General features: G+C 44.3%; 1 protein-coding gene across 2 annotated transcripts; it reads left to right on the forward strand.

Annotated features, from left to right (window-relative positions):
• Positions 1-10,483: 10,483 nt before the first annotated feature.
• On the forward strand, positions 10,484-60,553 carry C3_1H1orf232 (chromosome 3_1 C1orf232 homolog). Of its 2 annotated transcripts, none has more exons than XM_078684026.1 (4): positions 10,484-10,597; positions 32,696-32,779; positions 34,518-34,615; positions 59,665-60,553. In XM_078684026.1, exons 1-4 carry the CDS (start codon positions 10,514-10,516, stop codon positions 59,951-59,953), a joined length of 555 nt encoding a protein of 184 aa, XP_078540152.1. In that variant the 5' UTR covers positions 10,484-10,513; the 3' UTR covers positions 59,954-60,553. The 2 variants fall into 2 exon arrangements, with proteins under 2 accessions (XP_078540152.1, XP_078540151.1); XM_078684025.1 differs by having other exon boundaries at positions 10,514-10,609.
• The last annotated feature ends 395 nt before the right edge of the window (positions 60,554-60,948 follow it).

Consider the following 60,948-nt stretch of genomic DNA (forward strand, 5'->3'; position numbering starts at 1 on the left):
GTCTATGAAGCGATCTCTAAGCTACACAAGATTTCCGACTCTATACACGTAGATAAGGGAAACTGGTCCTTCATGGAGTGGTTTTGGACTCTGGTATCAGCGTGGGGATGGAAGGTTCTGATGGTCATTGGTGTCATCCTAGTATTTCTGTTCTCGTGCTGTCTTATTATCCAATGTGGTCCCGCTCTGTGTAGTCTCTGTGCTGCAACCTGTTTCAGAAAACCACCTGCATTAGGAGAAAAGGCACGAGACAGGATGATGATACAACAACATGTCACTGACCTAATGAGCATAGAATTAGACTCTGACTCTGATATAGACTGAGTAATTGCCTATGTAAGGGCAAAAGGAGGGTCTGAGGTTCCGTGACGATTTTACTCGTGTTTGTAAACATTGTCGTAAATACATAATTTTGGTATCAGTGAACCGCAAATGATCCATTTAGTATATCCTGGTGTTTTCGCTATGCTACGAGCAAGAGCACTCCAGTTACAAACACATTTCTGTTCTACCCATGGCATCCATCTTAGAACACGGAAGCCATTTTGTATTCCTTGCCCTCACATAGTCAATGGACACACAATGACCTCTTTTCATTTAAGGACACGTAGGCTTTAGCCGGCGATTCACCTTGCGAGTGACACGTGCACCTTAGGCCAGCAACGCTGTAGCAGCATGACTCGGCAAGAACTGCCTCCCCAGCCTGAGGCCAGTCCTGCTATACTGGTTCTTGTGTTCGTTGGCCTGATCATGATTAGGCGGCCGAAGCTGGTAACCGTGCCCATTTACGACCCACAAACATCTCTTATCCTGTCTTTCTATCTTCCACACCTGGCTCTGCTCCTTTCCTTCTGGGCCTTTATTAGGGGGAGGTAACGAAATTTACGATGAGGCGGTCCGGGTCTTGAATGAAGAATTGACATGGGATTATGATGGACTAGTGGGAACCCCTCAGTCGTAATGTTTTGACATCAGATACTGTTGACGATTCCTGTGCAAACGCCAAATATTTATTGTTTAAGACACGAATGTTTAGAACTGTGGTAACATGTAAAGAATTTGCCCCGAGCAGAATATTTGGTATATAAGGAACAACCCTCTTTGTACAAATTGAACAGGCTCCTAGACACTGCCCGTGTGCAGTTTCTGTGACTTCTGTGTCCCTGCAGTAATAAACCTTTGGTCTTTGACGCCACCATCGAGAAGCCCGTGTTTCTGTTTGTTTGTGCACCGAGACAGGTTGAACTCCGGGGTCTTCGGGTGTTGTCCCTGACACCTCTGGACGGAACCAAAAAGTCCAGAACTCCAACATGCATTGTCCACATACCGTGGTGTTGCAGATATTGCCCCCCTGCTCATTGATTGCCATTGCCCCATGAGTACCGTCTGCAGCATGCGTGCATTTAATCGTATGACTCCTTTGGCCATCGGCCTACATGGTCACTTTGTTGGGACATTGCATGTGTTGCCGGTATGCAGACTCACTCGATGCTTTCTCATCTTGCTGTACGCAGTACTGCATTGCATGTACAGGCAAGGGGGCATTTTGCTTGGCAATGAATGGGGTAAGCATGCCAGCAGCAAGCTCAGCACACCTACAACATTGCACATGTGTCTGGCTCGTGTGCAAGGTTGTGTGTGGCCCTCCAAGTCTCCCTTGATGGCCACGCACAACCTTGCACACAAGTCAGACACATGTGCAATGTTGCAGGTGTGCTGAGCTTGTTGCTGGCATGCTTACTCCTGCACGTGATCAGTCACATTCACACTGCATACTCATTTGGGTGTCTGGGAGATGCGGCCTTGTGAAGATGATTTAGTTATGGGTTGTGGTGGTGCAAGGGGTGCATTTTGACAGCCTGCAGCATCTCTAGGTGATGTGGCACTTTGCTATTTGATGTTGCACTTATTTTGTGGTTTGATGTTGTACCTGTACTGTGGTTGGCTGACTTTTCAGGGCATATTTCAATGTCAGTGTGTCCAGCAATATGTGTCTTGCAATGTTTTGGTTGGATCAGGTGATGTGTGTCCATTCCACCAAGCACAGGGCTATTTGGGACCTGAACCACAGTAATTGTGGGTATGCAATGCAATTTATTGTACATGTGTGCCATTGTGCCCATCCACCCCCGTCCACCCATTCCATAGTTTGTACTCACCCTGTGGTTGTGTCTGCTCACATTCAGCAGTGTCCCGACCCGGCATTCCGACCACCGTTTCCTCTGTGATGACTTGGGCCACCATTTCCTCCTGCTCATCTAGCTCCAGAAGGGGCACTGGATTTCCACCTCCAGTCGCCATAGCTGCCTTTTGGTTGGCTGCTATTTTCTCCTTTGTATTTTTCTTGCTGTCATTCCAGTGATTCTTAACCTCGTCCACTGTCTTCCTCTTCCTCTCTCCAACGGCATTTACCTTAGCCGTGATGTCCTCCCATATATCTTTTTTTCTGGACAATGGCACTGTGCGTTTTATGAAAAGCTCCTGCTGATGTTCAGCCACCATGACATACAGGACCTGATTTTCCTGGTGACTGAACCTGGGGTTCCTCTTCCTCTTGGCCTTCTCCTGGGTCTCTGTCTGCTCCTCCTGACTAGCCGGGGGGTTAGTTGTTGGCTCAGCATTGGTCCCAGCTTCCTCCATGTTTCTCCTGCTTTCTGCCATTTTTTCCCCTACTTGGAGGCCTTTTATGGTTAGTTTTCCCACTTGCAGCATGCAAAATGCAGGGCTGATACCAATTATAGGGGCCGCTTTTAGCGGTAATTGGCCCAGCGCTCAGGATTTATCGCCATCCATTGGCGCCGGAAATGGTGGCTATTGCCGGGTAGAGGCGCGTTGTTGATACTTCGCTACCACGGTGATAAAAACAGGACTTCGCCGGCGAATAAAAAAAACGCGTTAGGAGCGCTTTGCTATAATGATCTCAATTTGTTGCTGATATGCCCCCTAGTCTGTGATGAATGTCTTGACAGACAGCATTTGTCCATAATTTCAGCCTGTCAGCTAAAGTACAAACGTTTATTTACACAATTTAGATTCCCCAGCTACAGTGCAAGGGAGTCTCCTGTGCTGCATTCCGGAGGGAGGGGCAGACGGCTGAAAAGAAATAAGCCCAGGGTGTCTACTTCCCCAAAGAAATGCAAATGTGTGAAGGTTGCTTGGGAGGCGTTAATTGCTGCAGTTCTGGAGCTTCCTGATGATTCAGATATTTTGTTTTTGCCAAGTATAGGGGCATATTAATAAGAACGGCGTTAAAATTATCACCACTTTAGCTGCAGGAAACTGCCGCTAAGCAGTGATAATGGGCTTGATAACATGCCCTTGTGAATTCCCATAGAAGTCCATGTTCACACCAGAACATGGGCTTCTATAGGAATTCACAAGAGCATATTATCAAGCCCATTATCGCCGCTTTAGCAGTAGTTTCCTGCTGCTAAAGTGAAGATAAATTTAACGCCGCTCTTGTTAATATGCCCCTAAGAGACTTGGACAGAGCAAGCTGTGAAAGAGGAGTTCAAGCGAAAGAGAGAAGCATAAAGCAAACTTGAGAAATAAAAAGGTACAGAGATCGAACTGCTAAATATCAGCTGATGTGCGATTTATTTTCAACTGCTGTATTGCAAGCTGTGCGATAGCCAGCTAGGAGTTTGGCAAAGAGAATATGGTCCTCTAAGTATACATTTTTTATTTTATCAAATAGTATAAAAAAGTGTGCAATAGCACCATAAACTGTAAGATGACTCAGTGAGTCAAATTCCCATTGCTGACTTCCATATATCCTACAGCACACAGGTCTGAATCCTGTCAGGGTTCGCTCAGCTATTCATCCTGCTAAGTCTGATAAACTGTTTACAACTCAGTTCGGCAAAAAGAGAAACCCTGTAAATAGGAAGTTGTTCTTGTTCTCTGTTTCTCTGGGACATAAAAAACGTATTTTGGTTGTCTATTTACTTACTTATATACTATTGCGCGGCCTCCTCTGATGTGTGTGTGAAACGTACCTTTTGCCTTGAATTTTTGTTCTGAATGTTGCCCTTTTGTCCTGAATTTTGACCCTTTGACCTGAATTTTTACACTCACCGTCCTGAATTTGGACCCATGGCAGTTGGTCACCCTATCCGTCACTGCCATCATGAGGCAGTTCCTGAACGGTCTCAAGTGCTGCGTGCAAAGAATGGGCTTCACTTTTCCTCAATTTGCAGCACGCATGTCCTTCGCTTCATTCCACACGCGCACCTCGCCTCAGCAAACAGAGGAAAGCAATAGAACGCCTGCCTCGCTTGTTCTATCACAAGGCCTACCGGGACCTACCATGCGATGAATAAATAAAGTCCTGCCTTCCTCAGGTCACCCTATTCCTCACCTCTAGTGGTCAATTCCTGAGTACCAAGAAGTGAATTAAAAGGTGCTGCAAGCAAATGGGCGCAATTCACTGGTCCTGGAGCCAGAACATCCCCAGGCCCCGAGCACCCACCAGAGAACAACAAAGGAGTAGCCGGGTGCGCGCGGCATCCCATTACAGGCCGGGCACCTGAATTAATAATGCAGAGCACGAGGGGGGGAATGCACACCCCATGCACAACTGTCTCCTTTCAATTCTCTCGTTTCCCCACTGTGACTTGCAGCAAGGAGTTCCATTGTATTCAAAATATGTATGTAGCTTGTGGCAAGGTTGACCAGTGGGGTGACGGCTTTGTCACGCGGCTATAAGTCCAATTAGTCTCATTGCAACAGAACCTGTCTTGTATCCTCTCTTTCACCCCTTTCTTTCTGCTTCTTTCTTTCTATCATACTTTGCCTAATTTTCCAGCTAGTTAAGTCAGAAGCGTTTAGCTGAACATATATCTCAAAGCACCTGTAAGCACTGCTCTACAAACTATGTGTGGCTAACCTTGTAACAGAAATACTAATGTATCTGCTTATATAAAAAAAAAAAATACTTTGAAATAAAAAAAAATAGAAAATATGTATGTGGCGTCGATTGGGCGGTAGAGGGCAGCAGAGCTCAACATTGTAACTCGAAAATGTGGCATGCACGGGTTGTCACAGTGGACACGCTGCCCTGTAAATTCAGTCTGTTGGTGAAATGCTGGATTGGAGCAGAACTGAAGAGAGTGGGTGGAGGAAATCTAAACTAGATCCCTTTTACATAACATCAAATACAGAGTTCGGGCCACACAGTTAAGATTGAAGATGTCCATGGACGTTCACCACCATGGCACTTGAATCCCCATGCACTTGCAAAAGAGACATCCTTAACTTGTGCGTCCTACAAAAGTGCTAACAGCGTTCCTAATACTCCTTCCGATAAAGACTGGTTTTAGTCATTGTTATCTTTGTACCGCAATTGTGGACAAAACCAAAAAAGAAAAACAAAAATGCAATTCTGATTCTGTGGATAAACTATCACACTCAGATGTCAAAAGACTCGAGACATCTCCTTCAGCCTCGTCCCAGCCACAAACAGCCTCCCCAGCCTGAACATTTATGACAGCCGCCCCAACCCAAATGGGGACATTACATCCACATATGCCTCTTCTCGAGCCTCTCTTTGTCTTGAAAGAGGTAGTAGGGGGTATGTTTAATCCAAATGCATCTTAGTTCTCTTTTACACATCCTTTCTAGAGTTACCCACTACGGGACAGGTCCAGATACTGCAAATGGGTCTCAATGTACCAGACCAAAGCAAGCAGCGCCTGGTGGTTTGAGAGAGTCCTGAACATGTAATTGTAGGCAGCCTCCTGCGGATTTGATCATAATATGCACCAAAAAGTAGAAGTTTGAGGCACAACGCTGCTCCAGTGTCGTAAGGCCAATCCCATCTCCAGCGACGCCGCTGGAGTTCCTGGCCTAGCAGCAGGAGGAATCTTGGAAGCGTGCCTTCTCCAGTTTCTCTGCCGCAGTTTACATGGCCCCATAATCTTAAATGCAGATGCAACTGATGTTCCTAGTAGGCAGTCTGTGCATTTGGGATGGAGTTTCTCCGGAAATGAAGGTGGGTTTTTAAGAGTTCTTGACCGCAAAATGAGCTAACTGGCTCCAGTGTTTCACTCTGTAACTGAAATGACCATTTGGGAAAGAAATGCGGGCCCGCAATCTTTGCATTAGACTTTTAAGAATGAATGACCAGTGTACAATAAACATCTCCACACAGTTTGAAGAAGAGAAGGACGTTTATTCAGCTTAGATCCTCCAGCACCAGCTGTCCAAGTGAAGTACACCAGCATTCCATGGTGATTTCCAGTCACTTCTCCCGGGAGCGGTTCTGGATTATAAACAGCGAGGCAGGCAGCGCATTTTCTCTCTGGGCTAACAGGATTGCATGTGTGAATAGCAGGGCGGTGACTGGTGTATGGCCCACCATGGGTATAACGCGTGATGCTGACAATCTTCTATCTGGAACTCTCTTTCAGAAATATCTATGTTAAAAAGGGTGAGACCTTCTACTGCTCACTGCGAGCGGCCTGAGGACATTGGATGAGTAGTTTAGGATGAAGTAAGGCTGTCTGGTAGTTTTAGTGAAATTATTCTATAAGGCGATACCTCCACCCACCCACAAATAAAGAAACTACGGGGCAGATTTACAATTACTTGGCGCATCCCTGCATATCAGCAGGGATCCCCCAGTAATTGTGCGCCATATCTCCGCCACCCTGGATGCGCCACATTTACAATGCAGCGCACCATGGAGCAAAAACGGCACAGATGAGTCACGCATCTGTGCCTTAAAAGCGGCGCATTGCTGGAGTTGCGTCGCAAGCGCAACGCGGCTCCAGCAATGCTCTGGGGGGATGTATCTCCACAATGCTGCATCAATCCTTACGCCTGCTTCAAGCAGGCGCAGGGTTTTGACGCAGCATGGGCCCAAAAGTGACTGGGGTGAAATCGTGTAGATTTCACTCAGCCACTTTTGGGAGGCGTTCCTGCACCGGAACGCCTCCCCCTGCGATAGAACGCCTCCTTCTGGCGCAGGGCTTCACAACGTGACGCATCTCCCAGATGCGTCACGTTGTAAGTACCCCGCACCATGGCGCATCTTTTGCGCCACCGCTGTGTCACAAAAGTGACGCAATGGCGGCGTAATAGAGGCGCAAGGGGCTTGTAAATCTGCCCCTACGTATTGTGTAACACAGGCCACATATTTCAAAACCAGACGAGTCACAGCTAAGTATGTTTACAGTTCTCTACTCACTACCTGCTCCAAGTATTTCATAACCAAAAGAGCGAGACACTACTGTGACAGTAACATCTGTCCCCAGTGGTGAACTATAATTCATGTCAGTCTAGCACTGCAACATGAGCAGCTTTTTTTGTTTTTGTTCTTTGTTCGCCTTAAGTTGGCAGGGTATGCTCAGACGTGAGCCCCTTGCTCACTTTGCCACTGGAGTCAAGCAAGCCCGGCTGAAGATGGCTGTAATGCCAGAAACCGGTCCTGGGAAGCTTGATTCCGGTCCAGGGAAGACATGGCTTGGCGGTTCGGGCTGGACTGTTCCCATGAGGCACAGGGTCAGACTGATTTGCATATGGCCATGTCTGAACTGGGGTGGCGGAGTGAGCTAAAGAACGGTGATGGATTAAACCCAGATCAGTTGACTGGGGGTGAGTGTTTGTATTGTCAACGCTCCGTCCATCACCACCTTTGGTTTTTCTTTGTTCTTTTTTATAATTCATGTCAGTCTAGCACTGCAACATGAGCAGCTTGAAAAGGCGAATGTGGGCTCTCACGGCCCACAGGACCAGTAACTGCTAGGTATTGGCCTTTTCAACCTGGCCCATTCGACATTGCCAGACATTCTAGTGCAACACTGTTTCCCCCATGCCCTGTATTTTGTCCTAGATTCTCCGATCTAGCCGCTAGAATTTGGACCCCACCCTGGTCTCAGTCAGAGTCAGCTGTAGATTCTAAAACTCCCTGCCTGGATCTTTGACAAAACATGATGAAGCATCACAAGGCTCCTCTGTGTCCTGCAAGTGGGAAGATACCTACTGCTCCCCTCATGGGCCCCACCCCCCAAAAGCCCAGTTAGACTATACACATTCAGAGGCCCATGGGCTGTTCCCAAAGACACACTTCAGCTACAGGGGAGCAGTCTAGACTCCTAAATAACGTAGGAAATACACTTCTGCCTCGTAGGTGTTCTTTCACCAAAAGTCATAGGGTAGGCGGAGTGACATCACATACTCTTTAACCATAAATGCTGTTACAGGGGTTCGAAGACCCTCAGTGGCCGATTATAGAGAGTTAAGTTTAAAACCCTCTGTACCACTCATAAGATTCTTCATGGTCAGGGCCCCCAAATTCTCCAGGGTCTGTGTACTACCTATGTTCCCTCTAAAGGCCCTACGCTCTAAGCGAAACACCATCCGGCCCGCGCTATTCGAGTGCATAGGTGTAGAGCAGGGGCGCGCTCCTTCAGGGCTTGAGCCCCGATCGTCTGGAACTCTGCCCCTCTTGCGGCTTGGAGCACACAGGATGACTGGACTTTCAGGAAACTGATTAAAACATGGCTCTTTTCCACCATTTAGCTCTTTTCTCTCCACCTCCCGTCTGTCTGCGCTGGGGTGCCTCGTCGCTGGGGCAGCCATGCGCAATACAAGAACACTTATCATAACATAACATATAGATTTTATTGACAGGGCAGGGGAAAGTGAAACTGCGGAAAGTTATAGGTCTCTGGGTTCCCTCTATACTTTCTGTTCATGCTGCTGCATTCATGGCTTCTGAGACCAATGGTAGGCAGGGCAGTGCAAGTTTTGTCAAAGAGCAAATAAAGGGTAGCAGGTGGTACCACAAGCTACCTTAATTACAGTGTTTCATATGCAAAATGTTAGTGCAGAGGCTCTTAGGAGTCTGGCACCAAATACCAAGGCCATCTAGTCCTGATTCCTTCTCATTTCTCTTTATTTCACCAGCCTACACTTCCTCTCTTTACCTCACTCTTGCAGTTTCTTTTTCATCCATTCTTTCTCGTTTGTTACTGTTTTCTCACCTTTCACTTCCTCACTTTTTAGCCTTTCCCTGCCTATGACTGTTTTGCTATGGGTCAAAATCTGTTGATGAACAAAGAGTCCAGGTGCCCAAAAATGAGTTATGCTGCACACCACCCGCAACCACCAGAGCAAATTAAGCACTGCCTAATTGATTCAATGCTATGCGCTCACTCCCAGGTCATACCTTCAATTGACCCAGGAGAAAATTGGGATAGGGAATTTATTGGGCCAGAGGCAGCCAGCCTGTCAACGAACTCTACAGACAATGCTGGCAAAAAGCCAACCTACAGTACCACGAGACAGTGGGCTTGGATGCACCAGAGACATCCTGCAAGGCAAGGGGATGGATTCCTTCTGAGAGTGATGTACACTCCAGCCTCAAGACAAAGCTAGTAAACATGGCCGGCCTCTTATATCTGATGCCTGGAACGCCAGCCTGGTTGAGCGCTCTGTGGGTGTGCCCGGATTCTGTTACCTGCAGCTTAGTTCTGGAGATGCTCCTAAAACTTTAATGAAGTCACTGGATCCATGTGGGCAGCTGGAGCGTGCAGGACACCCAAGACTCTCTGCTCCTCGCTGTCAGTCAAGACAGTGGCTGTTCACGAGGAAGCAGTGGAGCTAGCAGGACAGAGAGAGAAAAGTGGCGGAGCTGTGGACCAGCACTTACCCCTAAATCAAGACTGAAAAACCTCGCTACGCTTTATGCAAACGGCAAACCAACATCTGCGACTCTGCTCACAAGACCATAAGAAGCAGAAATTTTAAGAGGACTGGCTCAACGCCACAGAAGACTGCTCATACTTGCCGACCACCACAAGAGGCTGTTTAGACCGGCTCACCTACCCAACAGAGAGGGCTGATTGGAGACATCTAAACCTACAACTTGATGTCCAGATAGTCTGATTTTGACAACAAAGTGTAAACCCTGGCTGACCTCCAAACAGAGTGTAAAAACCAACTGGTTTCCACCACAAACTGTAAAGACCAGCTGAAATCGTCAACAGAGTGTAAAGATCAGTACACCACCCCCACAACAAATTGGAATGTATAGCTGACTTCCACACTGGGCTGCAACAGCTGGGAAACTACATTATTTTTGTCCCTCTCCAGCGCATGGACACTAATGGTGGCATGCCCTATGGTGGGATCATCTGAAATCACTACGCATGGATGAAAGGGCCTACCATAAGGATAAACATCCCCGTTGACTACGGCAAGAAGCAGATTTGCCACTCACATAGGAGAACGGTCCTGCTTGCGACTGCGGCGTATGCAAGACCTCCGACTTATGACTGTCTTACATGTGTCCAAGGCATCGTGTTAGTGATTCTGTGGCTTGGGAATGAGTAATCTCTCCTTCTTGTGAATCTGCCTTGTGTGATTGTCAAGACTTCGCACTTCGAGCTAGCAGATTGTGAGTCGGTTGCCTGTGGATGTGTGCAGCCGCCTATCTGTGACATTGCTGCCTTTCCCTCCGAGACGTGGATGTTTATTGGTGGAAGGTGGTTTCCACTCTTGAGCAGCCATGAGTCAAGCATTCTGGAAAGTTTACAAAGCCAAAGTGCTTCAGACCTTTGGCAGTGACCAGGAAGAGGAATTACACGAAGAGGTAACAGGAGAGGTAAACCATTGGGGTGGTCTCTGGGTGGTAATTGTTCTGAAAGACGGGTGGGTTTGTGTGAGCTGCCAAAAGGTGAGGGTCTGTGCCAGCTTTGGTTGGGTCTCTGGGTGTTGAAGGATTTGAAGCTGTGGGTGGATCTGTGGGATTGTTCAAATCCTAGAATGGATCTTTGAAATATGTATAAGCCCTGAAATTATTCTAGTAGTTAGATGCAGAAAAGTATTTGCCATGGGTCTATGAGAGCTGTTTTAGCCTTGGGTGAGTCTGTGGCCATTGGAAGTTGTTAATAAGTGGTACTGCCCGTGGGAAGACCTAACCTTCAGGATGGATACCCAATGGTGGATCTTTGATAAGATTAAAGGATGGTTCTGAAACTATTCAAAGTGTATTAGCTCTGGTGTGGGTCTCTGGGGACTCTCTGAGGCCTGGCATGGGTCCTTAAGTGTTAAAGGTTTCTAAATTGTATGTGGTTATGGTGGTGATGGGTGTTTAAGCTCCTTGGTGGGCCTCTGGTTGCTAAATGTTTTAAGCCATGGGTTGAGTGAATCGATGTTGGTGTTGTTTAAGCCCAGGAAACAGTCTGGGGAGTGTTCCAAGACCTGTGACAGGATCTTCATGGGAGCTGTCTAAACCAAAAAAAGGCGTTTGTGGCTTTTCTCTATGTACAAGTATTGGTCTGTGGGGTGCCCTTAATTCCAGGGTTGTGTCCATGGGTGTTAGTAGAACCTGGGTATGCGATCAGTCAGTAAGATTTTTCTAACCACTGGAGTGTGTGCAGGTGATCTCTGCTCTGGAGTGTTTCTGTGGTTTAAGAGGTATGAAATCTAAGCGCTGTTGGGAAATCTGTCCCTTTGGAAACATCTTAGCGCTTTGGTGGATATGTGGTAGATTCTGGGCCTCTGTAGGTATGTTTGCTATTGTAAGGGTGTATCACTGCGGAAGGTATCTAAACTGGGCTTGGTTGGTGGTTCCAGTTGTTTTTAGGCTTTATGGTATAATATATTATTAGTCAAGGTACAGTACATCTGAAAGTTATAGGGTTACCTGAGGGGTCCCGCAGAGGACAGCCACCACCCCTCTGATGACTGAACATAAGTCCCTCAAGCTTCTCCTCACCCACCAAGGTTTATACAACAAAGCTGAAAATTGGCAATCTTGTGATGAATCTGTAGCAGTTTCTGCAATCTCGTTTTAATGGGAATTAACTTGATTTTGTTTTATTTGCTGGATGCTACAGTGAACAGACGAGTACGGCAAGTATTGTCCATGCACCCAGCCTCGAATAAGTAGTGTAAGATGTCAGCGTTTGCTCTCAGAGCTATTATTATTTAAGGTTTTCACTCGTGCGTCTAAATGGCCCCCCTGAGTGCATTCATTTCTGCCACAGAGCAGATGTATAATTTCTACTGCGCAGTGCCGGACTAAACCCTGTCGAGGCCGCTAGGCAGTCGAAATGTCGGGTACCCCTCGCAAATTATCTCCTAATACATTTTTAATTTTAACAACCAACAATTTTAATCAATCGATTTTATTACACAAAACGAAACAATATGAAATTCATAATGTTAATAGACAAGAAGTATTTTTTTTAAATTTTAATAAACCAACAAAACTTTGAATATTCAGTGGGTACTTTACATTAATACAGTATTTTCTCTATAGAGTCTTTAATGTAAAGAGTTGATTCTTTTTTTTCTATCTTTTTGAAACCATTTAAGAAAGCTTGATTGTAATTTTCTTTCAAGACCAAATCAATACTATTTTGATCCATTGTCATGGGGCCCCTAAAAGGAGCCGGGCACATAGGCCGGTGCCTACTTTGCCTATTTGGTAATCTGGAACTGCTAGTGCGGTAAGAGGTTAGCGGTAAGCAGTATGAAGAGAGGGCGAGTAGAGAGATATATGTTAGCCATTTGGGCTGAGACATTAAAGAGAGAATTTAAATATTAAAGAAAATACGCACTATGGGTGTGATTATAGTTTATGCATAAAGTTAGCCAAACTTTAAACGTTGAAAAGGGAAATTTCATGTCAGGAAAAAGGCAAGGTATCACCTCTTACTGAAATGCTTCCAGGTGTACATATTTTAATAAGAAGAGAACTCAAATACACAAATTCGAATTCTAGAAAAAATACTTTAAATATTTACAATTCTGCCAGGTTTCCCAGTCCAAAATTGTTTTCATCTAGTTCATTTGTTTCTTTTTCTAAGAATTTCCTTCCTTTTTGTGGCCTGCCTTCTACCTCTGAACAGGAAGTGACATTGGAGGAGGCCAGGAAAAGCATTCTTAAAATCTATTACAGCAGCATTTGAGCAAAGTAAAAAAACGACTTTTCCTTATTGGTGGGAAGCAAATGTATGTAGCCTGTTTAAGTGCAGCTTAGCGGATGTGATATATATATATATATATACTAAAATAGTCCTCTTTAAATCTTAATCTTTCATTTATTTCATGAATCCTCTGTTTAGCGGTAAAGATGCACTTTTGCTATAGCTACATTTTTTCACAGAGACGACCCTGCAAATAAAATGGACAAATAAGTGACTCAAAAGCAGATGATTGAAAACAAAATGTTCTTCGTCATGTACAGCCTAAGAAAATTATAGATTGACTTCTAAATAAATCAAATGATATTGATACAGGGACCAAAAGACTCATAAAGCACCCTGTTAAATGTTAATGTGTTTATGATCACAAAAAGTGCTTGTTTTTTATTCAATTAGATTTTTTAGTTTCAACGAATCTGCTTAACTGATGAATGTGCCTTAAGGACAGTCGGCCTGTACCGTCAGATTTGTAGCATCATCGTTGCTTTTTTACTTAAACTAAGTAAAAGCGAGGTTAAATTGGTAGAATTAGAATGTTAAATTTATATATTAACATTTCGGAAAGTTAATTAAAAATCTTTAATACTTTTCTTCTGAGGTTAAAATCGATATATATCAGAGGGTCCGGGGAGTAGCAAGAGGCGAGCTTGGGCAGCCTGTTCATCTAAGGATAAACACCTTACCACAGTAACAAGAGCAGTAGAAAAACACATCCCAGATGATGTCTTATGTTATATTCAGTGCTTAATTTGAGGCAGTGGTTGCAGGTGGGGCCCACTGGCATTCATTTTTGTAGACCAGCACTTAATTTTCCTCATCAAACTTTGACCCAGAACAAGACAGTGAAAAGACACAGAAGGGGGAAAGAATGAAAAAAAGAAAGAAAGAAAGCTGTGACAAAGGTAGAAAGCAGGAACCTACAAGGTTGATAAAAAGGACAGAGAGGGGATGGTTGTGGATTAAAGAGACCTGAAGTGAAATCGAGATAACGTAGCCTTGTTATTCAGACATTCAGAAGTGCTGGTCAAGGGATTCTGAGCTAAACTTTGGGCTCCAGCACTAATTATTTCACAAATTAAATAATGGTTGTATTGTATTTATATACAGCATCCCTACCATACCTGATGTCGCCACTTCAGGTTATGTGGATTCGTCAACTTGAACTAGGATCCCCAGCATGGATGCCTTAAAGTGGAAAAGTAAAATAAAACCAAAGGAAGAGTACTAAAATACAGTAAGCCACGTGAGAAGCTAGTTGAAAACAACCCAGTTGAGTACTACTAAAGGAAATGTAGAGTTTCAATATGAAACAAGATATTGAGTACCATCTTTTCAAAGGAAACAGAGCCAGAAAGAAACCAAGGGCATGTAAACACACTGGACACCATCAAATCTAGTAAAAAAAAAGCTTTTCAACGTAAATCTCAGACGTTAAAATAGGGGAGAAATCTGGCAAGATGCTTGCCTTTAGGAGCCAGTAGAGATTAAATCGGCAAAATGACCTAGAATTAGTAAGAAATTTTATCAGTATTAGAGAAATAGTATTTCATCCTTTATCACAATAAAACCAAACACAACAAGCCCACATCTTTGAGTACCTTAGGAAAATAGAGTTGCCCTCAACAGATGAGGAGGGGAACCCTATTAGGCAGTTTGGCTTCTCTGTGATTTCCTACGCGGACGATACTCAGTTAGTAGTGTCCATCTCCAGTAATTTAGAGGAAACAGCTGACCGCTTTAACCGTTGTATGTCCTGTGTGAATCCGTGGATGAGCTCGAACTGCCTAACGCTGAATGAGGTAAAACTGAGGTACTCCTGCTGGGCTCCGACACATCTTTTTGGTCGCATAGTTGGTGGCCAGCGAGCCTGTGAGATTTTCCAGGCCCAGTAAAAAAGGTGAAGAATTTGGGCATCATCTTCGATGATAACCTGACTTTTCAACACCAGATTAATAAGGTTTCATCTATGGTCTACCTGACTCTAAAAACAATTAGGAAAGTTTGGTTTTTTATTCCACCAAAGGCAGTAAAAACACTTGTGACCGTTCTAGCCCTAGCTAGACTCTACTACGGTAATCCCCTGTACATGGGCATACAAAAACAGCTCATGCTCAAACCACAGTGGGTGCACTATGCAGCAGCCAGATTGCTGTTGGACATTCCAAAATTCCACTCAATTTCCCAAGGATTAAGAAAGCTACACTGGCTCCCAGAGAAAAAAAGGATAGAACTTAAATCCTTATGTTTAGCTTTCAAGGCTTTGCACAGGAATGGTCCTCAGTACCTAAAACAACACCTCTCCTGGTACTGTGCAGCTAGAAATCTAAGATCAGCGTAGAGCAAACTCCTCCAAACCCCCAGATTCAACAAGGTACGTTGGGGAAGAGGAAGCTTTGTGTTGGGCACAGTGAAATTGTGGAACTCACTCCCGATTGATATAAAGAACAGCCCAACGTTGCTTTCCTTCAGAAAAGCACTAAAAACCTGGTTGTTCTCTAACTAATCTTTTCTTCTCTGTTATTTCTGGCAACCTACCGCAAAGCGCCTAGACGCCCTTGGGTATTTGTGCGCTATATAAATTTCCAAATCAAATCAAATCAAAATCAAATATTCTAATGGCTAAATTCTCCACTAAAGAAGTTGAAACTTCTATATAAGGAAATGGTACCACCAGCTGTATATTTTAAGAACATTGCAAGTTACAGAAGAGTTCAATAACCATTCCTTTCTAAGGTTCTGGAACTCTGAGGTACGTGCAATATCTTTTTATATACACCAGGAGGTACTTTATCTCATATCATACATGGCCACATCATCACTTTTCCCACAAACCACTTAAGACCTTGCTGCATAGCTCTTTTACATGAGAGAGCAAACATATTTGCAAACATCAAGAATAAAGAAAAAAAATCTAGTGCAAAATTAAACACATCAGTAACCTGTTAGAAATTTGTGGCAAGTATACAAAACAAGGGGATGTATCGGGGCAAATAAAGGTCCAGCATAAGCTCCCCATGAGTTTAACTGTGAAATGATAGTTATGCAGTTCCTATGGAAAAGGGAGGGGGAGTTCTTACAAGGTAAGCACTGGAGGGGAGTACTCCTTAGAGGGGCAAGGGCCCTCACACACCCAAGGGGTGTCATGCTTCATAATCGGGCAGCTCCTCATTGGGCTGGTGCTGCAATGCCCAACGAGCCCTGCGGGTGGGGAGGGTCTTTTTGTGAGAGTTCTTTTCTTTTGAATATGGAGTGTGATGAGTATAGTGAGAATAGATGGTGAGTAGAGAGTAGGGGAAGTGTAATCTAAAATAACTATAAGAGCCCATTTAATTAGTGGGTTCCTATGCCATGATTAAACACCTTCAATGCTGCACGAAATTGATATAATTAGCGTGTGCTAAATAAGGATGTGGTCTACATGTTTCGTGCCTCTTAACGTCTGAGTGATCGTGGCATTTCTTCAGGACCAGTAAACCCTTATCTACTTACTGAGGGGTGATTAATGCAAGTATGTAAAGCCATACCATCACAAAATCATACCGAGAGTTGTGGTGTACCTTCAGGGTAAGAACCTAGGTATTATAAAATACAGGAGCCAATTGCCCCGGCGTGAACCGATGCTCAATGACGTCACAGCAATTTTAGACGATGTACGCAAATAGTGGCATGATTGGCTGCTATTTGCGTTCATCGATCAAAATTGCCACCCTTAACAATCTTGCTATGGCATTAATAGACCAAGCAGGCTTTTTTCAAGAAACACTTGCTATCATACAGCTAGTGCAGATAGACACTGAAACGCCTTTAGGGTCTCCTGGAAATTTATTTTGGAGGTGCTACAATTCTTCAAAATTCATCCAGAGTCCTTTGAGCTGTTTCAGAGACTAGACAGAGCCCACACACGTGTTTGCCGCAACACTCCCTCTATATTACCAGTTTACTTCTGCACTTGACTAGGCTGCTACCTTCTCCTATCCTCTACCTAGTGTACATGGAACCTTACTTAAGGCAACTGCAATGACAACTCTTTCCAATTCCTTATCTAGAGATTCCCTCCTCTTCAGTGGTATATTCCAATGGCATTCTTCGCACACATATTATTACCAACCTTTAATATTATTGAGTAAATGGCAGAAGAATTGCGATTCTCCTATTAACATGCCTAGAGAATCTAGATTTCATTAAAGACACAGAGGCTCACATTATGCAATGACTTTTAATTGCAGATCCAAGCCAGTCGCATCACAATATAAAGGTTCCAATAAGAACACTGAGAAGAAGTAATAGGCAAAACATAGCAACCATCAGCCTCTTTTAAATCAGGCGAAGAAAGAAGATGTAGTAGTTTCCAGAAAAATTCGAAGTGGAGGATAAACGAAGAAGTCAACCGGACGGTCTCTTGGTGATGAAACATCCAAAGTAGTTTAAGTGGAAGGATTACCTGAAAGAAAGGAGACAATGAAAATTGTATCCCAGAAAAAAGGGAGTAATCATAAACAAATCCTGAAAAAGAATTGAATAGTCATAAATAACATTTAAATAACATTTTAATATAAACATAAAATAGATCATATCATATTCAAGTCATACTCAGAATATAAGTTACATAACCACAACCAAACAGGGAAAGGGATGGGTGGGATAATGTGAGCCTCCGTGTCTTTAATGAAATCTAGATTCTCTAGGCATGTTAATAGGAGAATCGCAATTTCATTACAAGAACGGAGGCTACATTATGCATGTTGGTAGCCTTGTAAAACTACATTAGACATGTGATCAATAGGTTTACAATAATGCCTTGCAAAGGTATTAGCATTAGACCAGTCGGCAGCTTTAAGGATATCCTCCAACTTACCTCCGGACCAAAGGGATTTACTTGCCATGGCACCTCTAACGGAATGAGCCTGAAATTTGGAAATATCAATACCAGCTAGGGACATAGCAGATTTAACCCATCTGGCAATCGAGGTGGAAGAGACAGCCTTATGAGGTTTAATAAAGGAAATGAGAAGCTGATTCTCATTAAGAGGACGAAGGTTAGACATTGTCCTATCATAAGCTTTCATACATTCAACAACACAAAGTTTTGGAGAAGGATCAAAACGGGGATAAAACATTGAATCAGACATGGTCTTTGTTCTTCTATAGATTTCAAATTTAACTCCAAATAAGTTATAAGATCTATTAGAGATCTCTAGAGCCTTAACATCTGAAACTCTACGTCAGGAGATGAGGCAAAGAAGAGTTGCGAGTTTAAAAGAAAGACATTTTCTGCTCAAAAAAGAATTATCCGGCCAGGAAGTGAAAAGATCTAGAATTAAATTCACGTCCCAGAGAGAGTCATATTTTGGTCTCGGGGGTCTTTTAATGCGAATGCTCTTCATCACCCTACAAACAATAACATTTTTACCAATAGACTTGCCGTTGACAAGGACATGACCAGCAGAGATCGCCGATCTATAACAGTTTATTGATCTATAACTCAATCCTTTGTCGAAGAGTTCAGCGAGGAAGTTCACTATATCAACAATAGGTGCTTGAGTGGAATCCAAGTCCCTCTCCAAGCACCAACGAAACCAGCATTTCCAGATATTGTTGTATCTGTAGTGAGTTCCTGGTGCCCATGACTCTCTGAGGAGAGTAGAAGCTGACGACGAAAGTCCTGAGACTTCGTTAGATCTCCTGACACTCTCCAGGCAAGAAGGTTCAAACTCCCTGACAGGGTCATTAGGTGAGGATCCCCGTTTACGTCCGTAAGGAGATCTTTCAGGGAAGGAATGATAAATGGAACTTCGAAGGTCAGTTCCAGAACAGTAGGGAACCACGCCTGTGATGGCCAGAAGGGAGTTACTAGGGCTAGAGAGCATCTGTCCTGCCTCACCTTCTGCAGGACTCTCTGGATCATTGCGAATGGGGGAAAGGCATAAGCATTGATCCCTGACCAGGGTTGGAGAAAAGCGTTCACTGCCTGTGCGCCGGGATCCGGCATCCAGCTGAAGTAACGGTCTAATTGAAAGGTGAGACGGCTCGCGAATAGGTCTATCTCGAATGGACCCCAATAGGAATTTAATGAGTCGAAGACAGCGACGTTCAATTTCCAATCGCTGTAGTCCGAAAGGAATCTGGAATTCCAGTCGGCAGAAATGTTCGACTTCCCTGGGTAATATTCTGCTCTGAGAGCAATTTTGTGTTCTAAACAGAACATCCAAAGTTTCTTTGCTAAGTTCGAAAGGTCGGCAGACTTGGTACCGTCCAAGCGATTGATGTAGGCCACTGCTGAAACATTGTCCATTTTCAGAACAACCGATCTGCCTTGAATTGAGTGTTTGAAACTCATAAGGGCGTATAGCCCGGCAGTAAGTTCCAGGAAATTGATGTGGTGAGATGACTCCTCCTGAGACCAGATACCACCCGTGTTCTGGTCTAGGAAACAAGCACCCCAACCATGAAGGGAAGCGTCTGATTCTAGGACAAAATCTGGTTCTGAACCGAAGATTGCTTTCCCATTCCAAGCCTCTAGGTTCTCTAACCACCAGTTCAGTTCTACTTTGGCCTCTATATCTAAGGTGACTCGGTCTTCGTACCAGAGACCGGATCTCAACGCTCTTCCATTTATCCTCTGCAAAGCCCGGTAGTTCAGAGGGCCAGGGAAAATCGCTTGGATGGAGGAAGATAAGAGACCTAGAAGTCTCGCCAGTTCCCTTAAGGGGATGTCCTCCTGTCTTAGGACATGACGAATCTCTTTCTTGATCTTCGAGATTTTGGAAGGAGGTAGACAGAGAAGACACTTGGAAGTGTTTAGAGTGAAACCCAATAACTCTAGAGATTTGGAGGGGGTTAGAATAGACTTCTCTTTGTTGACAATGAAGCCTAGGCTTTCTAACAGATTCATAGTCGCTTCCAGGTCTATAAGAATTTGAGGCAGATCTTGAGACAATATCAAAATGTCGTCGAGGTAAATGATAAGCCGAATTCCTCGTTCTCTTAGGAAAGAGGCTACTGCTCTCATTACCTTGGTAAAACACCAAGGGGCGGAGGAAAGTCCGAAGGGGAGAGCCTTGAACTGATAAAGATGATTTTTCCAGAGAAATTGTAGGTAAGGTTGATGTATTTCCGCCATCGGGATAGTGAAGTAGGCATCCTTCAAGTCTAGTTTTACTAACCAGTCTTCTTTTTGAAGAAGATCTCTTAGGAGATGTATTCCTTCCATTTTGAAGTGCCTGTAAACCAGAAATTTGTTGATACCCTTCAAATTTATAACTGGTCTCCAACCTTTTCCTTTTTTCTCTACAAGGAACAGAGAGCTTACGAAGGTTAAAGAATCTAAGGGAACTTCTATTATTGCTCCTTTCTCAAGCATAGAGTGAATCTCTTCCTCGACTATTTTCTCTTTTTCTAATGAGATAGGAATATCTCTTGGTAGAGAGGTTTGAATAGGAGTTTGAGTGAAGTCTATCATAAAGCCTGTTACTGTGGAAAGGACCCAAGGGTCTTGAGTTATTTCTTCCCATTTTTTTGAAAAAAGGCTGAGTCTCCTTCCCACCTTCGGAGGGATAGAGGGGAAAGGTGAAAGCTTGGGACTTACTTGGAGGGTTTGACGCGAAGGAAGCTCGTGATCTTGCGCCTCTGGCTCTGTTTCCTCTTCCACGGTAGAAGCCGTTGTTATAATTATTTTGTTGTCCACCTCTTCCATAAGGACGTGATCTCTGATAGGGCCTCTGGTTGAATCGGCCGGAAGAAAGGCCCCTTCTTCCGGCCCTCCCGAAAACATTATTACTGAACACTCTTTTAATATTCTTTTGTGCCTTGTCGAGTGCAGTAAAGGTCGAGATGTATTTTCCTAGAGATCTTATAAGCTCTTCGCCAAAGAGCAGGCCTTTTGGGGTTGAGGATGGCTCCTTGTCGGCCATGTCTGTAAGTTTAGGGTCTAGTTTAAAGAGGATCAGTCTACGTCTCTCAGCGTTAATGCTGGAATTGGCATTACCAAGGAGGATGAGGGCTCTTTGACTCCAACCCCTTATAAGGTCTGTATCAAGTTGGGTGCCTTTGAGGTAACACTCCTCGGCGGAGTCAAGAATCCTGCTTAGTGGGCCAAGTACATCCAGCATGCGATCTTGGCATCCTTTAAAGGCTTTCTCAAGACCCTTTCTGGGGTCGCGCCCAAGTCTAAAGAGGTATTTAATTAGCTCAGGATCCATATTAGGGGCATAACATGCCTTTTCGTCAATTGAGGGTCTAGAGCATTCAGCTCTTAGGATATTTCTTGTCCCTCTTTCGAGAGGGAAACGGATCCATTTTTTAATAAATTTAGATACGTGTTCCTGTGGAGACCATAGAGTGGAACGGGGATGCTTTAGATTTAAGGGGGAGAACATCTCTTCTCCCAAGGGGTTTAGGATAGAATCTTTAGATGTAGAGGGGGGTTCGTCCTCTTCATCAAAAATTCCAACATCCCCATCATCCAAGTCCAGGACGTATTCGTCTGGATCCATATCATCGTCATTATCGGAGACATCCCGGTAGTATTGAGCACTTTGGGATAGTGAGCCGCTAAGGGCATCCAAGGTATTTGGGCCGCAAGGGGCACCCGAAGGAAGTGAGTCATAGAAGACATCTCTATTATTTGAGGTGTAAGGACCTCCCAAGGATTTTGTGGTGCTAGGACCACCAACAATACCAGAGGTTCTAGGACCTCCCGTGCTCACCTGCATTTCAGAAGAAATATTGTTATTTTTCTTTGTACGTTTTGCTCCCACTCTTTGTCCGACAGACGTATCAGACACTTCTTCTTGGGAAAGAAGAGGTCTTTTAAAGGGGGAAAGATGAGCAAAGGTCTCCCTTAAACAGGACTTCATTTCTTTTTGGATCATGGATCGAAAATCCTCCTTATTAAAGGTAGGAAATGTAGCATTATTGCCCTCTGAATCTGAGTCAGAAGCATTATCCATCTTAACCTAAATAATAAACCCCCTTTTTTTTTTTTTTTTGCAAAATGCTATTTAGGTGTAGGAATAAAGGTATAAGGGTTTTTTTTTTTTGGAAAGTGTTATAAGGGGGGGCAGGAGTAAGGGTATAGAAGGCTCTATAACCCCTGTTTCATAAGACTTTGCGCTCTTAAATATGTCTTTGTCAAGTCGCGGTGCCGAGATGCCTTCAAACAGCTGGAAATCAACTGTCGACCGATCGAGGAAAGCCCCTAGGCGAGACACTCACGAAGCGTGAGACTCGCCGAGGTACTTTCCTCTAATGCGCGTCATGACGACAGCCTTCGGTTTTGGGTGAGGAGAAGGCATTGCCGAAGGAATTGAAAAGGCTCCGCAATGAAGGCGGTAAGCGGTTGGGTGGGGCGAGCGGCGCTCCGTTTCGGGTGAGCGCCGCTACGCGCAGTTTACAAGCACCTAGCGCCCCGGGACAGGCTACACGCACCTAACGGGCCTACTGCAGGGCCGTACGTGGTAAAGGGCAGGCGCCCGGCATCGAGGGGGAAGTGGCATCTGACTTGTGTTTTGGACAACTCGAGTGTCACACGCGCCCCAGGTCAGAATGAAGCTTCATTTATCACCACGGTCACACTCCATCACGGGGCAGTCTAAATATAGAGGAGACACAATGGCATAGCGCAATGTACACAAAGGTGGATAAAATTAAATCGACGATGTTAGTGTCAAAGGGTATAAGGGAGGGGGAGAATCTCTATAAATTGCAGATCCGGGGAGGGTGGAGGGTAAAAAGTGCGTTTAAGGTCACAAAATGATAAACCGAATCAATCAAAGACAAGGAAATGCTAATAGGATTAACTTGCCTCAAGATAAAACCTCCCCAGGAATAAGCATCTAACAACAAGTTAAAGTAAGAAACCTTATTATTAGAGAGAATTAAGTGAGCTACTTATCTTGCTTGGAGCCGCATTTAAAAGAGGCTGATGGTTGCTATGTTTTGCCTATTACTTCTTCTCAGTGTTCTTATTGGAACCTTTATATTGTGATGCGACTGGCTTGGATCTGCAATTAAAAGTCATTGCATAATGTAGCCTCCGTTCTTGTAATGAAATTAGCAGGATTAGCTAGAATATGTTGGTATAAACTCAATGTCAGCAAAACAAAAATTCTCTTGCCAGAGGGAACAGAAGAATTAAACCCAAAAGCACTCAGTCTGCCTGATCTCTAGGAGTTGTGGCAACCCCGAACTAGAACTGTGCCTTAAACTTAATTTTGACTTACCTCAGATAATTAAAGGACGACTAGAAAAATGAAAAAAAATAAAATATATATGCTAATCTCTCTAGCAGTTCAGGTCTGACTGTTCCCATTGGGCGCAGGGTCAAGACTGATTTGCATATGGCTGGGTCCAAACTGGAATGGCATGATGAGCAAAATAACGATGGATTTAGGCCCAGATCTCTGTACTGGGGTGAATGTATGACATTGTTCTGCATTCTATCCATCTATTGTTCTTTTTGCATTTGTCAACTTGAGTGGGACGGGTATGCTCACACGTGAGTCCCGTGCTCTCCATGCCACTGGTTTCAAGCTATCTTGGCTGATGAGGGCTGAAAGCCCAAAACCGGGCCTAGAATGCTTGTTTCCAGTCCAGAGAGGACTTGGCCTGGCAGTTCGGGCTGGACTGTTCCCATTGGGCGCAGGGTCAAGACTGATTTGCATATGGCTGGATCCAAACTGGAATGGCATGGTGAACAAAAAAAACATGGATTTAGGCCCGGATCTCTGTACTGGAGTGAATGTATGACATTGTTCTGCATTCTGTCCATCAATTGTTCTTTTTGAATCTCTCGAGATGGCTATATTAATCTAATTAATCAAAGTGAACATTCTTCCCAAAGTTTTATTTTTATTTCAGTCCTTTCCCATAGAAAGACTAGGCACTTTAAAAAAGAAATTAGACTCTATTACTTCTAGGTTCATTTGATAAGGTAAAGAGACTTGTAGGTCTTTGAAGCAACTTAAACTCTTTATTATAAGAGGTGGACGGGTTCTATCTGACTCAAGGCTATACAACTGGGTTAGCATGTGCAGTCACCTAAAATCTATGGGCCTCATTTATGAGGCCCCTTGCGCCATCGGAACGTCACTTTTTGTGACGTTCTGTGGTGCAGAAGCCTGCGTGATATTTACCGGGCAGCACTAAGCCACTTTTTTTGGCTTAATGTTGCCTGATAAATATCAGTACATTTAACGCAGTGTTCTGCGTTAAGGGGTGTGCAATGGGTGTTGCTGGGGGCGTTCCCAGCAACATCCATGGCCTTTTGATACTGCCCCAGATTTACGAGAAATCGTAAGTCTGAGGCAGTGCCAAAAGCTTACGCCTCACCAGGGGAGGCGTAAGGGAGGCACAACGGGGAGAAATATCTTTATTTCTCCTTGTTTTTCCTTTTTCTATGTGTGCTGAATTCTACAGCACACATAGAAAGAGGAAAAGAAAAGCCTTTTGTGATTATTTTTGTACAGAAAGGTTTCCCTTCCTGCACAAAAATAATCCTCCCCGCAACTCAGGCACCCTTGCACAATTGTGCAAAGGTGCCTGCGTTAGCGCAGGCAGCCCATTGTGCGCCGGGGCAGGGGAAAAGGACAGGAATGCGCCGTATCTTATAGATACGGCGCATTTCTGCCCTTTTCTTTTGCCCTAGAGAAGTGCAGCGGGAAGGCCTGGTGCCCTTCCCTACGGTAAAACCTCATAAATGAGGACCTATGTACTTAGCTAATACATCTACTATAAATTGGATTCCAATATTAAATGACAACTCTTTAATTTTACTGAAAATTTTGGTGATCAATATTTTCTAAAAAATCAGGCTTAAAACTGTTAGCAACCTGGGGAACATTTGGCAGGGAACCAAGCAACATCTAAGGGTTCTCGATCTCCAATCACAAACCACTCTGCTGGATAATGCCATACTATCAAAAAATACTTTCATAAGTGGCACAATTCAGGGACTACAAAATTAGGACTAGATTCATTTAAAAACCATATACTGATCCTTCTTAGCAAAATAGAGTGAATTCCAATTACATTGTAATTATTGATTTATTTTTTGAGATTTGACACTTCTCACATTACTTTTACTCGCCCATACACAAGCAGTTATTTTTTTTAACCTAATATCCTAGTATTCAATAACTCTCTATCTATCAGTGATCTATATGCTTGCTTGTTTAAAACCAACCCAGATGACAAGATACACTGGACTGAGAAATGGTCCACCTGGCTATCTGAGCAATTACTCAAAATCAAATTACTAATATACATAGCAAAAGTAGTAAAATCATTTTACCACCTAGACTTAAAAGTACGCTTTACATTTCACCAGCAAGACCTGCCAAATGGCTCAACCAAAGTCAATCTTGCCTCAGTGCTCTTGCACATCTGCTGACACAATCCAAATATTTGGTAAATACCCAAGCCTGAGTGCATTTTGGAGTATCATTATCAGGGCCGGACTGGCCGTAGCGGGCACCGGGCAATCCCCGGGTGCGCCGCACAGGTGGGGGGCCGGTTTGGGGCCCCTGGGGGCCGTTTTTGTTACAGGGCCGTTTTTGCAGCATAGCTGCAAAATCGTCCTTGTAACAAAATCGCTCGAAAACCGGCCCTTGCAAAGATCTCGGCGGCACCCACAACCCCCTTAGGGGGTGGTGGGTAGAACCGGCGGAGCACTTTGCCAGGGCCCGTTTTGGTTCCCAGTCCGGCCCTGATCATTATTCAAAAAATAAATGAACCACATCTAGGAGAGGCCAACCTAGACAGCAATGTTCGATGACTCAACACTCATATAAAAATATTGGGTTTGATAAGTATTGTCAATCGTCCGAGTACTTAATACAAAATATTATTGGGAGAGTAACACAGCACCTACTTTTTGGAAATGGTGGAATGAAGTAAATAAAGCCTTTAAATATAACGTCAATTAGATTTTTGAATGTTGAGCACTCCATTGAAGAGAACTGAGTGCTCTGGGCTTCTAATGGCTGGTAGCAGCTCAGAGCAGCAACATTCCAATGATTGTTCACAGCTGTTGCTGTGAAAAAGGTCTCACGGAGCCCGAGGGGATTTCAATTCTCTCGGGCCGTGAGGCCTTTGTTTTACAAATTAGAACATTCTGTCCTCTAGGTGTGGAATGTTCTAATGGCCTTATAGACCTCCGTAGCGGGCTGTACCACCCATTGAATGCCCGCTCACTTGTTAAAGGTCCTCTCCTTAGGCTCGGCCCTTTAACCCTGGAGTGGGCCTTTAATGTTCGGTAGGGCCTGCTACGTCCGGCTCTAAGACTATAATAGCAAAACTTAGAGGGAGTCTACATTATGTTTGTACAGTGCATCTTTGTTATTGGTATCGTCTTGCAATACAAAAGGATATCTTATGTGCATGTCTGCACTACTTTTGAGATTACACAAACCAGATTTTGTGCTTGCAGAGATGACGTATCTTGGGTATTGGGGAACAGGTTGTGTGTCGATGAGGTGCTAAAAAGGGTGATCCAACATGTTATAGTGTGTGTAAGATACTTGTTTAACTAAGGACTGTTGTGTAACACAGTAGTCTACTGGGTAGCCATACTATGAGTTGGCATATCCGGTGTGAGTCCAGCTTGCCTGGTATTGTGCCAAATGGTTATCTACACGTCTGACTGTAGTGAGCAGTGTCGGACCCCATGACCTTTTGGTTGTAAGTTCTTCGAAGAAAATGGTTGTTGATACGTGGCTATAAATTCAGAAGCTAGACAAAACTTGATGTTTTCAGCATGGGTATTGAGCAGAGCACTGGATTCACACTGAGCCAAGAACAATGCAGCAGGTGGGAGGAAGATATGAGAGCTGGGGAGTGATTAGTCATTCAATAAGAGCTTGGAAAAGATAAATCTCCCGGTGAAAGTAATGGCGAGATGCAGAGTAAGGAAGAGTTCACCCGAGCCAAAGACACAAAGTAAAACAGTCCAGAAGGGATTAACAACTAAGTACCAGAAAAAGGTAACATGTTCATCTTAATGTAGAACTATCCAGAAGGACACTGAGTGAGAGCCATCTTCCAACAGCTAAGCCATGGCATACCCAGAAGGGCTTCTAATGCTTCTCCAGCCAGTGTAGAAAGCAAACCACGGGCATCAGCAAGTATACGCAGTACCAGGTCTTTTGGCGTCTGTATATAAATACAGACAACATCGACACAAAAAAGAGACTTTACAAATATAGACCATGGACTACAACACACAGGCATGGTATTTTCAAAATCCACGCATCCAGGCATCCTCAGGTAACATTGTGGGACTCTGATAATGTGCTAATCGAACTCCAGGCCTTGCAGTTTTGGGGCAAATGCTTGATGGTGGGCTTAGGCCAGGGTACTCCAATGTAAATCTAGAAGGGCTGGAGAGCCAAGTCCAGGGTCCAAATTTCCAGGCTAATGTCATCATGTAAATGATTGAGGTTTAGATTAATTCGAGGTACATTTATATTTTTGGAAGTGCTTGAAATTGGTTAAGGATCCTGGTGTCTTAAGTGGTCACCCATTAATTAAGTGAATGTCGAACATTTTGTTAGTAGATATTTTTGCATGGTCTTCCGTTTTGACGCATACAAGTTGGAGTCTTCTTTGTTGTAGTCTGCATTTCTTTAGTGCTAATGTTCACTTGCTACAATTTGATAGAAACAGACACACCACGAAGAGAAGATGGTACAAAGTATTTACAGATGGACCCCAGTCTGCCCGAATGGCACCTTGACTGGAAGTAGCCTAGGGGGTATTCAGAAGTCAAAAGAAGGCGACCTCGAGAATTACCAGTTGACTATCATCTTCGAGACTAGAGGACTTTATGGTCACCCTCAAATTCTTGAGTCCTTCCATCTAACACGCAGCAAAAGGATCACAAAAACAGAAACCTTGAGAAGTTAATGAGGGTAAGCTGTGTTAGCAGGAGACTGTCAAGGAATTCTAGTCCTGTTAGGGATATTAGTGAGCCAGAAAGACTCTTGGATACTGTCTCTATCCCAGTCCTATGAAGTTCCATTAAAGGGATCATAGACCCATTACATCTACTCTCAGAGTCTATTTCTGTCCACCCCGTGCAGCCCTTTCTAATTGGAAGGTTGGACTGGAAAAGCCACACACTGGAAGGGCTTTATCCGGAAGTATGAATTTTATGTTTAACTATGGTAGTTCTATCTCTAGCTCTCAGCCTTCTGTGATTGGCTGTAGAAGGCAGTTGGAGGTATGCAACTGGCAGAGTAGTAGTTATGTCCGGCTATAAGATCGTTGTGTCTGACTGTGAAAGGTTTGTTGCTGGCAGTGAGAGGACTGAGTCTGCTTGTGAGACTGATGTTGCTGGCTGTGAGAGAGCTGTGCCTGACTGTAAGATAGCTGCTCCTGAAAGCGAAAGGGATAGACTAGCCGTTTGGATGGGAGGGTGGTTCCTGCCTGTGCATGTTGACGGAAATATGTTCCTGGCTGAATGAGAATTGATAAAGGGTCGTGGGGACGTATGGTGTCTGACTGAGAAGGGCTGAGGGAAGGGTGTGTTTGATCATTAGAGTGCTGTGGAAGGGAGTGACTGTCTGTCAGAGGGTTGTAACATGCTAAGAGAAGCCAGAGCCCAGCTTTGTTTGGGGTGTTCCTGGTTATCAGATACGTTGACAGGTGACACAGTGGTTGTGCTTTGCTATCTGGGGCCAGTTCCTGGCTGTAAGGGTACTACTCTTTGCAGCTTTGGGTGTACCGTGGCTAGTTGAGGAAGGTGTGCCTGAGTGTGGCAGGGCGGTTGCTGGCTTTGGCAGTACTCTGACCTCATGAGGGAGTTCTGCTCCATACCATGGATGTAAAAACTGCAAAATGGGTGCTTCTCTGTTCTCACAGGGATGTAAGTGCTGGAAACTGATGCCAGTAATTTATCTGGTTTGAGCAGAAATTCGTATAAAATCCTGCTCTGTTTCTATTTTGTGACCTACCCAAAAACCTGCCTCGAGTTAAGCTAAAGAGGCCGAGAAAAGACAAAAAAATATATATGTATTTAGGAAATGACGGTAAGAAAGAAGGTTTGCTGCTTCATAAACTTTGAGAAAGTGTCAGAAGAAAGGGATGAGCATAGCGCCAAGCAATACCTGGTGGAGCTTGAATGAAAAGTCATTAAGTATGAGCTGCAATCAGCAGAGTTTCTAAAGCCTGCGCAGACAAACTGAAAGACATTTAGGAAACTAGTTTGATCTATCGGTGTAGATAATAACGAATCGCAACTGCATACCCCAAATACATGGTAACTTAAGTAAAGGCACTGTAAGAAAAAACAAATAATTAACATAATATGTTATTTCCTGGTAGTAATAAATTATTAAAATGCAAGGGGAGTTGGCTCCAGCAGATTCCATCAAATGAAATAAGATGATGGCAAGTTCTTAGTTGTCCCTCGTTTTTCTTCCAACAAAAAAATTCAGAAACAACCCAGAGAACTTTCTGCCTGTGAGTTACCGCTCTTCCACTGGGAATTGAAGTGGAAGTAATACAAATCTAATTGTAAAAAACATAGGAACTTTTTCCCCGCGCTTCACCAGTATTTAGTTTTTGGGCTCACTGTTTATGTGCAACCTTCTGGTGTGATCTGATATACGTCCAACCTTCACTTTCAAGAAGTGATCTCCACTGCTAAAATGCAAACAACATACGAATCTTGTGGCCACTCTGAGGAAGGCTTGAAACTTAATTTACATTGAGCAAAACATTTCAACTGCAGCCCGCCACCCAAGGACCAGCGACAGTTCCACATTAAAACAACTGTGCAGTCTAATAACTACAATCAAGCCATTTGCTCACTGCTCCCTGATGGCCCTACCATTGGGGAAACTGATGCATCTACCACAGTGTGTGGGGAACATTTGTAGTTTTTATGCTCACAGCTGTCCTGCCTTACGAAAATCTGTATCTGAAGGTCTATCTCAAATAACGGGAGGCTCAGTGGTGAATAGGCAGATGGCTAAAGGTTTCCAACACTGAAGACATCTGAGGCCTCTTTGGCAAAAACCTATGGTTACACCATTACTGAATGAAGCAGAGGGACCACAGGTTTAGCAGAGTGGGGGCATCAGCCACTTTATGGTGGACATGCAGCTTACGCCAAATCACTGATGATCTTCTATATCACTAATAACAATGTGACAGTACTTGTGCACTGTCACGACTAATTCCATGATGTCAGCAGCCCTAAGCTGTTATCAAGACTTAAACGAGATCACCAGGCGACCTCACTAATGTAGAATATATCACTAACCCAATTTCACTAACACAATCTTTGTCACCAACACATTCACAATGTCAGCAACACATGGTCAGTATGGCGAACACCCTGATGATGGAGATGGAATGTACACATGGACCTTGCTCATAACAGTCCATGATGTCGCCAATGCACACAGACAGTGTTGCTCCAATGTATGCACAATGCTACTCATCCATGCACTGGGTCACCAAGAGACATCAAATGCCACAAATGTGAGAGTACATCACAAGCACAGACAATGTTACCAATAAGCGGATAGTGTTACCAACAAATGAGCAGTGTCAACAAAGCAAAAACATATATGAACAACATGTGAAAGAAATCTAGATGACTGTTCAAAGTTCCAGGTTTGATGGAGCAAAACAGCCTTTAATAAAATGTAACTGAGCACCAGTAGCATATAGAAGATTCTAAATCTGGTTAGAACATTGAAATGTTGACAGCTCCAGTAAAGAAAAGTAGGTAGCTCACGGCCAATAAAGGTTTGTACAGACCTTCTCCTCCAACATTCCAATATTCGACTTTTTGTTTTTCCTTTTTAAGTTATAACTTCTATCCCCAGCGATGAAATGTTCTAATAGCCTATAGCTCTTCGACCTTGGGCTCCTATGTTGTTAAAGGCCCTCACACCGTTGTAGGCCTTTACCTATGGATTGGGTCTCTAACTTCAAGTTCAGAGCCTATAACAACCGGTATTATCCTCAGCCACGGACTTAATTATTCACTGCGAGCATGTAGCAACACTGGGAAACGAAGGTTATTTGCCTCTGTTGCTGTGTCATGAAGGAGTTCTGGGCTGCTTTGACAGGGCTCTTGTAGAGTCTGTCAGTGCAGTGCTATTTTTCTGGTCCATGAAGAGAAGAGAGAACAGCTTTGGGTGGGAAAGGGGAGGCATGGCACGGCACAGAGGGTAGTGGGGTTAGGTGGCTTGAGGGAAGGAAGATGTTTTTTTTTTACTTTTGAGACAGGAGGAGAAGCTATGTTATGTGTGGCTCCCCATTTATTCCCCTGCCACTGCATAGCAGTTGAAAACGAGGATGGATGATACTGGGGGGCATACATAACTTAAACCTATAGAAGGGTAAAAAGTAAATCATGAGGGGCTTATTTATGAGCCCCTTGCGCCATCAGTGCGTCACGCTGTTTGACACCGATAGTTGGTCCTGATGAAGACCCGTCCGGAAGATCTTCAGCTATCTACATTCTCCCCACAGGTTCAAAACGTCGGCGGCTATACATTGCATTCACCATTGTGGACAACAGTGATAGGCTTCTCATGTGTTCCCATACTACGGTTTGTAGAAAGTTTGGCCATGTACCTTAGGCCGGATTGGCACTCTATATGATTTAGATGTATATATTGCTCACTGCCCTCCCTCTCCCACTTACCTTCACTTTCACACCATGCTGCACTTACCTCTCCTCTCCCAATGGGGCACCACTTTCGAATTCTGTGATAGTTATTTGAATATGTACTTTTGTTGTATTCTCAAGGGACATGAGAATCCGTGTTCTATTTGAATAAATGTACTGAATTTATCCTCAATTGCTTTTGAATTAATTCTATGGGTATTGCTAAGATTTTTGCCTTAATATACTATGTTCGCTATGGCCATTTGTTCCATGTACTGCGCCAGCGCATGGCAGCAGTTTGTGCGCCAGCGCAGGGAAAGGCACAGAGATGCGACACTGTAAATATGTTGCACCCCTGTGCCTGGAAACTAACTCAGCGTGGCACAGCAAAATAACTTGCCGCACCGTGCTGCGTTAATTTCCCATAAATAAGCCCCTGAATGTTTTACACCTCAAGTTTCTGAGTAACATCTTATACAACTCATGCTTCATTTTTGAGGGCTAGTTGATTTCACTCAGACCCCTCACTGAAGAATATCCCCATTATTCACTGTTATCCATCTATAATTCGCTATGTTGACATTGAGAAGCACTAAAGCCACACTAGGTATTAGAAGATATAATATCTGTAAAATGAAACCAGTGTTTTCTTTATCGAACGGTATTGACAGATCAAGATCTCATTAATATTTCCAGATAGGCTAATGTTATGGATAAGTTGGAAAGGCAATGATAAGCTAAACATGCATTGGACCTTCCCTCGTGCCTTCCAGCCTCTAAACCATCTTAGCTGCAAGGAAATCGTCTTTGCCTTTAAGCGATTCTGCTTTTTGTGTAATTTCAAATGCCCACCAGACTCTGGTTCCAAAGACATGCATCTGCCATGCCATCCCTTGTTGGATACGTTTACCAATGCCCATGATGGTGATCAGGGTCATTTGATGTGCATTAGGAAGTATGGTCAGTGCCCGCTGAGAAGTTCCAGTGTCTGCATGAGTTTAAGACGTATGCAATGTCGTATGGTTGGGCCTACAGCCATGAACCTACAGTAGTTGATTGTAGGTTGTGTATTTTCAGCTCTGACGCCGAACTGGCTTTAAAGCTCTGACATGCGTGGTATTTTTTGTTTCAGAGGGATCAGCCAGAATTGATTGAATCAGAATCTCCACCACCTGAGGATGAAGGGATGCAGTCTATGTCACAACTTGCACAGAAGGTAAGGCTCGTTCATTACCATCATTCTAGTAGTTGCTCAGTGGCGGTCTGTGCATGCAAGCGTGGTGAGGCAGGACGAGAGGGGGGAAGTCGACAGACAAAAGAATAAGGAAAATTAAATAAATGAAAAACTAATATTCTGTCATCTGTCAACATCCCCCCACTCCGCCCCACCACGCTTAGCTGCACGAACCGCTGCTGTTAAGTTACACACAATGCCTCGGTCTCTAACTGTTAGACTATCCATTCTTCCAAATAGATGTGAGACCATTTAACCCCTTCTCCATGTTGGTGCTAAACATGCGGCAGCTAATCCCTTCAGATGACACACCCATTCCTCTATGTAGCTGGTACCCACATTGCCCTTTCCTGGTGGCAGGCGCATTTATTGACCCACCTTTCTACAGGTGTAACAGGGCGCTCTCCCTTTCTGCAGTTGTTACTCAGATTACCTCCACCTTCTTGTAGGTCTTAAATTCCCCATGTAAGCTACACACTTTGCAGAGGTTACTCATATTGTCCACTCATCATAGGTTCTACTAAGATTCCTGTCCTTTGGCCTGTAGGTTTTTAAATCATCCCTCCTCTCTATAATTTGTATATTACACTCTCCTTCCTGTCTGTGTTACACACATTGCCCCTCACCCTGTATTATTTAGATTTCTCCTCCTCTCTGTAAATGTTACTCATATTTCCCTCCCCTCCGCTGGTGTGGCTCACATGGCCCCTCGCGGTGTGGTTGTCTCATTGCCCATTCCTCCATGGAGGTATTCATTATTCTCACTCCACCCCCTGAAAATTCAGAAGTACGTGCTTGATGACGTATTAGGAACACGGCTGTATTTTTCTTAGTAGATTTTTTTAATTACCTTTATTTTTGCAGTCTATATTTATCGGTCTTTATTTTCTTTTTAATAACCAAATGTTATTCATTTTAACAGTGATCAGTAGCATCCACCAACAGGCAGTTCCATTGCTTGTGATAGAGCAAGGGACATACTGTCAACGTTTATAGCCAACAATAGGATCACATCAATAATCCATGATATGCCCAACATCCACCCCGTATCTTATCGTGCTTTGGGGAAAGCCTCTTGCTTCATAGAACGTTTTTTCCTGCCGCTTTCACCAGTCTACCCCCTTTCTCCAGAATGCCAACGAAGGGGGTTCCAGCAGTTTCCAGGCTTGGGTGATGTCCCGTTTGGCCACCAAGGAGACTACGTCTATAAACGTCCTTTCGGATCTCAGACCCCCAGCTTCCTCCAGGAGACCCAGCAGGGCCATCCTAGGGTCCAAATCGATATGGCGGCCCAGCACCTCAGAAACCTCTCGTTCCACCCCACCTTCTCGGTCTTTATTGTAGTAGCTTCTAGTTTCCCATTCTATCCAGGCATAACTGTTTTCTCTCTGTAGGTGTCATTTGCATTGTCCTTTTTGCTCCAAAGGTATGTCTCCCATTACCTATTACCCATTACTTGCCACTCTGCCTGCTCCTTCCTTTGGACTTTAATCTATATTTCCCACCTTCTCTACGTTAGTTTTACCCATATTACCCTTTCCTGCACATAAGCATGGCATGCATTGCCTCTCTCTCATGTATTTTATTCACGTCGACCTCTTCCATTGTGTTTCTTTCAATGCTCCTGCTTTCCGTGGCCGTAACGCCTTTTTACCTGCATGGCTTTTTCACAGGCTCGCCTTTGCACTGTGTCTAAAAACCACCTCTCTCCTGTCTACAGATGCAGGGAGCTGGAGCCAAGGGGTGGAGGACTATGGCCTCCTTATTCAACAAGGAGGATGAACACCAGCTGCTGACTCCGGACCCCGTCCCTGACCAGTGAGTACCTACTAATTTCAGCATTACTATGTCAGATCATGGCGCGAAATGTGTGGGTTCTCTGCTGTGGTCCTGTACAACGCATTTCCAGGGCAGTGCTGTCTCAATGCGTGGGCACACTGGGCAGATTGCCAAGTTGCCCCTCAAGCAAAGGGGCCGCATTTTTTTATGTCAAAACATTGATATTGTTGGAGGTACCAAAAAAATAAGTTTATTTTATCAATAGTTTACATTGTAATTGCTGTGAGTGGTTGTATAGGCAGAGCCCAGTGCACTCCTTTGCCTGGGGGTCTGTAATGCTGTTAAGACAGCTCTTTTCCAGTGCTCTGTCCTACCACCCTTCTGTAGGGCCCAGTGGATGCAACAAACAGTTGCGGAGACCTACAAACTGGGATGGAGAGATGGGACTGAAGAGCCTTGGCCACTGGGAACCTTGGGGGCTGAAGAGTAGGCCTCAGAACAGGCAACTGAAGGAGTGTAGAAGGTTCTAGAGCAGCCTACAAGTAGGAGTGGGTATACTTAGAGCAGACACGAGGAGGCATATCCTACATACTGAGATGGGGTGGTGGGGTATAGAAGGGATATAAAGAGGCCTGCAACCTGAGGCATATGGTGACTAGGGGGAGTACAGATTCGGGAATGGACAGACACAGGGGGGGGGGGGCTGTGAGGGTTTAGTGGATGTGAGGGACATCTTTAAACAGATCAGAGCGGAACGGGGTCTTTTCAGGTTCTGTCAGGATGAAAGAACTCGGCAGAAAGGACTGTTGGCAAACTTGGCTTTCCTCAAGTTCTAGTTACCCATGTGGAAAGTAATCAGGCCACTGAGGAGAGAAAATCTGTAGAAACAGAGGGAAAGGGTGGGGATGCAGGGAGCTCAGGACGAGCAACAGAGAGTGGTAATTAAATAAGATATGACAACACAATGCCAGCGACTACAGTTGTAGCAGTAAGCACTTTAACAAGCAGTAGATAAACCTATAGGCCCCCTAAGTAGCACTGACAACATGTAGAGGTACCCATTGATAGTGATTCTTACCTCTTGTTTTTTCCTTTGGTTCTCTTGACACTGTTAGTCGTACATTCAGGGTTCATGAAGGTGGTGGTAAACCCGGCTCTAAAACCTCTCATTTGTTCTCCATGCTAAAAATGCCTGGAAGCATGAGAGGGACAGCATGGAATCGGAGAAACTCAATAACATGGAAAACATGAGGCTAGATCTAAATTAAATGGGAGTCAGACAACCTCCATAATATGCAGCATTTCCATGCATCAAAGTGCAGCATTCAACTTTACCAATTTTGCTAGTTTCGACCAAGAAATTTACCTTTTCCACTAGCCCATAAAATGCTATTTTGGAACGGCCGCCATCTTAGTTTGGAGCTCTGCTTTGAGCATTACACTGCTGAAAAGTACAATGGCCCGAGACATACAAAGAACCGACAGCCACCATAAACTACCATGTATTTCCTCAGCTAAATCAACCCTCTTGAACCATATTCTTTGTGACACTGGGTAACCATTCGGGGCCAAACATGAGCAGGGTCGGGTATTATTTTTATAGAAACACCAGGAAGGACTATAGGGAAATAGAGGTAGCCCAAAAATGAGATGGCAGCTTTCAGAAGGAGAGCATGCTAGTTTTGGAGCACCTTTAGGAAAAGCTTTGCTGGTCCTTCAAAATAGGAAAGGACATTTAAAGAGAACTGGAGGGGCCAACAGGTTAAGACAGGAGTTCATGGAGGAGACTGAAGGAGGCCCAGAAACTACAATTGAAGGGGATTAGAGGTGAAAGGAGGCTTAGAAACCTCAACTGAAGACATTTAGATGTCACCCTGAGTCAGGAAAATTAGTGGATTAGCCCAGCGCCAAGGCAAATAAAAAGGATTGCAGCAAAGTGGGAGACAGGATGCTGCTGCTAATTCTATGTGTTCCTCCTCGAAATTTCATATTTTTTACCAGAGTTAACTGATTATGGACAAGTACATAGGAGATATTAAGTCCCTTCTCAACCTGTCACTCTTTGTGCCAGTGTTGTGCTTCTTTATGAACCATGTGTGGCTAGACCCAGTGCCAATGGTCCCGTGTAAGTGCATCTTCACCAGTTGGGATTGAATCAAGCCAGCAGTTTAGAGTAAAGCTTGTGTCAAATGCAAAGACTTCTTTGGGTAGCTTTGTTTAAGAGTTCTCTGTATCAAAGTTTTTGTTGCAGTGTGTCTGGAGGTTTTCCACAGCATTTGTTGAAAGTCTTGCACCACAACCTGATGGCCTAGACAGCTATGAGATAATCAGCCTTTCCCCCCCATTGGACTTGCTTAATTTGAGCCGATGTTTTGCAAGTGGGCCCCCTGGAACTTATTTTTCCTCAACAACTTTTGATCCAGAGCATGAGAGAGAAAAACACAAAAGGAGGAAGATAGAAAACAGTGGCAAAGGGAGAAAGCAAGATGAAAAATAACCTGCAAGAGTGAGATAGGGAGGCAGGGAGTGCTTGGTGGTAGTTTTAAGAGGCTGTTTACTGAACAAAACGTTGGGCCCCAGGACATATTGTTATGTTATGTTACGTTACGTGCACTATTAAGCAGGAGGGTATCCTGGTGCTGAGTGAGTGTGTGTCTAGCCATGCGTAGGGCCTAGTGGTACTATTTGAAATGCAAGGACTTCAGGTTCTCGCTGCATCCAATAAGTGGGGAGGAGGCTCTTATGTGTTGTGGCAAGTCAATCCATGCTTTAGGAGCAAGGTAGGAGAAGGCTTGACTGCCAGATCTGGTTTTCCGTAGGCCTGAGATTTGTGCAAATAAGCAGAGGTGTCTGGAAGGTTTGTGAAAGCAGGTTCGATTTTTGAGGTATGCTGGGCCAGAATTATATAGTGCCTTGAAAGTGTAGGTGAGGAGTTTGGATTGTACTCGATTGTGAGTGGTGAGGGCAGTAGAGTAGGTGTGGTGTGATATGAGTGCTGCGTGGTAGGTTAAGAGTGATTCTGTCTTCTGAGTTCTGAATGATCTGCAGCCTTCTGGTGAGTCTTTTGTTGATACCGGCATAGAAGTTGAAGGGCATGCATGATCATATCCCGGGTGCTGACTTGGAGCCATTTGAAAATCTTCCTCAGCATCTTCAGGGTATCGCAGCATGAAGTGGTGATTTCATTGACTTGGGCTGTCATGTCGAGTTTGGTTTCTATGATGATCCAGAGGTTCTAGGCATGGGTGTTGGTCCTAGGTCTGTTGGCTACCAGGTAGAGTCCCATGCTAATGTTCTCTGCCCAAAGATTGACAATTTTGGTCTTATAGTATTCAGCTTTAGGTTAGTTGGTCTTCGTCCACTTGGCAAATTTAGTGATGCAGGCATTGAACATGATCTGGTACTGGGGGTCTTGACCGTGAGGAAGAGAATGAGTTGCGTGCCGTCATCAGCATAAGAGAGGACTTTGATGTTGTGAAAGCGGATGATGCTGGCTAGATGGATCATATATGCAGTGAGGAGGGTCGGGGTCCGGCAGGATCCTTGAGGAATTCTACAAATTAGGTTGTGGGCATCCGAGGTGTATGGTGCCAGGCTGACTGACTGGAATCTTCCCGATAAGAAGGAGAGTGTCCTTGATTTCGATGTCGTTTAGGCGTTGGATGAGAATGGCATGGGAGACTGTGTCAAATGCTACAGAGAGGTCCAGGAAGACGCGGGCCACTGCATCTCCCATGTCCAAAGTCATTTGGATGTCATCCGTGGCAGTGATGAGGGCAGTTTCTGTGCTGTGGTTTGGTCTGAAACCAGATGAGTTGGTGGTCTTTGAGATATTCAGTGAGGTGTCTGTTGATGATATTTTACAAAAGATGCACAGCCATTAGAAATGTTTTTGAAGGGTGGGTAGTCATACAGCTGAAAAATGTGTCTCTATGCAGTGCATTCTTGCAGAATTCCAGTGTGGGTCTTTAGCAGGGTAGAAGACAGTAACCACAATCTCTCAGTGGCTTCTGACACAGTGCACAATAGAATTTTGATTAAGAACCTATAACAGCAGTTGGTGTTAGTGGTGCAATGGTTCGTGTTAATCTTTACCCTTGCATTTCGTGCAAAGATCCACTAAGCTGTGAGTTTCCCCCGGACGGGGACTGCCTCAGTATGCTAAGAATAAATTGCTGCTATTATTCATCTAGTGAATTCCCTGTAACACAACATGTTTACCTTTTCTTCATTGGAATGAGGTATGGAGACACAGGTGATGCACTACATAGTAGGATGCCCCAGAGATCGGATGGCCAAGAATTAGCACACTTACTTGCAAGAGGATGAACGTTGTCGCCCTGCTGGTATGAAACCCTTAGTCTCTTCTCTGTTTCAGGAAAAGCCTGTCTCTGTAAAAGCACTGCATAGTGGGGGGAGTGGAGGGTGATTGTATGGAAAATTCCCTGTGGGAAATTCAGTAGCCCTGTCGCATAGCTGTGAATCCTCTAGACTGAAATGTCTTAGAATTTACCCCCTTTCCTGCTACATAGCCCTTAATTTGAGCTGGTCGGAGATTTGCTGATAAAATATTTAATTTCCTTCATCATTATGCTGGCAACACTGACTTAGATATTCCAGTGTCAGATCTCTGGGTTATCAAAACTGCTAAGAGTTATCCCTGGAATATTGAGCGAAATATTTTCAGAAGCTCAAACACTTTGCTGAGAAATTCAAATTGGTCTCCTGAGAAATGCAAATTGGTCTGCTGTCCCAGATGACACCGGCTTGCATGTATCAATGCGTTTCCCCTTAGAGACAGAATGGAAGAAATCGTTTGGTACATCAAGACTGGATCATTAACAAAGAAAGATTAATATCAACTAGTGTTGCCGTTATAGTCCCAAGCCCAACCCCTAGGGGTGACTGGCTCTATTCTTTGCCTGAGCGTATTAATTAGTCACAACCTATCTCGAAACTTTCATTATTTTTAATTATGTTTATTTAACTAATTTGATGAATTACCCTTAACATACTAAGAGCAACAACCCTTACCCGAATTCGAAGAGTATTTGATTAATCTTAAACGTATTTTTTATTCTATTTCTAAACCTAATTCTAACCCTAGATCTTCTTTTTAGGTCTCGGCTAAAGACGCGCGGAAGCGCGTCTCCGCCGAGATCTTATGTCACTGAGCGTGCTTCCCAGGAGACACTCCTGGCCGCGCGCAGGCGAATCTAAACTGGCACGCGCATTAGTACGAGCGCTGCGCGAGGCTCCCACACAACACACGCATACATAGAAACAGAAGCGCTCACGCACGCACATACATACAGAACCCCCCCACTCATATACACACATATATACACACACACACACACACACACACACACACACACACGCACGCGCGCGCACCGGCCCCCCCTCTCCCCTTTAACTTACTGTGGTAATCTGGGGGACTCCGCTCTCTGCACCGGCAGGGAGAGTTGACGCTGCGGCTCCTATCCCGGGACTCCCTCTTGGTCAAGGGAGCCCCGCAACACGCGTGCAACGTCCTGTTGTCGGCCCCGGGGCTCTCCACGCTCGCAGGAGCCCCGGGCCGCTCCACGCATTTCCTCCGCCTGCCTCCTCTTCCGGTCCGGACGCGGCTCCGCCCCCGTCACAGGCAACCTTGCCTGACTTCCGGTGCGGCCGCGGCGGAATTCCGGGATTTTTTTACTCCAAAATACTGTTTCTCTTGTCTCAATAGATACAGACCCTTTATTGTGGACCGTTCTAAATGAAAAGTTTTCGTGTCTTGTTCCAATCCGCCTTCAGAGGCTATGCCAGATATATCGATAAGCAGATTGAAAAGGCCTGTCGTGAGCCGCGGTAACGCTTAGTGAAAGCATTTTTTTAAAAAGTACATTGTGATGTTTAATGTGTTTGTCGTGTGGGGTCGCCGTTTTCTGTTCCTGCTGGGTTGTGCAGAGCAGAGCTTGGCAGCGTGAAGCTCAACGTCAGCGCAAAGGGGGTGATTGACAGCTATTGCTCGCCTTGAAAAATGTAACCTATTTATCTGGTTCCTCAAAGGGTTGGCTGCGTCATCTAGGGCCAACATAGAAGTCATTGGCGCTGCAGTCGGTGGTTCAGTGAGCCAAGTGGTCGATGAGATTTGTATTCAGACTGCATGGCACATATGCGAATTGCCGCAGGGCCAGTCTGGCCTTCCATCCTTATGAAGTCAAAATGAACGAATGAAGTTATTATCAGTGCTATGAAATGGCAGTGCTGCAGCAGCAATCGTTATATGAAAAATAAATGATTGTCATAATAAAAATAGTAACTTTATTTATGTATATACTATTTGATATCCCAAATTTGCCTACAAATCCTTATTGGCATGTACTAAATACTGTGAACATTAATGACATTTTAAGAGGTTTTGTATGCCGTTGCATACCATTAGCAAATGGAGGTATACACTTGTGCTAATCCAACCCACATAATTCCAATCACACCAGATGCGTACACTCCACAACACATGGCGAAAAGACATTGCCATTTACAATGCCATTAGCTCAAACTCAAATGAATCCGAGACCTATTGCATTTCCAATGCTTGTTATTTAATTTATTAATTTACCTACTATGTTATATTGTACTTATTTATTAATTTATGTTTATTTTTACTTTAATTAAAAATAAAAACGTACTTAATGTATTCCAGGGTTAATAGATACTATTCAGGTTATAGTAAAAAATGAAATGCTCATGTAATATATCTCATAGGTTTTGAGGGGTGCCCTGAATTACCCTTTTATTTTTAATGTATTTATTTTTAATGCCCCTTACACGCAGTTGTATAATGTTACCCACATTTGTTAGTATAGAAGCCAGCAATGTAGTGGTCACTTTGATGTAGTAATCTGGCAATGTTGCGGCGTCATTGTTGTGGTGTCCCTAGGCCTCCCACGTGCACATGAATAAATCCATTAGCAGTATAAACACAGACAAGACAGACCAGCACGGATAGTTATCCAGCCAATGTTACTATTGACTAGAAGGCTTAGAATGACTAAAGAGAAAGCCACTAGATGGAAAGATGCACCCTCAAGACGACAGCGTACAGGAGTGGTGGTGCATGCCACAAAGAAGCTGCCAGTAGCAGCAGATAAAACTTGCTGCTGACCCCCAGATTTAACCCTCCCTCCCCAGGTAAACTGCTCTTGAACCGTGCACCCTTGCATTACTGGCGGTAACAAACAAGTGTGCCTAATACTCTCTACCTCACACAGGAGCAGTTGAGGAACCAGAACTCCACATCGAAGGCAGTGTCTGTGAACCCTTGACAACTGCTTGTACCATTTCCTTGCCACTTCTGTGTTGCCTAAAGTTTTCACTTAGAGATACTCTGAAGGGACACAGTGCAGCCAGCTGTGCAAAGGCGTAAAATCTGCTTAGTTTTGAGGAAAACAATTTGCCTTCATTTACAAGGACCTATGGCAAGTCAGCAGTTTTCTGGTTATGGACACTAAGGGGCAATGCCCCACGTCAATATCGGGATTGTTAATCACGGCACTCGTTGGCAAACACCACCTAATGTTCCATGGCGCACCTGGAATGTGAACCTCAAATGAAGAGGTTTACCTGGAGCTTTACAAGCTCCCAAATCAAGGATAGACAGTCTTACGTAACCCTTGTTTATCTACTAAGTTGGTGTAAGCCAATCTGGTTTAATTACGCTGTGCTCTCGTCCTTTTGGCACTGAAGTTTCTTCAGTGCTGTCCCTGAGCTGTGCAAGTGGCACCTACATGTACTATGTAAAGCAATTCTGAATTTGGCTATACTGAAAGACAATATTTCAGAGAGTTATCCAGACCACCTCCCTGGGATTTGCATAGCACTGAAGTTCCCATACAACAGTTGCATGCTGCTCTTTCTGGCCCCTGTGCAATAGTGGCACTTTTAGATTCCCTCTGCCTAGGTCCAGGGCCACAAGTAGATAGCAGTACCACTTGGCAAACACCTCATTAGTTTGAGACAGGCGTTAGGCATCATTCACCTGCAACAGATTTACATTGTTAGAGCATGCAGCAAAGTGCTAGTACCTGTCCTTTTCAAAGACTATTAAACCTAGGCTTGGACAGCTTAGACATGTTTTGGACCTGTGATTGTACAACAACTATAGTTGAATTAGGGATTCAACAGGGTAAGCAGGTCATTAAATAAGTGTACTTCAGGTTTCCACATCATGGGCATAGCCTAATACTTCTTACAATATTCACCTTAAAGCTTGTTTTGAACTCTCCTACTGCTCTAGGATAGTTGCGCTGCGTGCAGTATGGATCCTCTTTGTACATCACTTTGGAGATCCGAAATGCAGCCTGTGTGTTGGTCCTCAACATTGACCTCTTCTGTACCATTTACAAAACGAAGGAGGGATTTGCTACATTCGATCTGCACATCAACATTTGTCTCTTTGTTATCCAAAAACAATAGTTATGAACATATACCAATTTTTGAGTGCAACTATGATGTGAAAATGCTTATCCTCCTCAAGCATTAACCATAGACAATCCGCCCACCAAAGGTGCTATAGAGTGTCAGATCCATATACAAAAAAGGGAATCACATCAGTGCACATCATCAATAGTCTCTTTCATCCATGTGCAATTCGCACGCAAGACACGACTTCTTAGTCCAAAGGAATCACGTAGTGTAGACAAAAATCTATTTTTATTTCTTTTAAAACAAGGTTCTTCACAGCCGACGCGCGTTTCGCCCCATTTGGGCTTTGTCAAGGCCGAGATCCAATTTGTACCGCACTCTATCTACCAAACGCTATTTTCATTCGGAATCCCTTCGCATGTGATCTATGCAATAAAGTTCAAAATATAATTTCACACTAGTGGAGGTGAACAGTCGTCCTTCTTTGTTGCAATTATGGAGCCATGATAAGTTCCAGCATCAAGCCAAAAGCGTGTCTCTAACCGATACGTACGCGTGACCAGGTTCCCCTTCTGTACCATACATGGCCAGCACCATCACTTAAAACGTAATGTTTCATCCCAATACCATTGAAAGTCTGATCATCTACTGGCCAATCGGTGTGGTCAGTGACATAGCTAACGTCACTCAACGTGTGCTGCTCCTAATAGGATCCCACCCATGCAGCCTGCATCCCATGCGCATGTGCTGCGACCAGGCCCTGGACTGGCCATAGCGGGCACCGGGCAATCCCCCAGTGCGCAAGAACAAGGCTTGTTTTCACCTCTAGTATTGTCATCCTACTGCAGTCATCACTATGCTTCAGACTAGTCAGGCAGTATAAGTTGTTTCAACTCCAGGGACATGCACAACACCTCTTAAGCTTACCTCTGACTTTGAGAACCTATGGCTCAAAGGCTGCCTTGTGGTCCTTCTGACGTCCTATCCACTTATTCTTGATCTGGTCTTTGTGTCCTGTAACTCTCTTCCAAACAGGAACTCCGAGGAGGAGATCCACGCCCTCCTCAAACACAATCATGAAACACATGAATGAGGGTGAAGCAGTTTGCACTTTCTCTCTCAGCCAAGATGAAGTTTTAGACATACCTTAAAGCATATTAATAGAATGTTCTGTATATCCATTGGTCAACGGGTGGAAAGCAGACCTGGATGAGAGAGAGTCACCAATATACATTTAAATGGACATTAACCTATAGACTCAGGTTGCTGGCCACTGTCAGACAGTACTTGCTCATGAAGTGCCCTGAGTATGAGCCCTTAAGATTTTTAGGCCAATTGCAAGCAATGTGGTAGCTCAGAAATACTGCCTCAGTGTATCAGACTCCGTTAGATCAAGTCCCACCTTGTAAAAAGATGTATCAACGATGGGTCATGGCAACAGGGAAGCCGTGGTGTGAGTTACCTTTAGGTTGGTACATCTTGCAGTCGTGCCTAACTTTTTAAAGCCCTTAAAACTGCATGACAGTAAAGAAGGTTGAGAATTTACTGTGTTGTATAGGGGCGCTCTTGTGCATTTGTTAAGACGATGGTAATCTTTATTTAACATCAAATACACTCCTACGATAGACAGAGACATTGTGAATTCTAAAATCAAGCACAAATATAACCATAATTGCAGGGGGGCAAGATTTACGTTTTCCTTTGTATCTCTCAAAGAGTGTACATCCATAAAAGGGCTCTGCTTTCATAATTCAATTATTGTGAGGCAAGTGTCTGCCCCTTGCGATCACCCAGCACAACAAACATTTCTCGGAATTCTTCCAGATCTTCCATTCATCCTTTATCCTAACTTGGGCCACAAATATTTTCTTCTGCCAGCCACGATTCTTTAAAGTCCAGATGGACCAGTGCTTTATACCCAGTGTATTGCAAGAAGGAGACTCAATAACACCCTTGTGTTGTATAGTTCAATTCTTCGGCTGAGATCCAGAATAATGCATTGCAATAAATCTTAAATTATATCTCCTGTGATTGCTTGGCCGCAATTTCCGTTACGTCGGCATAATGTGACGTCATTTCATGAATTTCACATTAAGCATATTCGACATTTCTGAAACTATGACAATCAGAACATGAGTGGCTGTTGCTCATAACATCTGAATTTTTGGCTTTTTATGTTAGCACAAAATGCATCTATGCATCTCAAAAACGACTATCAGGGTCCATTTCGCGCTACAATAGAGAAGAGAAGGTGATTCTGAGGTTGCCTTCAGATGCTATCTGACAAGTAAACACTCATTAAAGTTTAATGTCCGGCCAGAGGTATTTCTTAGCAGATAAATATGTTATGTTATTTCGAATTTATAAGGCTCACAGCTACCCAAGGGTTTCCTGGCGCCGCCTGACAGGAACCAAAGAGAGAAAAAGAAAGAAATCTATTGATTGAATAGCCAAGTTTTCAATGACTTACGAAAGTGGGCAAAGCTGGTCTCTTTCCTTACTGACAGAGGGAGTGAGTTCACACAAAGTGGGGCCCAGGCAAGAAAAGGATCTGCCACCCATACGTGACAATCTGTTCCTTGGAACCGTATATTTAACTTGAGTGGATGAGCGGAGGGAACGTGACGGGACATATTGGTGGACAATAGTGTTTAAGTATTCCGGAGCCTTGACAGTTTTACTCTTGTACATAAAGGTTAAAGTTTTAAATTTGATGCGGTTCTCAACCTTAAGCCAGTGAAGTTCATGTAGAGAGTTTGAGATATAATCAGTTTTTGGAAAGCGGCAAAGTAGGCGGGCTGCAGCATTTTGTACAACCTGCAACTTGTGTATCACATCCTTATTGGTTCCTAGAAAGAGGATGTTGCCATAGTCCAAGCGAGAGGTGACAAGACCCTGGACTGCAGTTCTTTGAGTAGAGACTGGCAGCATCCACAACATTTTCCTGAGCCATCTAAGGATGCAAAAGCAGGTTACAGCCACCTTTACCGCCTGGTGTTTTGTAGAAAGCTGATCATCCATAATGAACGCCAGATTACGGGCTTGGTGGGTAGGCTGAGGAAGGGCACCAAGTTGAGGTGGCCAGTGTTGGGGACCCCAAAGCTCTTTATTATTCCCCAGTATCAGCACCTCGGTCTTCTTCCCGTTAAGTTTTAATGAATTGACTTGCATCCACCACGCAATTTTACGTAACCCTGTTAGAAGTGATGAGGTTTTGACGCTCTTTTAACAGAAAGGGAGAAGATTATTTGGGTGTCATCAGCAAAGGAAAAGATAGACAACCCCGCCTCAGCTGCGATATCCGCCAGAGGTTTCACATAGATATTAAATAATAAAGGGCTAAGGATAGAGCCTTGTTGTACTCCTTAGGGGATACGTCAATTTTGGAAGTCACAGCTGAGGAGAAGACCTGGTATGTACGGTCCACCAAAAAATAAGCCAACCATTTCAAGGCAGGCCCAACCACGCCAATGGATCGTAAGGCTTGCAATAGCACAGTGTGGGATACCTTGTCAAAAGCGGCACTCAAATCTAATAGTATGAGTGCCACAGTGTAACCGGCATCTAAAAGACTGCGCAACATCTCAGTTACTCTCAAAAGCATGGTTTCTGTCAATAAGCCTTTCCTAAATCCTGATTGGGAGGAATGTAAAAACCCTTGGGACTCAACATACCGAGTCAATGGCAAGTTCACATGTTTTTCTTTGAATTTTGGAGAAGATTGGGAGCAAAGAAATGGGACAAAAGTTCAAAAACCATGCCGGATCAGCATTTGCTTTCTTTAGAAGTGGGAGAATCATAGCATGCTTCCACTCAGGTGGAATTACAGCTTCCTTTCAGGATGCATTTAGTAACTCCATGATCAACTTCATGGCAGGTAACTCAATTTTTTGTAACACAGCAACAGGAAGCGTGTCTAAGGGAGAACCAGATTTTTGGCTCCCTAAGATCTGACTATAAGAAATGATATCTAGCGGAAGCCAGTGTTCTAGTTTGCTTGAGCAAGCCTCCTGTTGTAATATGTCTTCGGTACACAAAAAGAAATAAAAGTTTAGTTAGAAAGTAATAGTGAAACCGAGTGTCTAGAACTTAGGGTTGCTGAGATATGGCTCCAAAGTGCACGGTGTATGTATGGGCAAAAAACAACAGGATGTATGCGTACGGGACCAACTTCGTGCTGGCTTCAATGGGATTTGTACAATGTTTACTGCTAGACTTTTAGTCAATTAATGCATGCAAAGGCCTCTCTGGGTGCCAGTGAAGCCGTCAAAGCAGAACAGTGGAAATTAGGGAAGTTGAACAGTTTTGACTCCTGCTGTTGACTTTGAGACAAAACTTCAGTAAACTCCACGTGCTGAGGAAAGTAAAGTTACAAGGGAACATGGACTTTGAACGGAGCTGTGCAGGAAACGCTGGTTTAGTTTCTGCTTGTGTCCCATAGCCTACCTAGACTCGCAGGTGCTAGTTGGGACCAGAGAACAGTCAACAAGCATTGGTAATGCATCGGTTATACCTTTGTAATTCATGAAGAGCTGTTTTCATCAATCATCATCCGGGAGATGGAAAGAGCTCCCTGACAGATAACACGAGAGTAGAGAGGATGTGGTGCAGCGGCCAGAGCTGCTGCCTCAAGTAATGGGGATCCCAGTTTGAGTCTCGGCAGCGCCACACAACATTATTTGATTTTATGCAAATCACTTAATCTCTCCAGGAGATACATTGTTATATAAATATGCTGGAAGAGTAAAAGGCAAATCTTTATAGAAATAGAAATATAGTTCCACCAAAGCAGATGTTAACAGTATTCCGTCAGCGGGAAACTGATAAGTGAAGCAGACAAGGAATAATCATTGGGAAATGCAGGAAAATATGCTACTGCCAATAGATATGGGGGAAAGGTAAGTGGCACGTGTGGGAACCAATGATAAGCCACGAAACAGAGAAGTCAGGATGTAAGTTCCTTTTAAGTTTATATTAAAAACAATAGATTTCTCAAGCACAGCGCAAGTGCTGTTCAGACGAAACCTAAAAAGGGGCAGTAACTGAGAGCTGGCTAATTACAGTAAAGCTTTTCGGTTTCCAGGGCGTCAATGAAATATTTGAACCTAGATGCAAAGGCTTAGGTCTCGGAAGAATTGTAAGACCTTATATATAAGGAGCTTCATATTGTAACCTCTCTCAGTGGTTTTTGGGTCTGCAACACCCACCAACATTGGCATCTAAATCAACATATTCGCTAACACTGTCACCTCTATGTGGGCAGCCGCCACTTAATGCTCTCTGGCTTTCTTGGACTCACCCTGCTTTTGCTCTTCGGGTCCCCCTCAGTGCTTTCATGTCTGCGATCTGTAAAAATGCACCAGAGCCTCATCGCGGGCCTTTTATGCATCTTACCACATATGCTCCCTCTTCTTTGTGTTTCAACAGTGCCTCTTAACAACTTCCACCGCGTTACTTCTTCCCAGCCTCCTAACAGCCCTCTCCTCACTGCACTCTGCAGGTTCTTTTATAGATGGCTCCAGCCAGAACCTCTTCTCTAGCTGTAGTTTTTTTACTCCCAGCTCACCAGAACGTTTTCCATTTGCCAGGTCCAGATTCCAATGAAGTCTTACTCTCCCATGCCATCTTTTTGGTTCCCATCATAGCTCCTTTTTAATACTCTCACTGCTATCTCCTGATCCTTGCTCTCCTGTTCTTCTGAAAAACTGGTTCGTACTCCCATTCCTCCTAGATTTATTTACTGTCCAGAGTCAGTACTTTCATAGATCCCTTGCTCAACCAGGGGCATACCTTCATGGGAGGGTGTTTTTTGTGTTACACCCCCCCCCACTAATATATGTATTCTCTAGTAAAAAGTTGCGTCGTGGGCTTTCAGTCAGGTATCGTGCAATGGCTGTCGGATATCACCTGGGATTTTTACATGCACACACAGACAAAAACATACACACATACTCTCTTCTCTCTGTTCTGAAGTTCTTAAAACTGTTGGGTATTTTATAACCTATTGTCTTTTCAATAACTGCCTCTTAAGCCCCCTCATGCTCTGCTTCTCAAATAATGTATTTTACCACGATGTGCCAGCTTGATTGCTGGAAAATGTGAATCTCACACGCCCTCAATCTTGCTGACCAAGCTATGCCCTTGTGCTCAACACACCCATCCCAGCTCTTCTCACAATTCCCGCCTCTTGTCCAGCTCATCAAGGGGACTTTGAACTTTAAATCCTGGAAGCTTATTAATGCCCGACATAGACAAAAGTTTAAGCAACAGTAATAAACAGAAGGAATCAAAATTATACAATATTAACTGAGGCCTTCAATGCCCTTTATGTGTCCTTCTTGAATTTTTTTTTTTCAAGGAGATGCAAAGAGGTTAGCGCTCCAGTTTTAATGGGGGATTCTGCGAATAAAGACATCCTGTATGCGGGTGTGCTGTTAGTGTCGCACACTATCAAATTGTGGGGAACTCTATTGTATTGCTACTGATTGAGAGGGAGAGCAGGGAATTGTGCTTGTTGCACTTTATAATCCTCTAAAAAATACCTTTTAAACTTGCACTGCAGTGTTGCACTTTTTTTATCAAGGAGATGCAAGGAGGTTAGTGCTCCAGTTGTTTGGGGGGATTCTGCATATAATGACATCTGGTGTGCATCCGTGCCCAGTGGGAGTGCCACAGGCACGCCAAAAGCAATCCCGTCTGCGCCATCCACGTCCAAGCAGGTCCAGGGGCCAAGAACCTTGGCAAATCACAGTCAAATGAGCGAGTCTATTCTCCCCTCCAACTACTAGCCTTACAAGTATTTATGTATTTATTTATTGCATTTCTAAAGCGCGCTATCACCTGACAGGCATCTTGGCGCTCGTAACTCAGTCTGACCACCTCCGCAGGACCTTACTGTAGCTAACCCCTAGTTCTTAGGGAATAACCATGTTTTTAGATTCCTTCTGAATGGCAGGAGATCACTGATTTGTCCTCTCAGCTCAAGAGGTAAGGTGTTCCAGAGCTTTGCAGCAGCGATCCCAAATGATCTACCCCCTGCTCTGACTTTTTCAAATAGGGGGATTTTGATCAATATTGCCCCGGATGAACGCAAAGTTCGACCAGGGACGTACCATTCAAATTTGCATTGAAGAGAAATAAGACCCCTTCCGTGGCAAGGCTTTAAAGACTAGGCAAAGTGATTTGAACTTAATTCTTTGTATCACAGGGAGCCAATGCAGCTCCGCCAAGGCCCCAGAAGCGGAGGACCGTCTCGACCAGCCTAGTACCAACTTAGCTGGGGTTGATTGCATCCTCTGCATCCTATCCAATAAAGAATTTGGAGATTCAAGGAGCAGGGCATTGCAATAATCAACTCGATGCATGGTGCTCCGTGCTATCAAGGAATGCGCCAGATTGGGTAACAGAGGAAAGATCTTCCTAAGAGAGTGAATAATGGCCAAACAACAGCCCACCACTTTCGTGACATGCGCCTCTAGGGTAAGATTACAGTCAAATGTCACACCCAAGTTGTGAACTGTCTTAACAGGCTGGCCAAGGTTGGGAGACTCTGGAGGCCAACAATTACTGAGCAGCACAGAGGGAGTCTTGCCCATGGCACAGTAAAGCACCTCTGTTTTAGCTACAATAAATTGTAGTGAATTTTCCCTCGACCACTGTGACATGTCTCGCAGGCAGCTGTGAAACCCTTCTAGAGAAGTTGACTGCACTCCCTCGAGGGAGAGAATTAATTGCGTGTCATCCGCGTAATTAACGATCTTGATGTTATAACGCTTGATGACCGCCATCAGGGGTATCATGTAAACATTAAAAAGAATAGGGCTAATGGCCGAGCCCTGTGGCACGCCGTGAGAGACACATGTATATGCGGATTGATAGGGGGAGAGAGACACTGCCTGCTGCCTACCTGACAAAAAGGAGTGGAACCACCTAAGGGCACAACCCGTCACTCCCACCTCTCTCAACCAACTCAGTAGGATTTCGTGGTTAACCGTGTTGAAGGTGGCAGCCAGGTCAAGCAGAATGAGAACTGCTGCCTGACCCCTGTCTGCCCGCCCCCGAAGCTCATCCATCATGGTCACCAGGGCCGTCTCGGTGCCGTGAGCCGGCCGAAACCCAAACTGCTCCTCCTCCAGGAGCTTAGCTTGTTCTAAGTATGTGGACAGCATGCCACTCACCACCGGTTCTACTATTTTGGCAGGAAAAGGAAGGAGGGATATGGGTCTGAAATTTTTAAGACACTCTGGATCAAGGGAAGGCTTCTTAAGCAGTAGTGTCACCAGTGCCTGCTTCCACTGAAACGGCACCACTCCACCAGTAAGAGACTGGTTACAAATCAGGCAGAGCAAAGGAAACAGCTCTGCCCCAAATTCCTTCCAGATCTTACAAGGCAACGGATCCAGGGGAGATCCTGATACAATACTGTCCACTACTTTACAAAAGTCCTCCGGCTCCAAGGGAGGAAACTCAGAGAGAGAACCAAAGGCAACCCCCTCCGTATTAACGCTTACTACCACCGCGTGAGTATCTTCCATGACAGGTGATAAAACGTTCGCCCCCACAGGAGGGTAAGATGCCCTCCCCAGCTCCTCAATAATGTTGTCAACTTTATTATGAAAAAAATGGCAAGGTTATCACAGAGCACTTGAGAAGGAAGAAACTCATTTTTACAACAGCCTGGGTTGGTCAAGCTGTTAAGAATATTAAAAATACTACGTGTGCTATTTGGAGCCTTGAGTATCCGGGAGGCAGAATAGTCAGCTTTCTACCTAATAATGACCTTCCTATATTCTATAATTTTTATTCTCCATAACCTCTTGTCCTCATCTAAATAGCCACGCCTCCAACTCCTCTCAGCCCGTTTACACTCGAGTTTCAAGTTTTTCAGTTCCTCACTAAACCAAGGGGCAGAGGGTCTCCCCCTGCTCCGAAGGTGCTTAAGAGGCGCAAAATAGTCAAGGTGATTTTCCTGCAAAGGACGGCATAGTTCTCCTCTAATTGGGCCTCTGGGGAGAAACAGCCTCCCAATGAGAATACCCCATCAGGACCTCTCTTCCGCATAAGAGTCTTCCAATCCCTGCCTACAAATTCGCCCACCCGATTGCCTTCCCGCTTGTCCAGGTTGGCCATGTTCAAATAGAATTTGACCATAAAATGATCAGTCCAGTCCATGGGCAGAACTTCTCCAATGTACACCTGATCATCTTCCGCAAAAATAAGATCCAGCATATGTCCCCCCAAATGAGTGGCTTTGGATACTTGTTGACGAAGACCCAGACCCTCACAAGATTGAGTGATGTTGGCCAGGCCTGCGTCAATAGGGCCATTCAGCCAAAGATTAAAATCGCCCAAGATCAGCAGGCTCCGGTGTGTAGCAGCCATATTGGTGAATGTTTCAATAGGAGTTGCTGGTGCTGTACACAGAAAGACCCTGGAGGACAATAACAAATGATCCCTGTCAGGGACTGGCCTAAAGCACTCTTAATTGCATACCCAAGAAGTTCGACCCCTGCAACCGCGTCAATATCAAAGGTAGCCAGGTTCAGGGACTCTCTGTAGATCAACCCAACCCTTCCCCCTCTCCCCCCCAGTCTTGGCTTATGGAGAAGTTTATAGCCAGGGGGGCAGGCCAGACCAGGGTCGACCTCGCTATCTTGACAAGTCCAGGTTTCTGTCATGCACAGCACTTCCAATTCATAAACTTCCAACAGTAGCTGAATTTCGGTCCTGTGTTTTGGCAGAGATCGGACATTCAGCAGCCCACATGGAAGAAAGTCTTTAGCCAAAAAATCAGACAATGGAGGGGCGGTTTCTCGCAAAACAGAGATCTCCCTTACAGTTAGCCCTTCTATTTATGCTGTGAAGTTCAGCTCCCAAGTACCGGAGCGGGCAACTTACTTGAACTAAGTTCCTACAGACCAAGGGAGAGGCAGCAGGACTGGCGCTGAGCTCGTCCTTAGCGCGAACGGGCGCAGACGGGCTTCATCGGCGTGTCCGCTGCGCGCTCGCGTTTGCATCCGAATTTATCCTTGTGCCCCCTCCAACTATACCACTAACTGCCGGAAGGGCGGGACCGCTCGCACGGACGGTCCCCGCCAATCAGAATAGCGGTAAGAATAGCACCCAGAAGAGGCAAGTGAAAAAGAATCCCCTCCCGTATCCAAAAATCAGCCTCCCGGCAGTCCCAATAGTTAAAACAGTGCAGGATTTAAAAGTGCCCTCTCACGACACAGGAAATAGTTAAAAAATACAATTATCTGAGGCAACGCTAGTAACCCCCCTACCGAGGCAGCCACAAGTTACTTTTTCCAAACACAAGGAAGTGTTAATGATAGCAACCTTCACTCTATTGACCTATGTGCAGGAAAAAACTAGCTGCAAACACTGTCCCTAGTCCTTTTCCTGAGCGAGTGATCCCAAGAAACCATCTAATGGTAAAAATAGGTGGCATCTGTTCTTAATTAATAATAGATTACTCCTGGCTCACAAACTAAAACCCTTTGCCTTGCTGGAGGGCAACAAAGCAGACACAGCACTCTTGATGGACAGAAACCTGTCTCCAGGCTGAATCAGGGCTAGAACTCTTTCAGACTATGCTCCTGGGATATTTCATCATACGGAAAGGGCAGGAAAACAAGAAGAGTGGAGGGATACCGACTATTCTTAAGGCAGAATTCAGTTGCCTCATTGACCCTACATATATCCCAGACTGTGAAAGCTTGACTTTCACTATTGCCTTTTCCCCTACTATCACCTTCTCTCGGATTTAATTGTATAGACCTCCGGAGCCAAGTGGTAAATTTCTCCACTCCCTCTCTGAAGTAACTGCCAATTTGGCTAGTTCCAGAGCGAATTTCTCTTTTTCGGAGACTCTAATGTTCATTTGGAAGAGACACGAAAGGTTCAAGCCTCAAGCTTTATAGATGACCTGATGGCCATTCAGCTTTCACAAAGGGTGTTAGGACCCACCCATGAGAAAGGCCACTTGCTGGATCCTGTCTTCTCTAATGAAAACCTGTTAAAGGTTCTCAGATCCATCCCTGGTCACTTGGTCAGATCAAGTTTGATCGAGCATAGCTTGGAATCCCCTCGCTTAGTCTCAAACTCTAAACTTTTCAGATGGAGGGAACGCCAGGGTCTAAATTGCCCCTAGACGTTTGAATACAGGTGCTCAAGAAATGTAGACCAACTTTGGGGTAAGATCCGACACTAGCATATGATACAATTTCTCACTGGATTGAATCTTCACTCTATCAAGTCATCCCCCCAAAAACTCATACCTGTCGATCCAAAGATATATCGGCACCGTGGTATACTCCCAACCTCTGTAAACTTTAACAAGCATACAAAAAAGCAGAAAAGTTCTGGACTATGGGGAGACATACAAGCAGAAATATGTTGGCACCATTAGAATCTATCATGTCAAAATCAAGAACGCACAAGCTGTTTATTTTGAGGATAAAATTAATTTTGCAGCCAAGTTCTCGCACGAAATGTTTTACTTTGTGAAAACACTTCTTGAGCCTTCCACAACTGGCCTTATCCTGGATTCCTCACCTGCATAGTGTAATGACCTGGCAAATTCTTTTCAGAGAAAAAGCCAGATAATTTATGTCAGGTTTCCTCAATCTGTCAATGATTGCCACAGTGAGGACTTGGTTGTCACGAATCTGACCACAATGAGCACTTTTTCTGCTTTGACATTAGACTGTTTCTCAGACATTTTGAGTTAAATTAAATCTGGCTCTCCAACGGATCCCCCCCCCCATGTATTCTAGCTAATGTAGCTGAGGTGATTCTCCCACCCTGCTCGAAATGGTAAATCTCTCCCTTACCACGGGCCTTGTCCCGGTGGCATGGAAACATGCCATTGTCAAAGCACAGTTGAGAAAATCTAACCTATATCTCCTTGATCAAGGAAATTATTGCCTGATCTTTCTTCTGCCTGGGACAAGCATAATCTTAGAAAAACATGCTAATTGTTTGCTCTCAGAATTCCTAGAGAATTGCAATGTCTTGCATCCGACTCAGACCAGATTTTGTCCCTGTCATGGTACAGACACCACCCTTTTGGCAGTTGTAGAAGAAGCTAAAAGGCTGCTTGATCAAGAAAGTTTAGCAGCAATTATTCTTCTAGATCTCAGCTCAGCTTTCGATACCGCAAGACACAATATTCTTGCTAACAAACTACAGAGCACTGGATTTACCAGAACCGCAAACGACCTGGCTTAAGTCATTTTTGGAAGATAGGACCTTTCAGGTCTTCAACAGGGACTGCACATCATTTTCCCTCAAAATGTGGAGTACCCCAGGGCTCCTCTTTGAGCCCTACTCTTTTTAGTCTGTATATGAGACCACTCGATGATGTCGTCCTTCCCTTTGGGATTTCGATAATATCTTAGGCGGACAACACACAAGTGGTCTTTTCCCCCACTCAAAGCGAAGATTCCCTCTCCCCCTCTCTAGGCCCTTGCCTAAAAAAAGTGATGGAGACAAAACTGAGCATATGGTCTTGGGCAGCAATCTTAACTCTTCCTTGAGTCTGGGTTGGCCAATTTGCTTAGGCTTCCCCCGCCTCAAAACCAGTTATAAGGAGTTTGGGAAAGTGGTTGGATGACTCACTTAAATATGCCTCCCAAGTAGTAAAGCTTGCTGCTATCTGTTTCGGAATGTTAAGAATGCTTCATCATTTCTCCTTCTTCTTCCCCCCACTTCGAAGAGGTAGGTAGCTCAGGTGCTCATACTCTGCAGGTAGTGCAGAACTCTGCTACCCAGATACTGCACAATATTCCAGACACCAATCTGCCCGACATACTCTCTGCCTTCTCAATTGGCTCCCTGTTGTGTAGAAAATTAAATTCAAATGACTCTGCATTGCTCATAGGGCCCTCCTTGAGAAAGTCCCTCTCATCTCCTGTGCACTGATGTCCTCCTACACTCCCGGGAGATCTCTACACTCCTCCAATGCCCATCTTGCCAAAGCACCTGTCATCAAGAGGGCAAAATACGGAGGACGCTCCTTTGTATACAGTGCTGCAAAATTGTGGAACAGCCTTCCACTCTCTCTTTGCCTAATCAAAGAGGAATTTCCTATTCGGAAACCATCAAAAACTTGGCTTTTTCAGATCGGGTCCCTTTAATTTACCTGTATCGATTCTCTGCTGCACCTTCAGCGCCGTGATGCCTACTGGTAGCTACACGATCTGCAAGTGCTTCATAGAATAGATTAGAATAGAATAGAAAAAGGATGTTTTCATTTACAGCTGCAAAACTGAATTTTGGAGAAACCCATTTCTCTCTGATTTCCATGACTTACCATGATTGTAGGGCTTTTTATCTGTTCATAGTTTCTCACTTTTGGAAGTTGCTACTCCACAACCTCCCTCGCACACAAGAAAATACACCATCGCGTTATTTCCAGAAGGAAAACCAGACAAGTTTCAGTTAGGAAGCGTTTTGTCATCTCAGTAATGGCCAGATGGTTTGGCACCCTATTCCGAAAACAGTGATTATAAGAATTGTTTGCAAAGCGTTAGGTACATACGAGAAGCACTGACTGACAACTGACTGTACAGGTAGACAAGAGAGACATAACATATATATACAAAAGATTGCCCTGATTCATTGAGCTTTGACGACCGTAACATTTTGTGTATTGCCGAAAATGGGTCCATGTACGTCAGACATCAATCCACAAATGTATACCAGTCAGGGATGAATGGTTTTACTATTGCATGAATCTCTCACTCTACTTCGTAGAATCACGCAGAGCAGTGCAGTAGTAAATCCCACGCAGGTGATAACTAGCGGATTGATCCAGTCATGGCTTCCTTTGTAAGTAACTGGACTTCCACAAACTAGTGAGTATGCTGCCATACACATACCTATGCAGCCCTTTCCCACCCTAGAAACTGTCAAATTAGAACTCTTTACCAGAGTGAGAAAAAGAATCGATCACCCACAAACCTGGTGGGGGGTCTATTAAGGGGTTTCTCCAGTAGTGGTTCAAGGCATTCCCTGTGAAGAAAAATATAAAAACAAACTAGCATTGGCAAATTCATTGACAGTGAAGAGTGACAGTGAAGAGGGCTATTTTCTAGGCAGATGTGCACGTTCTAGGCCGGTGTGAACATGAGCAAGGAAAATGGCATCGCCCACATCACCCACAGAGAAGAGATCCAGTGGCTGAAATGGGCTGATACACTACCTCATGCTGTGGACAGTGGAAGCAAAGTGTGAATGGCAGTTGAACAGACCAATGGATGATGAGGGATGACTGAAAGCCTTTTCATATCTATCCATCCATCCATCCATGTATATGTAGGTGTGTATATGTATAGATAGTTTTATCGACAGATAGTTATGTATTTTTTATTATCAATTTTTTGGGAAACAAATGCAAGCAAGATAGCTGAAGCTCTCCTTAAACCAGACCATAAAAATATGCATGTGCACAATGGGCTGCCTTTCCACAGTGTGTAACTGTATACTATGTATAATTTCCCATTAGGTACATAGTAGCCTTTCAACAAAAGCACGACTTACTCAGTAGTGTGTCTGTAAATCTGCAACTGGTGCAGTTTTCAGATGAACTACTGCTGAGTTTTGTGAATTAGGGAAAAATAATAAATCTGCCCCTATGGAGAATAGTCTAAAATGAGTTTCTAGAGGAGGTGTGTCGTTTCTGGAGTAGCTGCAAAGTATGATTGTTTATGTTACGGGATGTGATGATCTGCCTTTCCTTTTCAACATTTATTGTGCGTGCTTCGCTGCATCAGTCTCCAAAGGCTGTACTCAGAGCACAGCATTTGGTCTCCATGGCTCGGCATGACCATTTAAATTGTACCCTAGTAAACAATTTCCATAGTAAACAATTTCCAACCATATAATAAGGATATAAAAGCCCTTCCTCTGCTTTTAAATCCATATTTTCGTTGTAAATTTCTTTTTGAGTAAAGTCAGCCCTTTTGCCTCATAATTAGATCATCTTGTAAACTAGAAATTTCGTTTTTTTTGGGAAAGCGCCTTTTTTATGGAAGCTTTCATTCTAGAAGGAAAAGGATCAATGACCCAGTTCAAACTAGTTGTCCCTCCTGCATCAAGCAGAAAATGTAATGTTTATAGTGAACGCTAAAAGCACCTTCTCTGCCATATTGCAACAGCATGTCTTCAGCCTGTCTTCATTATTTTCCCTTTAACGAACAGACAAAGAAAACACGGGCGGCCTTAGGCATGTGCAAGTTGTGCACCTGCACAGGGCCGCCAAACCCCAGGGGCCGCCACGCCAATACTGTAGTCTTGTTCTGACTCTGCCTAAGTGTGAGAAATGATGACGTCACACGTTCATGCGTCCTCGCGCACACACCAATTATATTTCGGCGTTTTCTAAATCCTGAGCTACGGCCGGCATTGTAAGGTAAGCGAGCTTGCTGCTCGATACCCCTCTTCTTCATTTGTCGTACGCTGCACCAGACAAGGCACACGCCCATAGCTGAACTGACTTTTTACTGATTCTTTTTGCTGCATGATACCCTGCGTGTCCCATCGGAGGATTAGACTATGGCCTACCGCCCCCACCTCTCTCATTTATCAGGAGGCCTTCGCCCCCCAGCCTTTAAATAATAACACAACAGCATGTGCCCATTTTTGTAAACCTTTGCCGAATGGGGAACTTTCTCTAACTCAGGAGGCCCCTTCGCCGCATACAATGACCATGTTTGACTGTGTAACCATTGGCAGCATTTATGAAACGCGATAACGCCCCGCGTTTGGTTTAAATCATGTCGCCCCTACCTAGCCGTTTTAACCTTTGCCAGTACCAGTAATAATTGTGAGTAGGCGCACGTATTTTAGGCCACACTCAGACTTTCACTTTGAGCCCCGACTGTCACTCCATGACCATGGTATCGATATTAATGTTTCCCGGCAAAGATGCCACAGATTCTTTCTCTGTGGGGGGTGGGGGGACTGTGGCCCCTGTCATGGCCCTGGCACTGCAGCCATCTGTGCCAGTGCCTCATGTCGTGTGTCACAATACCCTCCTCCTCCTAAATGTTATCGTTCTGAGGCGAATTTGGAAGGGTAGGAGCAGCCGTAGGTACTGGTCATCTAACGCCTTTTCTGGGCATTTTATTAAAACACCTTCCTGAGCACCGCGGGGCTCCACCCCGCCCAGACCCCCTCTTCTAGGGTCCCCTACGCTCCCTACCCAGGGCCACCATGAGCCTAGAGCCGCCCCTGAAGAAAAACATGCAATATTCCAATAAACAGTACAAATATATTTCCGAATGTATGTTCTTTTGAGACAAGTTTGGGATGAAGGAGCTGCGTTTCTCCTGATCTTTGTGGTAAAAACATGCCACATTTAATTCATATCTACTTTTTCCTTTTGATTTTGTGTGTCTCTGCCATTACATTCTAAGTGAATGTCTCACATTTCTGCCTTGTGGTGTATTTTGTTATTTTGTGTGTTTGCATGATGCTGCACTACAGTAGACCTGGACAACAGAAATAAATGTATCTTCTTTGGACTACATGATGGCCTTTACATTGTCTCTTTTTAATCTACATTTTCTCCTTCTGTTCCTGCCCTCACCTTACTGTTTCCTCATTCGCCACCTGCCTGGTGAAGTCAGTAGCACCTCAGTTTTTGATAACCCAAATGTTTTGCCTTATTTCAGCCCCCTCGCAACCAAACCTGAAGAACCTCCCAAAGAGAAGAAGCAGGGACTGTGGGACATCTTCGCAACTAAATGGCAGCAAACACCCATCAACAGGAATGACACTCAGTCAGAGTACAGCGAGCATGTGGTTGAGAACAGAAGCATCTCAGAAGAGCCGGTCAACGATGATCCCTACCCAAGCAATGGAAATGAAACCCCAGAGCCCGCGGAGATGCCCTTCAAGTGGGGTTTCCTGACCAGCAAACTAGCAGAGCTGAAAAGCAAAAATGCCCCAAAAAGCAACTAGGAGAGATACAGAGTGGAGTTTCCCCTTCTCGGGTCTCTTTTCTGAGTGAGAGACCCTTTGTTAGGCAGGAGACCCCAACTGGGCATAGACCTCCTAAACTTAATTAGAATAGGACTGGTCAGTGAATCTTGTTCTTTTATGTGACCATTCCTTTTTATGGTAGTTGGAAGAGAGACGCCTATAGCTAAGTGCACTATTGTTGTTGTCCTTGAGTGTTCATCCTAATGATGTGTATGGTCCTTTATCCTTGAGAGTGAAGGTTCCATATCTTTATTTATTAGATCCCCCCTCTATTCCTTGGTGGGAGAGCCACCAGGGTACCAGACCACCAGGTTTTTGATCATAAATTCAGTGTTTCCCCTATTGTGAGCCATTCCACTATATAGAGACAACCTCAGTTCTCAAGTAAGTTTTGCCCTTTTACTCAATGTAGACAATGTGAACGGAAATAACCAGATACTAAAATATGGGGTGATGTGTGATACATTAGCATTTGATACTGTGCAATTTAAAGAATGTTAGGTTTAGGATGTAGATATAGTGCTGATGACAGTGAATAATCCTCTAGGTTGTACATTGTTAATAAAGGGGTGAAATCTATCTTCTCAGACTACAAATCTATTCACACACAGTCAATAACTAAGCGAAGAACCACAACCCGAGAGGATCACTTGCATTACTACTGTTGAAAGCTCTTATCCGGCTGCCTCACATCCCGCCTGCCTGTCTCGGACTTGTTTATTATTTGCACTTTCAGGCACTCTCTTTCCCTTTACCACTGGAGTGCACCTCGTTGGAGTATCTCGATTCCTGTAAGTATCAGTGATGGCTTCTGTGCCATTGCCAGACTGACCCTTAAGGTCACATGCTGGCCCAGTCTACCAATGCTTTCCATTATGGTCTATGGATGCCTAACTTACACTAAAGAGTCAGCTAGAGTGTCTCTTTATTTCTTGATTTACAATTGCTTACCATTTTTTTTGTAGTGGTTGCGT

This window comes from Lissotriton helveticus, chromosome 3_1 (assembly GCF_964261635.1).
Source record: "Lissotriton helveticus chromosome 3_1, aLisHel1.1, whole genome shotgun sequence".
In the NCBI taxonomy this organism is placed as follows: Eukaryota; Metazoa; Chordata; class Amphibia; order Caudata; family Salamandridae; genus Lissotriton; species Lissotriton helveticus.

Excerpts from the sequence above, each read along its gene's own strand:
- C3_1H1orf232 (XM_078684025.1), top strand. The coding sequence starts at position 10,514 with ATGAGTCAAGCATTCTGGAAAGTTTACAAAGCCAAAGTGCTTCAGACC. Across the intron at positions 32,780-34,517 it reads TGTCACAACTTGCACAGAAG|ATGCAGGGAGCTGGAGCCAA; the intron begins GTAAGGCTCGTT and ends TCCTGTCTACAG. Across the intron at positions 34,616-59,664 it reads CCGGACCCCGTCCCTGACCA|CCCCCTCGCAACCAAACCTG; the intron begins GTGAGTACCTAC and ends GCCTTATTTCAG.